Source organism: Vicugna pacos, chromosome 9 (genome assembly GCF_048564905.1).
Source record: "Vicugna pacos chromosome 9, VicPac4, whole genome shotgun sequence".
NCBI lineage: Eukaryota > Metazoa > Chordata > Mammalia > Artiodactyla > Camelidae > Vicugna > Vicugna pacos.
In genome coordinates, this window is record NC_132995.1 from 7942924 (window position 1) to 8012011 (window position 69088).

A 69088-nucleotide genomic window follows, 5' to 3' on the forward strand; every position below is an offset into this window, starting at 1 on the left:
CGGAAATCTACAACTCCAGGCACCCAGCCTCCGGCTTTCGGTTATTTTTTCTATCCGTAGCCCGAATTCCTTCTCTCCCATTCTCCCACCTAGAACTCTTGACTCTTCCCGCCTTTCCTCAAGCTAGCAATTTTCGGTTTTTCCTGCCTGCTCTCTGGTGAATTCCTCAAAGCCTTTTACTCTCTTAATTAACCGCTTCACTGTCCCTACACTTCAGCTTTTTTGGTCTAAATCCTATTACCGCCGCCTGGCCTCATTCGACTGTTTCCGCCTACTACCATCCAGGCCCGACGCCGCCCTCGGTTCTTTCCGGATCACCTCAGTCCCTTGTTTTTTTGTTCCCCAGTCCCGACCGGCTTCGTCTATTTTCGGCCCCCCGGGGCTTCCCACTCTTTCTCTAGCCCCACCCAGGTCGACACCTTCGGCTCTTTCCGCCTCTCGTGATCTTCCGCTCAGCTCCTTCCGGCTTTTTCCGCCTTCCCTCGGCTTCGCTCTCTCCCTTCGGCTCTTTCCGCCACCTTTCGGGAGAGGAGGGGTCTGTCCCGCTCTCCTCCACGTGACGCCGCCTCCGCCTCCCAGTTCCCCCTCCCACCTCGCCCTTCCTCCCGCCTTAGCCTCTCGGCTAGTCCGGGCCCAGCCGCCATTTTGTGTGAATTTCTGACTGCGGCGGGGGCCGGGCAGCTGGGGCACCTAGAGCGGGCAGACATACAAGACAGTCGGCCTGTCTCCGCGGCCCGTTTCCTCGCTCCCTAAAATCCTTTTTTTTTTAATCCCCCCTTCGCTCGCTTTCCTCTTCTCCCCTTCCTCCTCGCTTGCTCCATCGCGCGCGCCCCGCGCTAATTACACCGAACCACCCACCAGTGTCCGTGTCCCTCGGGTCTCCCACCCCCGGGGGTGTGTGTGTCTGGGGCCTCTCGCCCCGATGAGGGCCCTGTACCCGTGAGCGAGTGACCCCAGGGGCGGGCTGCGGAGAAGGCAGGTGGCGAGCGGCCCGCCGAGGCCTAGGCCGCGCGGCCTACGCGGAGGTCGGTGCAGAGGTGATTCCGAAACCAAAAAATATACCCATTCTTATCAGGAGCCCTCAGAGCTGAAGTGTGCCCCTCCCGCCACGCCCAAGCAGTCCTTTTTCGTGCATTAACATCCCCTCCCCCCCAAAGGAACTATGGAGGCCGCGCCCGGGACCCCCCCGCCGCCGCCATCAGAGTCGCCGCCGCCGCCATCACCGCCACTGCCATCAACGCCTTCGCCTCCTCCGTGTTCCCCCGACGCCTGCCCGGCTACCCCGCACCTCCTCCACCACCGCCTCCCGCTCCCTGACGACAGGTCAGGCCCCCGGCCCGGCCGGGGCAGCGTCCCCGGGGGGAGGAAGAGGAGGAGGAGGAGGAAGGGGGGCGGCCGCCATGTTGGGCCGGGCCACGGAGGAGGAGGAGGAGGAGGAGGAGGAGGAAGGGCGGGGTCGGTGGGTGTCTCTCGCTCGCTCGCTCTTTCTCGCTTGCTTTCTCTCCTGGCCTCATGCGTTTCCCCCCCTCGCGGCGCTCGCCCGCTCTCCCTCGCTCTCGCTCTGTCTTTTTTGGGCGCCATGCTGAGGGGAAGGTGAGGAGGCGCCCCCCGGACCCCCCGCGCCCACCCGCCCGCCCTGGGGAGGGGGCGCCGGGGGAGTACTTCGGAGGCCCACGGGGGTCCTGGCTGCCCCTGCGCCCGGAGTTGGCAGCCACGGGCCCGCCTGCCCGTCGCCTGGCTTCGGGGAAGGGGATGGGGGAGGGGCTCCCGGACCCTTTTGGGGGAGGTGGATCTCGAGCAACAGCCCCGCTATTAGGGGTTTGGAGTTGGGGGGTCTCCCAGCCCCCGACAGTATCCTTTCTCCTGGGGGAGGTGTGCCCTGCTCTACGTGGAGAGGTTCCCTAGCTTTCGTAGGAGGCAGAAAGTGGGGGTTCGTTCATTTATCCATCCTAATGGGTCCTTTCGGTGGGGGCTCTCGCACTTTTGGCGGGAGGTTATTTCCTAGTTACTCCCTAGAGGGCAAAATTGGTGGGGGCGGGGATCTCTAGCCCCTTTGGAAGCCCCTGCCTCTTTTGGAGGAGAAGACCGTTCCCTGTGTTTTTCCCCTTCAAGGGAGGGGTCCTCCTGCTTTTCCTAGGTAGGTGATGCGTTTTTATTGGGGAGGGGCAGCTGGTGAGGTTTGGTTTCCCTGCCTTGGAGAGGAGAGGAAGTTGGTCCCCTCTTTCTCGTGGGGTTCCCTCCTCTTTCGGGCTAAAAAGGGGCGCCATCCCTTCCGGGAGAAAAACGAGGTTTACTTGTGCTTTGGCAGGGGGTGAAAGGGAGCGCCCCGTCCCCTTAATCAAGTGCGAAACGGGCTCGCCCCATGCCCTTCTCTGGAGGGTGATAAAGGGGCCAGCCCGGCGCGTTTCGGCGCAAGGTTGGGGCCCCGTTTCCCCTGTTCCAGGAGAAGGTTAGGGGTGCAGGGTTCGCACACTGTTTCCTGGTGGGGCAGGGGAAGCGGTGGCTAGAGATTGGATTTGGAAATGGTAGGAGGGTTTTAGCCGGCAGGAAAGCGAGTCTTGGAGGGAGTGGGGGTAGGGAGGGGAAGAGAACGCGCTGGACAGATGGCTGCCCCGTCGCAGCCCTGGCTGGGGAATCGCAGAGGACCCTCCCTTAGACAGGGGTCTTAGCTAGGGTTTCCCTGCCAGGCACCATGGCCCCCTCTCCCCACTCCCACCTCCCCTTTTCCCTTTCTCCTTCACAGACCATACTTTGCCTTTTAAAAGAAATGCCACCCACATTCAGAGACACAAGTGCAGCAGTTTGGTGAGCTTTTACAAAAAATTTTTTTTTGTTTTGTTCTGTTTTGTTCTAATTAAATGTATCGTCCTGGGAATCGCAGCCCATCGCAGCCTGACTCCAGTTCAAGGAAATAAACAGATTAGCAAAGGTCTGTTCGCTAAGCCCACGTTGGGTTTCCGGGCCCCCTCTTGGGGGCAGGTGCATTACTCAAAGGTGCTTACACGCTTTATTCGACCTCTAAGGAGTTCTCTTATGTCAGAAGTGTATGTCTTACAATGGGTTGGGATGGTAAGTAGCCTCTTTTATTGAGTAATTCAATTATCTCCCTCTATTTGTCCCTTTCCTGCCTGCCTTCCTCGCCTTTAGACCAAAGTGATGCTTGAGAGTGAATTTATATGTTCAAATCAGGATTCTAACCCTGTTGAACCCTTTTAGACTTGCACATCCTTTTCAATGTTTAATTTTTAAAATTTGATGTACACAGTTTTCTCAAAAAAAAAAGTGTATTACTGTAACATGACAAAAACCTGTGTAAAAGGCCCATATGTTTTCAAGCCCTCCTGCCATTTCAGTCTGTTACTTTGTCTCCAGCTTTCACCTTTGAAGAAAGTGGATACTTCACATCCATTTGTAGGAGACAAAGTTACTGAATTTGGTTTATGATACTTACATTCAAGTTAATGTTCTCTTCTTTCTGCCCCCACCCCCTCAGAAAAGATTGTGGTTCAAGTAGGTCCAATTTTCTCATTTTACTCCAATGGTGATGGACGTTTAAATTAAGCAAGTCATTTGTAAAGTACTGTTTAAGCACCAAATCTGTAAAGTGTGTCAAGCTTCCGTCTCCTCTCCCTGTCTCCACTGTTCCTTTGTTCGAAAGCACATGCCTGACCATGAAAAGTTGATGCAAACGTGTTACACGCCCAGCCCCCAGTCCCCCTTCTCCTACATATACAAGGAAAAAACAGCAACAAAAATGACTTGCAAAACCAAACACTACTTCTGATGTGTTTTACAAGCATAAGTTCTTCCGTTAAAAGACAAAACACGTTGAAGTTCCATCTTACCCCTTGCCCACTTTTGGTCCCTGACATACTTTATGTTAGAGAAAACTTTTTACCACACAGCCCTCTTCCCCTCCAAAAGATACTGTTTCCTTTTTTCCATTCTTACCAGAAAAAATTCACTGCTGTTTAGATGAGGAAACATGTAAACTGCAATTAAGTAGGCCACTTGTTTTGTTCTTCCTCACTATGTTCACAACTTAATTGCCGTGGTGATCTTGGGTATGTAAAATCATTTGTGGGAGGAAGAAGTGTCCATCCACACAGTCCAGTATCCTGCAAAAAATGTCTGAAGCACAAACTGAACACACTATCCAGTGCACAGGGTCAGCTGAAAACGAATTGTATTTACTTGAAATTTCCCATCCTTTGTGAAATTCCTCCTCCAGGAGCCAAGTGCAGAAACTGGATGCTAACAGATGAACCTTTTAAGTGTCAAGGGCTACTAAGTTGTAGAAGGATGCTTTTTTAACTTTACTTTTAAAATGTCAGGAAATGGGATTTCTTTTGTAAGTGAAAACTTTAGTAATCATTAATTTAAAAGTATTTATTTAAAGACGCTCAGGCATATCAACCCAAGGATTTATTGTTTTTTTGTTGTTCTCAAAGAAATCTCATCAAATCCAAGAAGCCCCAGTAATTATGTGAAACTGTATTTCAGTAGTCTTTGTTTTTGATATGTCACAGTACTACCTTTTCCCCGCCAAACTGATGTACCAGTATTAGTTAAAATTCAAATAATGGATGTTGCAAAAAAAAAAAAAAAAAGGGTGTCACTCAGAATCTCTGATTTAACAGCAGCTCTAATACACTTGTAATCTTTAAAACTTTTATATTCTCTAGGGAGAGGTTTAATCTGAAAGCAAATAAAAATCTCCCAGTAGAAACAAAATCACTTATGACCATGAAAACATGGTTATTCTGATCATAAACTGCTTTATTTTTTTACTCCCCTCAAATTTGCTCTTCAAAAGGAAAAAACGTGGTTTTCCAAAAGGGCCTTCTTAATCACCTTCTGCACTATCTTGCAGATAGGGTTTCAATTTGCTCTGAAGTTTTGAATTTTTGATTCTTGAGAAGCCAGAATTTTTTTTTAAGTACAGCTAGCTATTTTAGAAAGCCACTACTATGGTTTTTCTTTAGCCAGGAAGGCTGATCCCTAGGGAAAATTGTTTTGCACCTATAGGAATGCAGGCTTTCCCAGCTGTTGGCTGGCAAGTTAGAGATGAATGGTTGATTCTGAGTTTGTATGTTTCCATCCAGTTGAATATAGACAATTTCATAGTGGGCTGGCTCAGTAATTTGTTGTTGAATAATGCCTCCACCTCCACTCCTTTCTCTTAAATCTTTTCCCTCCCTTCAGAAGAGAAAAATGGATCTCAGGGTTGCCTTATTTGTTGTTCACTTCTGTTAACGTTTGTGTGGTTATCAGGTCTCTAGAAACATCTCTTCGTATAGGCCAGGTCCAGTTACAGTAAATAACCTCTGTGGTGAAAATCGCTAATGAAACTATTTCCAAGCCTCTGTGGGTAGCTTCAGGTCAAACTATATTTCAGAGAACCTAATTTTGGTCCCAATGGGCTTCTGTTTTCTAGTGCCAGAGCAACTGGTTCTGACCCAGTTTGGGAGGTTAGAAGAAAATAATTCAGAGCAAATAGTAAGTGAAGTGGCTGAGGTTCTAAACGAGCAAGGCGCTCACCTGTACCTTGGCAACATAACTGCTGACACAACAGGAGAAAAAAGGATGGTTTCGGAGATTTCTGGCACTTGGTATTTAATAAGCTGATTCAAAGACCCAGAGGAGCTGTCTCATTGGTGGAGGGAATCCTGTTAAAATAAATGGTTTGAGGTTGGTTTCAGAGTTAAAACTCAATGGAAAGAGTGGAAAAGCTGCCTGGCTGGCTGGCTGGCTGGCTGGCGTATGAAGTTCCTTTGGATAAGTTAAGGTAAAACTGAGATCATTTGTGGGGAGCCAGAGTTCAAGGATTCGGCCTTCCAAATGTATTGGCCTAGTCTTTGCCATAGACCTCTTTTGCTTTTGGTAGTTCATGAAGATGCAGTCCGGATATCATGCAAGGTTTTTTGCCATGATTTAGTAGCAGTTAACATGGGCAGTTTTTAAATAAATTTCTGACTCTTAACCAGTTGATAACAAAATTGGAGACATGGCCTCTTGATTTAGATGGAGTTGCATTCTGCTACTAGAATAATTTTTCTAGCAGTATATAGGTTATTTGCTTGGAGCATAGTTTGCTTTTGCTGGCCAAATTGCTCTGGCTAAAGGATCTTTTTCATGTGTGTTTTTTTGTTGTTGTTATTTCCCATCTATGTGAACTGGTGACGCAGCTCACTGCTTGTAAGGCAGGTGGTAACTTTTTTTGAGCATCAGAGGTGGCAACAGGCTAGGAACAGTGTGGGCTTGGGAGGCAGAGAAGATTGAGTTCAGGCCTGGCCCTCCCTGCAGCATGCAGTGGATGCTGAGAATCATGCCCTCCTCTGGGTCAGTGCAGTCAGATGGGCGTATGCAGGACACCCACACAATGCCTGGCATTCAGAGAATCTTGGTTTCTTTATCCTCCTGCTGTCCTGCTAGAGAAAAATTCTAAATAGAATTTACAGTCTGGTGTGTAAGCAGAAGCAAGAATAACATCTGTGTTTTTGAAGGAAGTCTGTTTATCTTTCACCTCTTAAGTTTCTGGTCAGTTTATTTAATTGCAAGGGGCCAACTGGGGTTGAAACTAAGGGGAAGCCATCTTAAGTCATTTCTTGCCTGCTCATTGTCCTTATTAGAAGATGCTAGAATAGGCGTACTGTCTTGAGCTCAGGCTAGCTACCTTCCCCAGGGGATCTTTTGCAGTTAGGATCTGGGTCAGGGCTGCAGTCTTGGTAGGCCTCCTGAGAGCTCAGAAACCCGGACTTTAGCATCTCACCCACTGCTAACTGGTCACGTCGGCTTAAGCAAGTCCTTCACCCTCACCAGAGTCTCTGAGAGAAATGAGCAAGGTCTGTCCCAGTTCTTATATTTTCCCACCCCTTCACCGTGATTTGGCTGAGTCAGTTAAGGTTTTGTTCATTCAGCAGCCAGGCTTGTCCCGTGTTTTTCTTGGAGCAGAAAAGTTGTTGGAGTGTTCAAGGAGCCCTTCTCTCCTCGAGACTTTATTTAGAGTTGGGCAAAGGTTGCTACCGCCCTTTACCAGGCCTCATGTTACCTCCCCACGTCTGCCATACCTTCTGCAACTTCTGGGCACAGAAAGGGGCTGCCACTGCAGCTCCTGATACCCAGCTGCAAGGTGGTTACCTTAAAATGAGTTGTAAGGTTAGGCTAAGTGGCTCGATCACAGGCAGATCCGTCAGAGAAACCTGGACTCAAAAGCTCCCTGAGTTCCAAGCTGGTTCCCTTGTCCCACTTGTCCCTGTCAAGTGGTCCCAGAAACTCAAAATTCCAGACCTGTAAAGCTTAATACAGCCCGGATACTGCCTGTTCCCTTTCACACTGGACTGGCCTTATTATGGGAGAGAGATGGTGGGGAGTGGTGGGTGGCCACAGCTGTGGGAGTCAGGCAGACTGGATGTGACTTGTAAGTTATCCAGCTCCTGAGTCAGTCTCCTGGCCTTCCCAAAGGTGTGACAGTACCTCTTGGGAACCATCATGTGAAGGTCAAAGGTTGCCTGCTGGGAGGCCTTGCTTCTCGTGCCTTAGCTCACCTCAGCCCTCCGCTGAGAAACCGAAACGGAGGTAGAGACCCTTGTCCAAGGTCACAGAGGCAGTTAGAACCCAGGCAGCCTGTACCCAGACCTGAGCTCTGTACCCGTCTGCTGTCCTGGATCTGGTATAACATTTTTTTTAACTGCAGCACACAGGCATTAGTGGGATATGAAGTCCGTTTATTGATTTGTCTCCTGCATTTGAAAAACCAAGAAATGGAAGAAGATAGAAAAAGCAGAGAACCACAGAGGTTAAACGCGGCTTTGGGATGGTTTGTTTGAGAGAAATGTGGAGGAGATGTAAGTCAGGATCAAAATTTGAAAGTCACAGCAGGACAGGGAATGGCAAACTGGCTCTTAGACCAAAGCCAGCCCACCCAACTCCTCTTTGTAAGTCAAGGTTTATTGGAACATTCATTCGTTTGTATGGTCTGTGGCTGCTTTTGTGCTAAACAGCAGAGTTGAGTAGTTGGGACAGAGATTGTATGGCCTACAAAACCTGACATTTTTACTCTTTTGCCCTTAAAGTTTTCTGGCTTCTGCGCTGGTATGATGTGCTTAGTGCCTGGAGTGACTGCACAGAAACCACCGTCATTATTTTTGTTGAGGTGGGAAAGAGTGCGGAGCTTTAAAGCTGCTGTTAGAGAGAGTAGGGGTGTGCTGCTTTCCCTCCATGCCTTGCTGAGGCGTTGCCATCCCTGTGTCCCACTCCTTCGAATGGAATGTAGACGCCCCAGCCCAGGCTTTTGAACCTTTAAATTGAAGGGATTTTCATTCATTAGAAGTAACGAGAGACCTCTTGAAGCCCAGTGTAGAAATGGATGGTAGCTAACACATCCCTGCTATAGCCCAGCCCAAGGGATCTGGGCCCAGACGCGAGTGTCACTTGGCTAAATGTCCACTGCAGGTGGCTTGGATTATTGCCCTCCTCATTTTCCTAACAGACACCAGGGCTTAGGTTTCCTTGGAATTCCAGGCCCTGCCATTGCTCAGGGCCCCAGGGCAGTCCTGAGAAGTGCAGCCTTTCAGCAGCGGAGGCTGGCTGCATCCCTGGGGGCTGTGTCCCTGAGGTGGCCGACTAGCAGCCACTTTCATCTGCTCGGCTGATGCGCCAGTCACAGAGGGGCTCTTGTCATTTACTCTCTGGCCTATCAGGAAGCCCTTGATAAACACTCGGTCAGTGGAGTTTGCGACTAAAGACAACCCCTTAGTGACCTTATTAGGGTTTAAGTGATCCATGTGGCTGCCCGGGAAGTGGTCCAATGTCTGTGTTGATGAAGTTGACAGAGGGTGTAGCTGAGGTTGCTGCCATGTCTGTGTGGGACATCCCCACGCACCCACCTAGTCTGTACCTGGCCCTGTGCTAGGCCCTTGGAAACTCAGGAATGACTGCCAGCCTTTGTCTTCTCTGCCCTCCAAGGGGCCACAGTTGACTGGAAGTTAACAAATAGTTATATTTGTAATAGTTGCAATTGTCAAATTCTTTAGTGGTATAGGAACAAGAAATCTTTGTGTCCTAGGCCAGGCCTCTTTTAAGAGGAAAGTATTAATACTTTGTCTTGGTTAAATGGAACCAAATTGATTCTTCTGAAAAAAATTTATAAACAAGAAGTCCTAGTTCCCAAGTTTCCTGGTCAGATTTCCCTTTCTGGAATAACAGAACTCATCCCTCTTTGGATGAGAACCAGCATCTTTCCAGCTTTAAGCAATCCGAAGCATAGGTTGGCTTGAGAAGGTGGTTAAGAAACTTTGTTGCTGAGAAGCGAATTTCAGAGGCTCATCTGACAGGAAAAGCTTGGATCAGAGAGATACTTTGTCAAGAACACAAGTTCTTTTCAGAATGAGGGGGAGTGGAAGAAGCAGCTGTTTGAGCAAAGGAAAGGACACTTTTGACTGAGTCCTCTAGCAGGCTGGGTTTTTTCTTGGTCCCCTTGTTTTAAGCTCTGCAGAAATGCTTGGCGTAAGAGGTTCGTGTGCTTGGACAAACCCCAGCGTGGATGCTACACACTTGGGGGTGAAGCATTCCTTGCAGTGTTAGAGGACTTTGGAATTTTCTTCCCTTGGACTCAACGTTGCTTTCTGTCCATCTTGGGATAAGTCCTTTTTTTTTTCTTCTTCTTTTTTTGGCTAGGATTCCTTGGCCCTTTCAGGGCATGCTTTGTTCCCTAAACTATCCAAATACCTTTGGTCATACTTCTGAATGTCCCAATTCCATTCATTTGATGTTGAAAGGAGCAGATTGGCTTCTTTGGATGTTGATAGTTTTTAGTCCTAAGCATTGTAGGCCAGGTTGACGCTTGAACACTTGATTTACATGGTCTCAGGGAATTCTCACAAGAATATATCCATCCTAGAGGTTCCATTACTGCCTTCACTTCACATGTTTAAGGAACTTGCCCAATGTTTTAGTATCTCACTTTGGCACTTCTTGTGATACTGTTTGATTGAATCTATTTTCTGTACCTATGTCTTATTTTTTCTAACTCAAGTATAAATTTCATGATGAGAGTTGTATTGGCAGTTCGTCTGCTTACTAAATTGTTCTTCCTCAGATAATTTCTACTGGGCCTGAGGTTAAGAGCTGGGCCTAGAGTCAGTCCTGGACTCATGTTCCAGTTCTGCTGCTTCCTGCTGTGACCCTGTGGGCAGATTTTTTCCCATCTCAGCCTCAGTTTGCTAGTCTGTACAATGGGGGTTCTAATGAATCTCTACTGTATAAGTTTGTTAAATGTGTTTCAGTGACAGAGGAGCGGAAATGGAGAGCTTAGAAGAGTGGTGCCTGGCGTAGACGTTGCTGCCACAGAACATTAGGAGTGACTATTTCCTATTGCTCTCGTACTTTATAAGACCCTGGGGTACCCAGGCAGGTTTTGTAGTTGAGCAGAGAGGTGAGGGTTTGGTGAGGGCTGGTGGAGGCCCTCACCTTGGACTCTAGCTCTTTGCTGGGGAAATTAACTTTTTGAGGACCTTGACAACATCTCCTCACTTAGAGGTCGTCCCTACTTGGGCCTCCTTTTTCTTTTTTAACTTTTTGTTACGGAAGTTTGCTAACATATTTAAGTGAAAAGAATATCATAGACTGCCATCTACTCATCACCAGTTTCAGGTTACACACATTTTGCCAGTTTTGGTTCCTCTCACAACGTCCTCCTCCCTTTTGTACTTTAAAGTGTATCCCAGATCTCACCTTGTTTTACCCATCATTCTTCATTAGGAATCTTCAACTTAATTTTTTTTAACATAACCACAAGACTATAATCATGCCTAACAGAATTAACAGTAATTACTTAGCATCTCAAATACCCAGTCTGGGTTCAGATTTCTCCAGTTTCCCCCACATTGACTTCATACCCGGTCCTGGCACTGGACAGGCTGTCTGGCTTACGTTAAGTGAGGGTTTCATAGTGTGACTCAGGCTTCTCTTCGCCTGTGGCTGGTTTGTGCTGGCAGCTTGGGTGGTGTCTGTGATGTGGGCACGTTACCACTGAGATGTTGTGATGTCACAGAGCCAGTTATGACCATACCTGAGAATGTTAAGGGAGAGGGAGACACGGTGCACCCTTGCTCTTGATTTGTAGTTGGTAGTAAGGACACTGAAAAACATGTGCAAGACCCAGAAGTTTATTTCGAGAATTTCCTGCCTCTGAAAATCCCTCAGTGAGGTCCCCCCCCGCGGCTGCTTCACCACGTTCCAAATTGAGGGAAGGTCTCGGGGGCCTTCCTCAGGCATGAGCCCTGAGCCAGTTTTGTAAAGGAAAGGCTCCATGCCTTCGCTCCCAGTAAACAGCTGTCCCGCAGGGTCCGGACTTGGGGATCCTGGACTTCTGCATTTAGGCCTGTCGTTAAACATTTGAAGAGGCGGAGCCTCCCTGTAATACTTGTAATTTTGTCTCTAGTTAATGGGTCATTCAGAGCCTACCCAGGCAATTTGCTGAGAGTTTGGGCAGTTAATGACCATAACCCTGACCTTCACATTAACCTAGCTGCCTCTTGTCAAGGGCTCTCATGATCTTCAGGTAATAGCCACTGCTCCCGTGGGCTTTCACCTTTTTTGTTGTTTTGGTTTTTTTCCCCTTTTGTAACCCAGGTAGATCCACAAACTCAGACCTCTTTCAGCTTCCATCCAACTCTCTTGCCTAGAGAATTTCCATGTTGTTTGACTGCATTTTTATAAGGGACCTTTGTCCCTTTTTCCTGGGACTCAGCTCTCCCAGTGCCTTTTCCTCCTGGTCAGCCACTTGGTTACCTTCTGGTACCACCTAGATGAGAGCTGAGGAAGGAGGGATGTTAACTTGTCAGTTTCGACAGCAGGATTTATTGGGAGAGGATGGTGCACGCACAGACAGGCCAGGAGAAGTGGGAACTCGTTGGCCAGCAGTTAGCAGTGGCCCCCCGAGGGGAGTTGGCTGTAATAACTTCTTTCTCTATAGAGAGAATGCTTCCCGATAAGCATTCTAGCTGGTTTAGGACCACCCGTGTAGAGGTGTGCTCATGTTAGCTGGTTCTTAATATCAGTAGCTCCTTTTTGTCTGGTACTTACTTTGTGCCTGCCCCCCATGTCAGGGGCTTTATCCATGCTACCTCGTTTAGCCTCACAACCTCTTGCAGTAGGTACTACACTTATCCCATTCTACAGATGAGAAAACCAAGGCTCAGATCCCATGCCAAGAGTACATGCCAGGGAAGATGCTGAACCAGTTGGGTTACTTGGGCCACAGAAAGCAGCAGGATGCCCAAACCTGCAGACTGGTGGGTGGGGCCGGCCTACTTTGAAAAATGAGGTTTCTCTCCAGTACTGTTTTTGTTAAGCCCATGGTATGTGATGAACCTGACACACTTCTGTGCCCTGTGGAGTTGGCCTAGTAGGCATCCCTTAGAATGGACCCCCAGGTCCCTTCTTTGACCCAAGAATAAGAGCTGATGTTAACTCTGCAAATGGAAACTTAAATGCCCTGATTCTTAGTCCAGGAGGCACAAGGCATTGGCTTCTTCCCATTTCCTCTCAGGCACCAGTTCCAGGTTGGTCTCCCAGCGTGGTTGGTCTCCAGTCCCTGATGGCTCTGGCAGGCTGGCCCCGTCCGAGTCTCTGCCCAGGCCCGTGCTTTCTCCTCCATGCTCGTCTCAAGAGGGTTTGGCACGTCTAGATTGAAATGATTAGCACAGTGGGGCTCCCCCCACTTTTCTTGGGGGATTATGTCACAGTCTATTAAGCGTGCTCCCTCGGTATTTAATCCCACTCTGACATGGATTTTGCTGGCAGTCTGTTAAGTGGCACCACTTAGACCTGGTTGCTGTTTTGTGGAGGCAGCCTTTGTGCTGTCCTGTCAGCGGCCCATGGGATTTTTGCCTCCATCTCAGTTGATTTGATTTTCTTTCTTTCTTTTTCTGTTAAATGGAATCTGAAGAAAATAGACCCTGTATTCATGCAGGACATTTAACTGGGAGTCTCCAGTGTTATCCGGGGGCACTGTCCTCAGGTGACCAGAGGTGAGCCCAGGGCTCTGAAGAGTTGGAGAGTGTGGCATGACCAGATGGCACTGCGAAGGCACAGTGAGCAGTCGAGTGTCACCACCCTAGTGTCCTCTCTAATATCCTGTTCCCCTCTGGAAATCACCAGGGGTTTTTCATCCTATTTATTTTTCAAGCTTCTCCCAAGTCTAGGGAAACAAAGCTTTTAAGTATTTACTATCTAATTTGTAAAAGTTGTAGATTCTCTGTATCTGCTTGGGGCTATTTGTATAGATAACGCAGAGAATCCCTCTTTGGCTAGAAGTCTTTGTGGGGTGGATTTGAATGCTGTACTCCCTGCCTGGGATAAATCCTTGGGAATGAAAAGGCATTCTTCTGGCTTCATTCTTGATGATGGTTAAAGCTCTCAGAGTTGCTTGAACAATCTTTTGTCCCCTATCCCCGGGTGTTAGATGTGTGGCAGCAGGACAGGGATGCAGGCCTCAGCCCTGGGCAAGACCCTGGCTGCCCGTGCCCTCTGTCCTCACTGTGGGTCAGGGGGAGGGAGTGTCTGGGAATGCCAGCCTGCTCTGGCTTGGCTGCCCTGGTCACATATCATAGAAGCTGCCTTGTGGACTAGGTTTCTTGTCATTTGTACCTTTCCTACAAGGACAGTGCAGAACAGGAGATGCTCAAGGACTGGTACAGGGGAGATGCTCAGAAATATTTGTGGCATCAAGTAGGCAGTCAATGAATGGGCTCCCCCCTCCCCTTTCCGTCCTCACCAATCGAGGAAGAACAGTGAGCTGAGAGCCAGTTCTGGCTTTTTCCGCGTTGCCCCGTCTGTCTGACCTCAGCAGTCCCTTCACCTACTCTCCCTTTAAGTTCCTCCTGTTTGAGAATGAAAGCGTTGATGGTGTCTGCTGTTCCTTCCCACTCTGACAGGCCTCTCCTGGTCCCAGGAGGGTCTTTCGCTCTTAGTCTTGGGCTTTATTCTCTTTCATACAGGCTTCTGGGCCCCCAGGCAAGTTCCTGTCTTCCCTCCATCCCTGCTCTGACTCTGAGGATTGTACACCCTATCCTTCTCAGCTTTTTCCTTTCCAGACTGAAGTGTGGAGAGTGATGCTTTTTTTTTTTTTTTGGCTTTTCTTCACAAAATACCGGCCCCTCCCTCTCTAGTCTGTCTGTGGGCCTTCTCCAGCTCCATAACGTCTGTCTATCTAGTTTGTCTGTCTCCTTGTTTTTCTCCTGAGGTGTGGTGACCTGGCCCACCCAGTTTCCCATCAGGGACACACTTCACATTTGCTCCGGGAACCACTCTCCCAGTGTCATGCAGAACCCCAGGCAGCTGCAGAAGTTTGCCATGCCACACAATAACCCCTTTTCCCTGAGCTGGGCCAGCTCACCAAAACCAGTTTCCCCAGTTAGGTGGTGCTTTTACTGTGGGTGAGGCCATTCCATCAGAGTTGCCTCCTCCCTTAGGAGCTTTGCTCCTTCTGCGGGCCGCACCCAAGCCAGAAGGTGCCTCACTGGTCAGGAATGCTGCCTTCTCCAGAGCTGACTTCCTGCAGGTCTGGCCCAGGACAACCCAGCGGTTTACAAGGCACTTGTTGATCACCTCTCTGTCTTGTTTCCTTTGAAACCTCAGGAGTTTTTGGTCCTGCATTCTGTGTTTGAGAGCTGCCCTTGACCTCTGCTGGGGTCACCATGGGGCTGGACCACTTGGGTTTTAAGCTGCTCCGACCCCTTTGAATTGCAAATGAGAATTAATAGAAAGGTCTCCTTGATGGTTGGGAAGCAGCATGTAGGCGCACAGAGGGAGGGATGCGAGTTGAAAGGGCTGTGAAGGGTCCTCAGAGAGGCTGTCAGATTGTTGCTTCTCCACAGAGTCTGTTAGGACCTTCGGGGCTCCGGGGCCGGGCTCGCCCGATGAGCTTGTTCCCACGCTGACCTGGTCCCATCTGAACATCTGGGGCCTTTTCTGCCTAGATAAATTCTCTTTGTAGTTAGCCTTTTAGGTTGTGGGTTCATTATGTGACTCTCTCTTGGCTGCATTCTCCTTGTGGGTCTTAGTTAATTGAGAAGGAAGTTTTTATGTTGTCACACGTACTTTAACGTGGTCATGCATGAGCAACTTTGGGAGCTTTAAATTTTTTTTTAACATTTATTTTTTTTAAACCAACTCCTGTACTTGTGAGAACTGTGTCTGTGGGTTTGGCTTAAGAACTGGATTCTTTTTCTAGCTGTTCCTTTTTAACCCTATTTATCCCCTCACCCCCACCCCACGCCACCCTATAGATATTCAGATGCTCAGGATGTCCTGTTGGCAGCACCTCTGAGGTTTGGAGAATGCTTTTACTTTTCAAAGTACTAGAGATTGAGGTGACATGTGTGGGAGTTGACAGAGTCTGGAAATTTACAGGATGGGGAGCCAGGAGGGATACCCGGAAGTGAGGCGAGTCAGGTGGGAAACGGGGGGTCAGCAGCAGGTAGGGGGTGACCCTTTCTGCAGGTGCTCTGACAGCCATCATGTGGGGACCCCAGGAGGAGTCTGGGGCCTGGCACCCTTCCCCTTTGTGTACCTGCTCAACTCTCCCCACGCCTCTGGCCCAGAGCCGTGGAGCTGACGGTGGGTCAGACCTGGAAACCTGGGGACCGGAGCCTGTTCACCAGTGGTAGTACCTTTAGTCCACGGTGCCCTCACCCACCCCCGTGTCCCCCAGGCCTCTCGCCCTCAGCTTGAGGCGCGTGTTCCTGATGGCCTTGGCCAGCCCAGAGCCCTTGCTGATTTCCTCTCAGACCCCGTGTTCACGTCGGCTTTGGGGTTGGTTTGCAGGGAAGATGGTGAGTTGGAGGAAGGTGAACTGGAAGATGATGGGGCCGAGGAGACCCAGGACACCTCTGGAGGCCCGGAGAGGAGCCGGAAGGAGAAGGGGGAGAAGCACCACAGCGATTCTGATGAGGAGAAGTCTCACCGGAGGCTGAAGCGGAAGCGGAAGAAAGAGCGGGAGAAGGAGAAGAGGAGGTCCAAGAAGAGGCGGAAATCCAAGCACAAAGTAGGTCCCGGAGGGCTGGCTGGGCCTGCTGCTGGCCGAGCGCCCCGGGGCTGAGCTGAGCTTGTCAGGCCCGAGGGCACTCTTTAATTAATCTTAACTGTTGTTTTTCCTTTCCCCTGAATTGGATAAAGACCTTTTCTAAAAGCTCAGTAGCTCATGCTCCATTGCCTATGAATGCCCCTAGGTGAGGTGGTTCACACAGAGTCCAGAGCCCTTCCGGCACATTCCACACTGGTCTGGTACAGCCAAGGCTCTAAATCCACTGCCCCTGTCATTGCAGCGCCATGCTTCTTCGAGCGATGACTTCTCTGACTTCTCGGATGACTCGGATTTCAGCCCCAGTGAGAAGGGGCACCGCAAGTACAGAGAGTACAGCCCCCCGTACGCGCCGGTGAGTAACTGCAGGTCAGGGGCCCCACGGAGCCAGGAGCCGGCAGTAATGAAGCTGCCTGTGTATCCTGAGCATTTGCTCTGTGCTGGCATTTTTGCCTGGCACTTTACGTGGATCTTAATTCTGCAAGATTAGGTATTGTTTTTATCCCCATTTTATAGATGAGAACACTGAGGCTTAGAAAACATCAGCCAGGTTGCACAGCTCGGAAGTGCAGGAGCTGGGGTTTGAACCCAGTCAGGGACTGACCTCTAAATGCCATGCTCTTCAGACTTCTCCATGCCATCTCTCCCTGGGCCTTGGCAGCACTCATTATGTCCCCTGTCCCTCAAAAGACGATTATTTGTCCCTGTCACAGCTGACTCTTCTCCACTGCTCAGCAATGACCTTTTGTGGAAAATTGGCGAGAGAATGAAAGAATGATGGGAGTAAATCATCTCAGATGTTGTGGGGTCAGGAGTTAAATACTTATTCTGTTATATCACTGAGTCTGAGCATAAATTTATATTATTTGTCTGGTTTGTATACTATTTTTTTCCCCCAGCAAAACCTGTAAGAAATCAACACAGTTTTTTCAAGTTTTTATCAAAAATACTTTTAAAGCTAGTTGTTCTTAAAGATGTCCCAGGTACCCTGTGACTCGGCATCATCCATCATAATAGGTGATTTATCCTAAGATATCAGAGTTGATGTTGATCTGCTGACGTAGATTCAAACATTAAACCTGAGGGAGGCAGGGAATGGAGGGAACACCACGAGCTTTGGTGGGAAACTAGGTCTGGAGGCATTTTAAGATCTGCTGAAAGAGCCTTGTACATCTCTGTCTGTGTTTTGTATTTTCTCTTAATAATGAGAATGGATTTTTAAAATTAAGACTTTATTTTTAGAGCACTTTTAGGTTTATAGAAAACTGAGCAGATAGTCCAGTTCCCTCCCCACCCCACCTAGTTTCCCCTGTTATTAACATCTTGCAATACAATGCATATTAAGTATTCACCGTATACTATCCTGTAAAGTAGTTCCGATTCTTTCATAGGGCTCTGTGCTTCACCTACTCATCACTCCTCTCCGAGCCCCTAGCAAACCACCAGTCTTTTTACTGTTTGTATAGTTTGCCTTTCCAGGATGTCATATAGTTGGACTCGTACAGTATGTAGCTTTCCCAGATTGGCTTCTTTCACTTAGCAACGTGTGTTCACAGTTCCTCCATGTCTTTCGTAGCTCCACGGCTCATTTCTTGTAATCGCTAAATACACCACTATCTGGATGTACCACAGTTTCTTTATCCATTTACCTACTGAAGGACATCGTGGTAGCTTCCATTTCTCTGTGTGTGTGTGTGTGTGTGTGTGTGTATTTCTTAACTTCACTCAGTATCTCTTGAGTACTAGTACACTTTGGAAAGCATCATTTAAAGTGGTTTTGTGGTTTGTCAGGCAATTGTTAACTGAATTCCAAGGCTCCAGGGAAATTCTGGCTAAGGATACCCCTCTTGCCTACCAGGCCTCCTCCCCAAATGAGACTGTTCTATATCCCTGGGAAGTACCCTCTTTTCTGTCTCTAGTTCTTCAGGGATTGTGGGCTCTGTGTTTCTCTGTTTTCTTTAGAGCTGTGGCCCTTTCTGAAGAACAAAAACATATAGGCCCATTGCCCAGATCATACTCAGGTGGGAACCCTGGGGGCTAGCATCTCACTGCAGGGACAGCAGAGACCCTCAGGGAGCTGTGCCAGGTCAGGGAACAGTGGGGATCTTGGTGGTCTGGACCCTAGGCCCCAGGGCCAGCTCACCCTTCTCTCCTGTCAGTCCCACCAGCAGTACGCCCCGTCGCACACCACGCCCCTGCCCAAGAAGTCCTACTCCAAGATGGACAGCAAAGGCTACGGCATGTATGAAGACTACGAGAATGAGCAGTACGGGGAGTACGAGGGCGACGAGGAGGAGGACATGGGCAAGGACGACTACGACGACTTCACCAAAGAGCTGAACCAGTACCGGCGCTCCAAGGAGGGCAGCAGCCGGGGCCGAGGTAAGACCCCGGAGCCTCTTCCCCAGGGCACCAGAGCCGGGCTAGGGGCTGGGGGTGCTGTGCAGAACAAGAAAGATCTGGCTGGCCCTGCGCTTGTGGGGCGTCAAGTCTGGGAGAAGAGGCAGGCAGTAATTTAGGGCCAATATAAGTGGAGAAGGAGATGGGTAAGAAGAGGTCCAGTGCTGAGGCTGGGGTTGGGATGGAGCCAGACTGGTAGGAGGCGAGGAGAAGGCTGCTGCGGCTGATGGTTGTTTTTAAACTCACTTCCTGGTAGCCTCTCTCACATCTGGGGCATGGAACTGACAGCTGGCTGCTCCAGCCCTCAGTCACCTCTGCCCCCATTCTCCGTCTCCCATCACCTGACAAGGTGTGATTACAGCTCACGGGACCGCCACACCTCTGAACCTTGAACCTGTGGCAGTTAGGAGGATGGTGGGGGAGGGCGGAGCACCAGAGCCCCAGCCTGGCCTCTTAGAACCATCTCCTGCCAGGGATATTTCCCACCCCTAGAGGGCTTCTAGAATGTTCCAGCTCAGCGGTTTTAACCCTGCTGGAGGCCCAGCTTGTCGTCTGAGTGGCTGTGCACTCATTTTCTCTTTCAGTGGTCTTTTCTTGGACACCTCCTTGAATAGGCCCTTCTCCTGAGGGAGATTCTGGACTGGCACTGTCCAATAGAAATGCAGTGCAAGCCAGCATGTCATTATAAATTTTCTAGTGGTCACATTAAAGAAGTAAAAGGAAACAGATGTAATTAATTTTAACAATACATTTTATCAATCCTGATACATTCAGAATCTTATTTCAACATGTAATCAAATGTGGTATTTTATATTTTTGCTTTTTTTTTTATTTTAAACTAAGTCTTTGAAACTTAGTGTGCACTCCACACTCACAGCCTTTCTGAGTTTGGTCAGCCACGTTTCAGGTGCTCGGTAGCCACGTGTGGCTGGTGCCACAGCGTGTGGTGTAGTGAGTGCCATAGTGGGTGTGTGTCGCAGTGCTGAGCCACCCGCATCGAGGAGCCCAGGGACTACTAACTAGTCAGCCTAGAGTAGCTGGAAGGGCTTCTTGGAGGAGGAATAGGAAATGGTTGACCTTAGGGGCAGACAGTGGATTAACTTCTCTCTTGCTAGTAGGTTTTGCTCGCTCAGGCACTTACTGTCTGAATCACCGTGCAGGCAGCCGAGGCCGTGGCAGGGGCTATCGGGGCCGAGGAAGCCGCGGAGGGTCTCGGGGCCGAGGCATGGGCAGAGGCAACCGAGGCAGGGGCAGGGGCTCCGTGGGAGGAGACCACCCAGAGGATGAAGAGGACTTCTACGAGGAGGAGATGGAAGTAAGGTTTTCTCTGGCTCGGGGATGGGGTGGGAGTGGTGGTGGGGTGGCTGGTGGGCTGAAGGCTCTGTTGGGAGTGGCCTGTAAGACTGAGGTGGAAAGACAGGATCAGCTGGCAGGTTTATATGTTTTAAAATGCTTGTTTATTATTTGGAATAGAGAATACCTTCCTATGGTTCAAAATTGAAAAAGTACCGAAGGGTGAGCTGTCAAAACACCTTCATCCCACTGCTCTCTCAGAGACTTAGTTCCCATCCTTGCTACGAGCTACCATGCTCACTGTTCTGTCCCTGCCCGAGGCCTTTCCATGCTGCTCTTTATTCTTGCTCCATAGCTACCACTTGGGAGTTGCCCAGGGGGCTGGAGTTCTGAGAGTGAAGACAGCAAGGAAGAGGACTCGGACACACTTAGGCTGGGGCCTGTGAGGAGGGGGCATGTATGTGAGTCCCTGGGTCGCTTACCTGCCCTGAGTGTGACATTGTCCTGAATACACAAAAAGGCAGAAAGAGGCGGAGTGTATAGTTAAGAACATTCTTTGTTGTTCCCCAAATGACACTTCTCTTGCTTTCCTTCCCTCCGGAATTCCAGTATGGAGAAAGTGAGGAGCCGATGGGAGATGAGGATTATGACGATTATTCCAAGGAGCTGAACCAGTACCGCCGGTCTAAGGATAGCCGGGGACGAGGTGGGCAGGGAACAGGAGGGTCAAGTCAGCGGGGCTCCTGCTGGCAGCTGCTGGGCTTGGGTCCTGGGGAGAGGCCGCAGGCTAACGTCGTTTCTCTCCTCTGCAGGGTTAAGTCGAGGCCGTGGCCGGGGTTCCCGAGGTCGAGGGAAAGGCATGGGCCGGGGCCGCGGCCGTGGGGGCAGCCGAGGAGGGATGAACAAGGGCGGGATGAACGATGACGACGACTTCTACGACGATGATGTGGGCGTGAGTTGATGCTTCATTCTGATCTGATGTTTTTCATCAAGGCTCCTTCTTGAATTTTTTTTTTTCCTTTAATGAGTTGTCCTCTGAGGCTGATCCTTTTCCCCCAGCTCCTATCAGTCCTTCCCAGTAGGGCTATAAGCACTAATCATCTCTCATGGGGCATGCGCTGCTGGAGAGACCCTCTGTTTTCTAAACCACATCTTTGTAGCACCTGCAGTCACCTGTTCTCTGGGTCCCCGAGGCTCTGAAGGTTCTAGGTGAGCCATCCAGTGAGCCCTAGAGAATTTGACAGGAAGGCCGCATACCTTCCTACACAGGTGTGTGGTGCTCCGTCTTCAGCTGCCCACAGCTCCGAGTGCCAGAACCTTCCTCATCTGAGTGCCAACACTCCTGCTGTGGGGCTTACACCCCACACAGCCTGGTGTTGGCTGAAACTTGTCGGTCAGCGCTCTTGTTACACAGGGGAATACTCAGCCCTGCCAGCCAACCTCTTTCTTGCTCTCATTGGCTTGGAACCCATCTCCCCTAGGCCTGCACAGGCCCCTCTCCCTCTTCCTGTTCACTCCCCTTGACATTCACACTCAGTGTTCCTAATAGGATGGTGGTGGAAGCTACCGGAGGAGTGACCACGACAAGCCCCACCAGCAGTCTGACAAGAAAGGCAAAGTCATCTGCAAGTACTTCGTGGAAGGGCGATGCACATGGGTAAGGGGCCAGTCCCTGTCCCAGGAGACCTGGAGCAGGCCAGCAACGCCCCCGCCCCCCCAGAGGACACACGGGCCACTGAAATGTTCCAGAGGCCACACTCACTGGGAGCAGTTTTCCAATGGGCTTGGAGTGATTAATTGAGAGATGCCAGGGAGCCAGGAAGACGTCATTCACTCTGAGTGACTGAAGAGCCAGAATAAGATTGGTGACACATTTGGGTGTTTTTGGTTTGGGAGGATTTTTTTGGCCAAAATTTTCGCCCAATCCATATGGCCTCTAATGTTTTAGTAGGATTGATGCTAATGCAAAGGTGCAACGTATCCTGGTTAAGTTATGAACTTTAATGTGAGAGAAGGAATCATTAGGGCATCCAGATAGAATTCTGTGAGGGGGGGAATCAGGCCAACCTTGAACTTCACAGCAGAGCATAATGCCAGCACATGGGCCAGTGACCACAGAGTTCTGAAGGAAGCAAGCATAATCCAGGGTTAGTGCAGGAAGCCAGCTTTTTATTCAAATACAAAGGCAGCAGGCAGATATTGGCAAGCATGTGCTCAGGGAATACTGCACCTGTGTATCTGTCTTAGGAAAAAATACTGTGTTTCAAACAAAGGTATATGTATGCATAAACTATTCCTTATTATTGTTGCAATTCATATTATTTATAGAAACTTGAAATGCATATAAACAAAGGGAAATGAATAGCCATTCCTAAGAGAAAGGGGGAATGGATATAGAACAGTTTCTCTCTTCAGTTCACCTGGATGTTGTTTTGTTTGGATTGTACAGTTTGACTGCAAATAGTGGAAAACTCAACACCACTGGCTTAAACACATAGACATTTGTCTCTTAGAACAAAGAGTCTGGGGCTAGGGGAGACACTATGGGCAATGGTCAGCAGCACCCTGGGGGGACCCAAGTTCCTTTCTACTTTTTATTCTGCTATCATTAGACATGTGGTTTTTGTCCTTATGGTTGCTAAATGGCTGCTGTGCCTCCTGGTATCACATCTTAGGACTAGGAGGAAGAAAAATGAATGAAGGGATTTTTTTTTTCTTAATCAAGGCAGTGTTGTCTTCCCTGGGGACTTTTGAGTACATCTCTTCGGCCAGAACTGAATTTTTTTAGCTGGGCACAGACAAAATTGGGGTTCTGTTAGAAAGGAAGAAGGATAAAACGAGGTCCTGGCTGTCATGCAGCAAATACTGAAAAACAGTAAGTGGGTAAGAGAGGAGAGAGAAGGGGAGGAAAGAGGAGGAAGAATTAGAAGGAAACAGTGAAAGGCAGCAGGTTGGAGACAGGAGGACCAGGACCAGGGGCGAGAGAAGGGAGCACACACTTTGGCAAGGGTTTAAAATTAGTGGGAAGCTGCATTTATGAGCCTGCCTTTCCTGGGCCTCCTGCCCTTTCCAGATGTGTGTGGCGGGGGCGAGGGACGGACAAATTTGTTTCTGTCATTGGTCCCTCTGTGCTTCAGCTGTGACAGAGCAGTACTACTTTTTGCAAACACCTTACCTTTTCATTGCTTCCAGGGAGACCACTGTAATTTTAGCCATGACATCGAGCTACCAAAGAAGCGAGAACTGTGCAAGTTTTACATCACTGGATTTTGTGCCAGAGCCGAGAACTGCCCCTACATGCATGATATCCTTTGGTGCACACATCTGATCTGATTGAGTGTGCAGAACTCCTTTCTCCGTACTGGTAGTAACAGCTGGCCTTCAGTATGCTTTTGCTCTGCGTGCTGGTGCTGTGCCAGGAGCTTTCTGTGCTCCTCCATCTCTTTTAACCCTCACATCTGCCCTGTGACTGGTCTGCTGTTCCCGTCCTGCAGGTGAGTAAACTGAGGCACACATGCTATATATTCACTTTACATATACAGGTGACCCTTGAATAATGTGGGTTTGAACTGCGTGGGTCCACTTATACACTGATTTTTTTTTCCATAGTAAATATTACAATATTACACGATCTGCAGTAGGTTGGATCTGCAGATGCTGAACTGAGGGTTCGGGGGCCTGTTGTAAATTACATTCAGATTGTTGGCTGTGCAGAGGGTTGGTGCCCCTAACCCCCATGTTGTTCAGGGGTCAGATGTACTCTTGAGACTGGCCTGTACCCTTGCCTGTTATCTTTCTGAGTCTTTTCCAAATGGCTAAGTAACCTTGGGCAGATCATCGAACTTACTCCCTTTTTCTGCTGAGTGAGGATCTGAGGACACAGCCTGAAGGCCAACGTGGTGAGGCTAGAAGTACTCTGAAGCAGGAGTCTTGTGAACCGGGGTCCCACCTTGGATCAGCTGCTGGTCTGCTGTGCAACCCTGAGCTAGTCACTTCACCTCTCTGGGCTTCAGTTTCCTCCTCTCTAAAACAAAGGAGCTTGGATTCTGTCCTCGGGCGGGTTTCATGAGATGAAGCATTTTCCTTAATTTACTGTGTACGTGACTTTCCGTGTAAGTTATACCACACGACTGGAAACTGCATCAACGGTGACGACTGCATGTTCTCCCACGACCCTCTGACTGAGGAGACGCGAGAGCTCTTGGATAAGGTAACATCCAGGCCAATGCCAGCTGTAGCTCGTGGGAACCAGGAGGTGTGCTTCCACTGACTTGGGGCTGCAGCCTGCCTGGCTGGCCTCTGCAGGACCAGATTTCCCAGTTGCATTGATCTGGAGCTGGGCCATTTTCAGGAGGAAGTGGAAACTGTTCTTCCCTGCAGGGAGAATTGAGGTGGTCACACTTGTATCTTTATCTCTGGCCTGGTGGTTTTTGTTGAGGGTCGGCTACCTGAAAGGAATGTTGCCTGGTGTGTCTCTAGACATGCTTTATGATTTCTTAGCTATCCTTGAGGGAGAGCCCATGGTATACAAAGAGGAGGTGAGACTTGGGATGGGCTCTGTTTTGATGTAAAGGTCAGTGTTTCTTTCCAAGTCTTAAGGATTCTTTTATGTGGTAGAAAAGTAAAGGGAAATTGGAGGCTCTCGGGATGGGGAGACTTCCTTTAGTGAGGTATCAGGGCGTCCTCACGTCACCAGCCAGGTGGCATTTGAAACTCATTCTCCTATCTGTTATTCCCCTGAAGGACAGGCTGAGGACCTTGGGGCCCCTCAGGTTCTTGTGCTTGGTTTTTTGACATCCATCCGGGGGCTGAATGGGTGAGAGAACACGTGTCCTTCCCAGTGAAGCTTTTCCTGCCTTCATCTGGTTCCCAGAAGGTTTGAGGAGTTTGACTGTTTTTTGAGAATGGAAAGAATCAGCGCCTCAGCCAGCCTTAGGAATCCCTGCATCTGGGGCTGCACTGATTAAACAGCGGCCAGGGCTGCGTGAGGGATGGAGGGGAGGCCCCGAACAAACAAAGCAGGAGAATGCCCACCCCTCATTGGGAGAGCAGTTGTGGAGCAGGTTCTTATCTTTGCCAGGCCCTTTGACCTATTATCCCAGGAACAGGGTTTGTAATCCATAGCTATCTAGAGTCTGTGAGTTGTCCCACAGGGGAACTAGTGGGAGAAGTAATGGCGACTTCATTTCTCATTTGAGGAAATAAACCATCTCTGACTGAGGACTGCCCTCTGCTGGAGGTTTACAGTTTGCACTCTAGACCCGTGCTCTCCAATAGGAATACCTCAGAGCCACGACTCAAACATTCCTAGTATAGTGTTCGCTTTGGCAGCACGTATATTAAAATTTTGTAGTAGCCACATTTAAAAAAGTAAAAAAGAAATAGATGAAAAATAAAGTTACCAATATATCTTATTTAACCTAGTGTGTCCATGTCCAGAGTACAATTTCAGCAGGTAATAAAATGATGAGAAAATTACAATGTTTTATATTCCTCTTTTTTTGTCCTGCATCTTGGGAATCTGGTTGTAGCCACATTTCAGGCACTCAGTAGCCTCACATGGCCAGTGACCACCATGTTGGACAGCACAGCTCTAGACGCCTTTATAAAACCCAAAGCAAATCAAGGTGGCACATTTTAGTTTCTGGCCACAAACATTTGAAAGCATCAGTATCACCCCTTGTCTAAAGTCAAGTCTCAGGTTAAAAATGAGTTGTTGAAACTGGAAAAACCATTCCAGAGTATAATTTGGGTGATCAGAAAGTAAAACTCACAATAAGCCTCTACAAGATTAACCCTGATAAAGGCTTGGGGTCAGCCATTTCCTTCTCTCCTAGACAGGGTTGCAGCTTGGTCAACCAGGCCTGGGGCCTGAGGCCCCAGGGCAGCCCTTGGGTCCAAGCTGTGGTACCACTTATGATGGGGCCTTAGCCGCCCTCTCCCAAAGTGTCGACGCTCTCTTTTCCTCTCTTTTCTTCAGCTTTATTCTGCTGCTTCTCGGTGACATTTCTGTCTGTCCAGATACATCAGTTTCCAACTGTCCACTTGGTTTGAGACGTGCCTGCCTTTGGGGTTGTCAGTGACTGTTCGAGTGAATAGCAAGAATAATACAAAGAAGTCCATCCATGTAGATTCATCTGTTAGCATTATTTTGCCCCATTTGCCTTACCACTTGTTTTCATTTTAGTATATATACATGTGCATGTTTTTTTTCTTTGAGCCATTTGAAGGTAGTTGCATACATTATGGTTCTTTACCCTTAAATCATTCAGTTATTGCTGTGTGTGTGTGTGTGTGTGTGTGGGTGCGCGCGCGCGGGTGCGTGTGTGTATACAGTCAGGTTTGTCAAGGTATAGTTTGTATCCATTAAAATTTGCTGTTTAGCTCTATGAGTTTTGACAAACAGAACCATGTGACCACCTCCCAGTCTATATAGAGGAAATTCATTCCATCACCCCCGAACCTCCCTTCTATATAGTCAGCGCCTGTCCCATCTCCAGCCACTGATCTGTTTTCTGTCTCCATAGTTTGCCTTTTCAAGAAAGTCATATAGATAGGTTTACATAGTATGCAGCTCTGAACATGTGTGGTTTATATAGCCTTTTGATCTGGCTTTCATTCAGCATGATGCATTTGCAATTCATCCACATTGTTGCAAGTGTTGGTAGTTCATTACTGTTTGGTGCTGAGTAGTACTCCATCCTAGGGATGATCTAAGATTGTTCATCTAGTCATCACTTGAGGAGCATTTGGTTTGTTTCCAGTTTGGGGCAGAAGCTTAGAATTTTTAACCTACTAATGTGAGCTTATTTCTTTGGCCTGATAAACCTTGGCCCACACATCTTTGTGTATCTGCAGGTGTGGCAGTCCTTTTCTTTTGAGAGGATACCTCTGGCTTTTGGAAACCCTGAATCAATTCAGAATCCATCCTGGTAGGGGAGGTTGTCGGACCCTAGCAGGGCCCTGGTTGTATGGTGTGAGGGGCCCAGCAGCTGCAGGGAGGCCCAGGAAGGGACGCACAGGAGGCTCTAGGGATAGCTGGGCCCTCCATGGCATGTGTGTGGACGGACCGTGGGGATGGTTTGGTTCAGTTTTCCTAGGGGAGTCGACATTTCCCCTGGTGTGTTTTGTGCGTAGGTGTCCTAGGCTCTGATACAATTCAGCCCTGGCCTTTGGGGCAGCACTGGCGGAGCAGGGCAGGTGGTGGGTAGACAGATGAGGACAGGGAGCTGGTCTGCATCCCAGGCCGGGGTCCTCGTCAGGATTTCACGGGGTCTGTGTGAGGGCTGAAGGGGCTGTCCTGGGACAGGAGGAGGCATCCTTCAGCTGGTGAGGAGAGGTGAGACCCCCACCTGGCAGGATGGGAGGTGGAAGCCCCACTTGCTCACAGCTCAGTGCTGGGAGCTGCTGCCCACCGAGTGGTGCCACCAGTCCTGAAATGGGTCGGGGGGAGTGTGGCGCCCTCCAGGGGCCGAGGAAGTTATGGTCAAGTGTGTTTCTGTTTAATGAGGTAATGAGGTATATAACCTTGTTAGGTTTTTCCTGAACCTGAGGGCATTGAGTTGTCATTGAAAGGATCTCACAGTGCTGGGGCTGGGCTACTTCCGTGACTAGAGGTGGCTCTGTGTGCAGAGATGGGGAGACCAGACAGCAGGCAGAGGCAGGATTCTGGTCAGAGTCAGAGGGCGGGGCCGAGGAGGGCCGGTGAGCCACTCAAAAGGGCTGGGCTGAGGCTGCAGGCCAGTGTTTGGGTGTGGGGATGAGAGAGGAGGAGTTGGGGATACACCCTGATCCTGGCTGGAAAGTGAGGAGGTGGAGGGTCCATCATTCACAGAACCCAGCTGGTGGCCTGTGGAGGAGCAGAAGGTGCATGGAGTGAGGTGTGGCCAGATGAAAGTGGTATCTGTCGTGTAGCTCTGGCCAGGGAGGTTGTGTGGGAGCCCCAGCCCAGAGCCAGCAGGAACTGAAGGTTAGGGGTGGGCAGGTCCCCAGGCCGGGGAGCAGGGAGGCGCTGTGCAGGTTGACAGCTGGAGGGGAACACAAGTAGTCACGTCGTCCAGTCAGAGCCTTAACTCTTTCATACCCCTGTGCCGCCAGCCCCGCCCTCCCATCCTCTAAAGTCCAGGGAATACAGAGGGAGATGCCGTTGTTTTCCTCGCTCATTTACTTAACAGCTGTGTGGTCCTACCTAGTTTGTGGCAGGCACTATCTCGGGTACTGGGGATGCAGTGATGAGGTAGGATCCAGTCAGCAGCTAGATACTGATAACCCATGGGCTTGGGGCAGTGGAGGGAATGTGCAGGGAGCCCAGAGGCCCTTGAACAGGCTGACCCTCAGGGAGGCTTGGTGAGGAGGTGACACTGTGCTGGCCCCCAGGTGAATGGCAGGTGAGGGAGGCATGGGCTGGGCAGGGGACAGTGCGAGCAATGGCTGTGGAACCAGAAGGGGCCAGCTGGCTGTCAGGGAAGCGAGTGGAATGCGGGGCTGTGAAGCAGTCAGGGCTGCCTCCATGGCTGTGACCGGGCCGCAGTCCCACTGAGAGCAGTGCTAAAGGACACACGAGCTGCTGGGCTCTCCCCAGCACAGCTAGTCCTGGGCGGTGTTTCCCGTGCTGCAGTGGACACGTGAAAATGTGGTCCTGGCTCAGTGGGCCCCCTGGGCTGCTGGTCCCCAACAAGACCACACCATGAGTAGCAGGGCTCTGAGGGACAAGTGTTTTCCACTGATCAGTCTTCCAAGTTTTCCGTCCGTCTCAAAACCAGATTCTTTTTGGACCTTGCTGTCCCTGGGTCCATATACTGTTGCCGATGGTATGGAGAGAAAAAAGTCGAGAATTGCCTGACAGCTGCCGGAGAGCTGGCCTCTGCCACCCACACCCCCATCCTCCCTGGGTGGAGGAGCAGGAAGCGTTGTCTTGAGCACTGCTGAGGCCCAGATGCCGGGGGCGAGGCATCTCAGAGCTGCATTTAGGATCCACTAGGGCATCTGTGCTGAGGTCCCTAAGACAACCCAGGCCCAGGATGCACGATTTGCTGGGGAGACTCCCAGGGCCAAGCACATAGTCCTACTCGTGGCCAAGGTTTTACTCCAGTGAAAAGACACAAAGCAGAGCAAGCAAGGAGAGAGGCATAGGGGTGAAAGCCGAAGAAAGAAGATGCCAGCTTCCAAGAGTCCTCACCCCATGGTGTCACACGGGACATTGCTTAACTTCTCAGGCTGTGACAGCACGTATGGAATGTTGTCCACCGTGGACATGCGTTAGAGACTGAGCACCCAGGTTAATCAGTCAGGGAATGATGGGAACCGTCCTGAAATCCAGGTTCCCAGCACCAGCCAAAGGCCTGCCTTGTAAACTTCTGCACAGGATCCTAATCGGTGACACGTTCTGCTTGAATCCAGACTTTGAAATTGTCCATCTACCCTGTATCAGGTCCTGTGATAGGCCCTGGAGGTGCCTCTGGGCACGAAACAGTCCTGCCCTCAGGGAGTTGGTAGTCATTGGGCCAGGAATAAACAAAATAAAAAGCTTTTACAAAGCTTGTGCTTTCAACAGAGCTGATAGTGTTCCAGTAGTGAGTACAGGAGACCAGGAGAGTTACTCTGAGTTGACCTTTAATGAGAGAACCCAACAGTTGGGGGACGCAGACCCATACAGTTGGGAACGGAGGGAAAAGCAGATGGCCAAGCCAGGGCCCTGCAGGGGAAGGACTTGAGCTGTCTGCAGAACTGAAACAGGGCTGGGTGCTTGGGGTGGAGGAGTCCAGGCACAGTGGACAGAAGGAATTGAAGCCTCCAGGGTGCTGTGAGATCCTCCCCAGGCACCCAGCCCTGCTCCCAGGCCCTGTGGGTTCTCGTAAGCGATTGGGGTTTAATTGCAAGTGCAGTGAGAAACCCTTAAAATCCAAGCAGAATGAGGGCTATTAGTCAGCCCTGAGATAGATAAAATAGATGACACAGCTACGACACGGATCAACCTTGAAAACATCACACTGAGTGAAAGAAGCCAGTCACAAAAAGCCGTATATTGTAGGGTTTCATTTGTATGAACTGTTCAGAATAGGCAAATCTATAGAGACAAAAAGTAGATTAGTGCTTGCTGGGTCTGGGAGGAGGGAGGAATGGGGAGTGACTGCTTAATGGGTATGGAGTCTTCTTTTGGGGTGATGGTAAAGTTCTAGAACTAGATAGAGTTGGTGGTTGTACACCATCCTGAATGTATTTAACGTTGTTGAATTGTATGCTTGAAAATGGCAAAATAGTACATAGTACGTTACATGTATTTTGCTGCAAAATAGAATGGCTCCCGTCAGCTGGTGGCTGCAACAGTGGTGTGGGACGATGATTTTTGTACCAAAGAGGCTTTGTGGTCATGGGCCTCGTCCCGTTAAGGGCCTCAGGGTCGTCAAAAGCTTTCCTCAGAAAATTTGGCTCTCAGCCCTGGAGAAGTGCCTTCCAACCCGACTGTTCTCCTGTCCTGACTCCCACTGTTCTGTCCTTCTCTCCCACAGATGTTGGCGGATGACGCGGAAGCGGGCGCTGAGGATGAGAAGGAAGTCGAGGAACTGAAGAAGCAGGGCATCAACCCCCTGCCCAAACCTCCCCCCGGTGTGGGCCTCCTGCCCACTCCGCCCCGGCCCCCCGGCCCCCCAGCCCCAACCTCTCCAAATGGCAGGCCCATGCAGGGTGGCCCCCCGCCCCCACCCCCACCCCCTCCTCCACCCCCCGGGCCCCCGCAGATGCCCATGCCGGTGCACGAGCCGCTGTCCCCACAGCAGCTGCAGCAGCAGCAGGACATGTATAACAAGAAGATCCCCTCCTTGTTTGAGATCGTGGTGCGACCCACGGGACAGCTGGCTGAGAAGCTGGGTGTGAGGTGAGGGGGCTGTTCTGGGCTCAGCTGGTCTCCTCTGTGCCAGGGGCCTGTCACTAAGCCTGGCCGGGCCAGCGTCCTGCCTCTGTCCACGGCTCCAGGGTCCTGGTCTGGAGCCCTCTGTGTCTCCTCCAGGGTGTGGCTACCATCCTTCCTCCGCAGCCCCTCTCACAGGCACTATTTTCTCCTCTTCTAGGTTCCCTGGACCCGGAGGACCCCCAGGGCCAATGGGCCCCGGGCCCAACATGGGACCCCCAGGGCCGATGGGCCCAATGCATCCGGACATGCACCCTGATATGCATCCTGACATGCATCCAGACATGCACCCCGACATGCACCCCGACATGCCGATGGGCCCTGGCATGAACCCTGGCCCGCCCATGGGACCTGGAGGCCCCCCAATGATGCCCTATGGTCCTGGAGACTCCCCACATTCTGGAATGATGCCTCCCATCCCACCAGCCCAGAACTTCTATGAAAACTTTTACCAGCAACAAGAGGGCATGGAAATGGAGCCAGGACTCATTGGGGATGCAGGTATGCAGGGCTAAAGTGGGGGCCAGTTGGGGCTGCTGGGGTTTGCACATGGAGTGTAGTTAGGAAGATCTGCTTTTTCTTCCTTGGTCTGAGTCTTTGAAAACATGAATCCAACTCCATCTCTGTCCCGTGAGTGGTTGAACGTTTTCAGTGATGTGGGATTCACTACCCTGTTGAGTCTAAAAGGAGTATTATGATGATCATCACTATAACTTAACTTCCTTCCTTACGCATTTTGCTCAGTTTGCCTGGGATGGGAGCGTAGGAAGTTGGAGGGCAGTGCATAGTGGTGTTGAACTGCAAGCTGAGGTGCCGTCGACCAGAGTGGTCTCCTTCCAGGTGGTCCTTGGCTTGCAGCTGCCTTGCAGCTCTGCTTGTTCTGTCCAAACAACTGACCATCTTCCTTCCTCCTTTCCTTTCCTTTTTTACTAAAATGAGAGCACGTGTTGGTAGCCTAAATGTCCATCACCCGATTGGGTGATGATGCTGCATCAGTAGGAGGTGACGTGCAGCCTGCAGGAGGGTGAGTGTATGCTCATGGCTGCCAGGGACCAGGCGTGCTTTTGGGACGTGGGCAGAACCAGCAAAGTACGTCATCCTTGCCTTCACTGCATTTTAGTGGAGAGATGCAGACAGGAAATGTGTAAATCAGCAACTCAGTTCGTTTCATCATTGAGCATTGCTAGAAGTAAAGTGGGGCAGCGGGGAGAGGGTGACGGGATGGAGGCAGGCTGTGATCTGGTGTGTCCCGGTCTGCAGAGGCCTGTCTGAGATGCGAACTCCAGTCAGATGTGAAGGGGAGAAAGGAGGTGTGGGCGCGGCTCAGGCAGCAGCTATAGCAGGTGCGGAGGCCCCAGCCAGTCTCTTGTGTGAGAGGAGTAAAGGTGTCCATGTGTCTTGGAAGAGGAGGACAAAGATAGGAGTCCCAGCGCATGGGGCTCTGTGGCCTCAGTGGAAGGACGATGGGGATAAGCAGAGGGACACAAGGGCACTGGAGGCCAGTGGGGCTGGAGCGGAATTGGGGGGGCTTGTGGGCTGCCGTTGAGCTGACCTGGGCAGAGGTGAAGTGGGTGGCACCCAGGAACAGCAGGGCTAGGTTCAGAGATGCGCTGTAGGGCCAGCGTGACAAGGCGGCAGGGCAGATGGGGGTGTTGGCTGTGGGGCGGGGTCGCTCGGTGGGTGCTCATGCCATCCCTGGTGCCGGTGTCCTGCTGGAGAGAGCCACATTGGGGTGGGGCAGCACTTCTGCCTTGGCCATATTAAGTATGAGGTTCCTGATTGACAGCCGAGCGGAGATGCTGAGGGGCGTCAGGGAGCTGGCCAGGCTGGATGTCAGTGTGAGGGTCTTTGGCTGTGATCAAAGGCATGAGAGCAGATGTTTGGGGCAAGGAGCCAGGGGAGGGATGTGTTCTCAAGTGAGAAAAGCAAGCGACTTAAGGGGTGCTGTGGTTCCCGTGGACTCCTCCTCCTTCAGACGTTTGTAAAATGTGCATGGGAAAGGTCTGGATGGGGAAGAAAACTAAGTCTGTCAAGCTGGTTTCTCTGGAGTAATTTGCTGTAATACCCATACCGTGAAATCTACCCTTTTAGTATCGTTCAGTTGTTTTTAGTATATTCACAGCTGCAAAACCAGCAAGTGATTCACTCTTGAGGATATGCTCTTTGCAGGGGGAACTGGGTGGGACTGTTGATGGAGTGTCTGCTCTAAGCCAAGGTGTGGCACAGAGCAGGCTCGCTCATCAGGTTCACATGTTATGAAGTTCAGGGGCCAGAAGAAAGTGACCTTTCACTTTGTTTTACATGCTTTTGTATACGAGGTATTTGCAGATTTAATCATTTTAATCTTGAAAGTTTAGTTTGAATTACAGATTCACTTTCTTAGTAGTTCTAGCCCCATTTCACATGCTCAGCGGGGCCGCATTGCATGGTACAGATATGGAAATTTTCATCATTCCAGAACATTCTGTGGGGCAGTGCTACCTGGACTTTGTCGCACACACACACACACGCACGCACGCTCTCACTCACTCACTCTATCCAGGTGCGTTGTGTCAGATCTGCCTGTGCTATTATTACTCCGCTCCTTGGGTAGAGTTTGTGGAGGGAGGTAACTAGTGCTGCGTGCCTGCCCGTTCTTGGATAGTGAAGGCAAACCCTTCAGCCTTGTGCTTCCTAAATGCTGTGTGGGAGAAACTCCCCCTACCCCGTCCCCTTAAATGCAACAGCATGCTTGTCAACGGAGGTGAACAGTGCTGGCGTTCCGGAAGCCATAAAGGAAGGAGGAGAAGGAGTCACCCATGAGCCTCTGGGTTGACGTGTAGCCATAGCAACATTTTGGTGTATTTTCTTCTCTGCTAGTCTTTGTTTACCATGGTTGAAGCCATATTATGAGATCATTGTGAGATAGTGTTTTTCTTTATTATACAGAGAAACCATAGAAGTAATGCTCATCAAAAATTAAACATGAGAAACGTGGAGTAAAAGGCAAAAGGCCCCTCAGCTCCTTCCTCCCGATCTCATTTTCAGAGAGACTGTTTTCCGTCTGTCTTTTCAAAGCCTTTTCTTTGTATTTTATAAACATCTGTTCAACGTGCCGTCCTGTTTTCACTTCATGAGCATTTGCCCATGTCACTAAACCTCACTGAACCTCATTCTTGGTGGCTGCACCCTAGGTGGGAACCTCCGTTGGCTGCTTCGTCCCCGGCTGTTGAGCTGTTCATGGGGCCCCTCCTGGGAGGGTAGGAAGGGATGGGCTACACATTGTCACCCATCGCCATCAGGGGGTGGTCTTCCAGAGAAGGGCACGGGTGGGTCGGAGTTGGCGCCATGAGGCCCTTCCCGACATGAACCCTCGGTTCTTCCCTGCCACAGAGGACTACGGGCACTACGAAGAGCTGCCGGGGGAGCCTGGGGAGCACCTCTTCCCCGAGCACCCTCTGGAGCCTGACAGCTTCTCTGAGGGAGGGCCCCCAGGCCGGCCGAAGCCGGGCGCCGGTGTCCCCGACTTCCTGCCCTCGGCCCAGAGGGCCCTGTACCTGAGGATCCAGCAGAAGCAGCAGGAGGAGGAGGAGAGAGCGAGGAGGCTGGCTGAGAGCAGCAAGCAGGACCGGGAGAATGAGGAAGGCACGTGTCCTCCCCGGGGCAGGGGCTTTCCCTGATGGGCACAGGCCCCCCCGGGCCGCTGTGCCGGGGAGGTGGGGAATGCCTAGGTTGGGTTTTGTGTCAGAAAGGAACCTGTGGCCAGAGAGGACCCCTGCCCAGGGCTGTGAAGCTGCTGTGGCTGCTGCATGTCCCTGAGAAAATTAGAAGTCGGGGCTACCCTTCTGTGTCATGGGGGTCGGGAGAGACCCTGATCCCATTGAGGAGAGAGATGGGCTGGTCCCTGGAGGAGGCAGCAGACAACAGGATTTACCCCCTGTACCCTGACAAAGGAGACTCAGCCCCCCTTCCCCCAGACCACTTTCTCGGGAGGCCAGCAGATGAGAACTAGTTGTTGATGTAAACCAGCAATGGTCACAGTCACAGCTGCTGAGTCTCAGGGCGCTGTGCAGTGGGCCTGGTGGTGAAATGGGTGAAATGGGGTGCACAAGTGGAGTCTGGAACCTGAAGTCAGAGGCCATGAGTGGCCCTGACAGGAGCCCAGGAGCAAGAGGGACAGTGAGAATAGGGGACAGCCCCTCCCTTAGTGGCTCCGGTTGCACCTGCCCAGAAGGTTGAACGGGGGCCAGAGTCTGGCCCCGCCTCTTGTCAACTGGTGACTGCCATTCCCTGGGACGTGGTAACGTTTCAAGGGGCCTGGGAGGCAAGTGTCTGTGAGCCTCAAGTGCAGTGAGAGCTGAGTCAGTGGTAGCTGCTCTAAGGCACTCGGAGCTGGGCCAGCCATGGTGGGGGCTGGACCTGCCCAGGAGGTGAGGAGGTGGCAACGGCAGGGCCCTGGGCCCGGAGTCTGACCTCAGTCCTGGCTCTGCCTCCGATCTCATGACTGTCCTTGCCTGTTTTCTCATCTGTCAAACGGGCACGATAATAACACTATATCCTGGGTGGTTGTGACAATTAAATAAGACAAAGCACTTAGAACGGTGCCGGCACGCAGGGAAAGGTCCATAAACATTAGGCAGTGACCTGCCAGGCTTGGTGCCTGAGCTCCCTGGCTCTCCATTGCATCCCGTGATGGGAAGAGGTGTCTTAAAAGAGGAGAAACTGAGGTTCTGAGATGTAAGAGGTGGAAGAGCAGGCTGCCTTGGGGTCCAGAAGGGGCTGATGGTGGACGTGGTGGCCACTCACCCTCTGTGTTCCTTTGTGCTTTTTCTCAGGTGACACTGGAAACTGGTACTCAAGTGATGAGGATGAGGGTGGGAGCAGCGTCACGTCCATCTTGAAGACCCTGAGACAGCAGACATCTAGCCGACCCCAGGCTTCTGTTGGGGAGCTGAGCAGCAGTGGGCTGGGGGACCCCCGCCTCCAGAAGGGAGGCCGGCTGGCTGACCCCCGCCTCAGCCGGGACCCCAGACTCACTCGCCACGCCGACGCTTCCAGTGGGTCAGGCCCAGGTGACACAGGACCCTCTGACCCTCGACTGGCTCGCTCCCTGCCCGCACCCAAGCCAGAAGGCAGCCTTCATTCCAACCCTGCAGGCCCCAGCGGCTCAAAGGGCTCTGGGCAACCCCCTGCAGAAGAGGAGGAAGGGGAGCGGGCCCTTCGAGAGAAGGCTGTGAACATTCCCCTGGACCCCCTCCCTGGGCACCCGCTGCGGGACCCACGATTGCAGCTGCAGCAGTTCAGCCACATTAAGAAGGATGTGACACTGAGCAAGCCGAGCTTCGCACGCACTGTACTCTGGAACCCTGAGGACCTGATCCCTCTGCCCATCCCCAAGCAGGATGCAGTGCCCCCGGTTCCTGCAGCCCTGCAGTCCCTGCCTGCCTTGGATCCCAGGCTGCATCGTGCCGCCGCCTCAGGCCCCCCCAACCCCCGGCAGCGCCCAGGCCCCTCCACAGATCCCAGCACAGCCGGCTCCAACCTGCCTGACTTTGAGCTCCTTTCTCGCATCCTCAAGACTGTCAATGCCACTGGCCCCTCAGCAGCTCCTGGCCCCAGTGACAAGCCCAGTGACCCCCGAGTGCGGAAAATGCCCACCGACCCTCGGCTGCAGAAACCAGCAGACTCCGCTGCCTCCTCCCGGGTAGCCAAGCCTGGTCCCACTGAAGCACCATCTCCAGCCGCCAGCCCCAGTGAGGAGTCCTCCCCGCCAGCCACCGCCCCCTATGATCCCCGCGTGCTGGCGGCTGGTGGCCTGGGCCAGGGCAGCGGGAGCGGGCAGAGCAGTGTGCTGAGCGGCATCAGCCTCTACGACCCTAGGACTCCCAACGCAGGTGGCAAAGCCGCTGAGCCGTCTGCTGATGCGGGCTCCCAGCCCAAGGGCCCCGAGGGCAACGGCAAGAGCCCCGGCACCAAGGCCAAGGAGCCCCCGTTTGTCCGCAAGTCCGCCCTGGAACAGCCTGAATCCGGGAAGTCCGGGGCAGATGGGGGCGCGGCTGCAGCCACAGACAGATACAACAGTTACAACCGGCCCCGGCCCAAGGCTGTTGCAGCCCCTGCCACCGCCACAGGCGCCCCAGCACCAGAGGGCGCCCCGCCCCAGCCCGGCGTGCACAACCTGCCCGTGCCCACCCTCTTCGGGACGGTGAAACAGGCGCCCAAGACGGGCACTGGAAGCCCGTTTGCTGGCAACAGCCCGGCCCGTGAGGGTGAGCAAGACGCTGGGTCCCTGAAAGATGTTTTTAAAGGCTTTGACCCCACTGCCTCCCCCTTTTGCCAGTAGTGTTAAGCCGGAGACAAGCGCTCCCTGCACCCCACCCTTCCCAGGGCAATATTTAAGGGCAGCAACCAGAGCTGGGGACTAGGGGGAGGGGGGAGGGGGACTGGGTGTTCTTTCTTTTCTTTTTCCTTTTTTTTTCTTTTTTCTTTTTCTTTTTTTTTTTTTTTAAGTAGTACTTTCTTTGAATCATATAAAATGTATATAACCATCTTCACTTCTGGTCAGTGCTGCGGGGCTCCTGGGCTCCCACCAAGAAAACCTACTTGTGCATGTGAACAGTTGTGAGTCCCCTGGTCCTCAGCCCCAGCTGGCACTCCGCCTGGCCTGGCCAGGCCTGATTTTCAGGGACTCCTTAACGGCTGGGGCTCCTGTCTGGTGGCTGGGGGTCTGGTGGGTTTTCTGGGCAAAGCTTGGCCCCTCCTCCTCCACCTCCCCCACCCCCCCAGGACAAAGGGAACAGCAGTCATCGAGAAGGCAATGAATGCTGCTCACCCTGTGTCGCATGAGCAAGAAGAGACAGAGGCAAGATGGTGGGCAGGACCCGCATGGAAGCAGGTCCAGGCATTTCTAGAGCCCCATCTCCTCTGCAGTGCGCATGTCACGATGACCCGCTTCAGGGGCCAGTGGAAGTGAAAGTATCAAGCAAGAAAGGAAGAGCCCTCGGAAGCTGCCTGGGCTGGGAGAAACGAAATCCTTTTCCACTGCTGTCTCGTCTGGATTCACACATGGCCCTCCCTGCCATCCTCCGTCCAGAGTTCATCCATAAACCCACGCCCTCCAGCCTGCGTCAGAAGACTCCAGGGTGAGAGATGGACCTGGAGGCGGCAGGGCTGGTGTGGGGCGGCGTCCCCGAAGAGCTTCCTCCAGGAGGCAGCCTCTGCAGACCGCGTGTTTTCCGTCAGTATTAGCACCTGTCCTGTCGTGTTCTGTCGTGTCACGGCCATGCCTTTCTCCCCTCTTGTCGGGGTCTGTCCTGGGCCTCAGAAGCCAGAGCACCCAGCGTGCTGGCCCCGGCCCCTCTGGGGACAGCTCAAGGATCCGTGGCGTGGCCACTGCAGCAGGCTCCTAACAGGGAGCCCTGGGTGGTTCTAGGCAGAGTGTTTCTGCTTTCTCCACTTTCTTCACACCTCTTTGCACCATATCTTTAGGGCTCGAGGTTTTGGTGTGTTTGGTTTTCTTCTAAGCTGACCAGTACTTGGGTTCAGAGGCGTGTGTGGTATTGGATTTGTGGATGCTTCCAGGAAAGGGGCCCGAGGAAAGGGTGGGAGACTGGCCAGGGCAGGGTAGGGGCTGCTGGGCCCTTCCAGGAGAGGGACCGGGGACCCCCACTGCAGTGGAGACATGGGACCCGAAGCCTGTATCCCGCTCTCCTCATCCGGCTGAGCCAGAAAGGGAGCAGAGATGCCTGCCCCAGGGCCGCCGCCCATCCCCCAGGACCCTGGCTGAGGTCTAGTCCTGTCCGCAGAGCCCCAGAGGAGGCCTACCCTGTGGATGCAGCCTGGAGACTTGCCCGAGGGGAGCCAGGTGGGGCCTTTGCTGCCAGGGGCCCTTCCCACTAGGGTATCAGTATTTGCCAGTGGTCTCCTGCCCCGTCTCCTCATCCCACCGCCTCAACCACATCACTTAAGGCCCCTGACCCTTCCTTGCTGATAATGAGGAAACCTGGTGTCCCAGCTAAAGGGTTCCCCCTCCCACCTCCTTGGAGTGGGCGATGCATGAGGCTACTGTACCAAACCCCCCCCCCCGAAAAGAAATAGGTGTTAAGTTCGGGGCCAGAAGCAAGGGTGGGAGAGGTAGCCCCACAAGGTCAGTGTGCCATGATCGGGTTGGTTTGGTTTGTCTTTGTGTCTTTTGTTTTGTTTTTAAACAATCATTAGTGAGATTTTTCTTCAGCCACGAGTGTTGGCCTTGAAGCAGAGGGCTGCAGCCCTTGGTGTTTGTAAAATAAGAAAGAATACACAGGGTGGCTATGGTTGGGTTTTCCCCCCCTTCCTTTGAGAATTTTCTTTTGTAAAAGCAAAATTAAATGCTTTTTTAAAACTGAAATCTGTGGATGAAATAGAAGCTGGAACGCTCCTCTTGGAATATTCAGCCTAAGAACCTCATGGGACTATGAATTCACCCGAAATTTTCATTTGCCATCAGGCCGAGCTTTTAAAGAAAAAATTGTTCTCTAACCAGGATTGTAACAAAAGTGTAAATACTGTTTCAGAGTTGAAAGTTGATGGTGCAAATATGTATATAATGTACTGTATTTTTACAATGATCGTCGCATGACTCTATTCCACCCCCTTTTTGTACTCCATATCTGTCTTCCAGAAACATCACCTGCCCTTTCTCCTGTGGTCTCTTAATCCAATAATTGTATTACTGCCATTAAAGGATGCAGTTATTTTAAAAAGCCTGTGGGTCTCATCTCTCCAAACCACCCCCACCATCCCTTGCCCCAGAAATAGGGGGGAATGCAAACTTGAAACCAGGATTTGTTCTCATGGTGCCCAGTCCCAGGGTGACGTGCATGATGACATGCCTCTGCTTTCCCTAGCAGTTGACGACTGCGTCCCACAGTTCTTGAGCTCTGGCCCTGTGTCAGCCTTAGTACTCAGAGACTGTGACCCACACAAGTCACAGGAGAGGCCAGTGATGAGCTCAGGACAACTGGGATAGCTTCTAGGGGTGAGGAGAAACATGAACCCTAGCTGCTATAGAATGAGTGTTTGTGTTCTCTCAAAATGTGTATGTTGAAACCTGTTCATCCAATGTGACAGCACTTGGAGGTGGGGCCTGTGGGAGGTCAGGAGGATGGAGCCCTTGTGAGTGAGATTAGTGCCCTCATACAGGAGACTCCACAGAGGAGCCTCGCCTCTTCCACCGTGTGGAGGCGTGACAAGAAGACAGCCAGCTAGGAACCAGGAAGAATCTCATCACCAGACACGGAGTCTGCGGGCACTTAATCTTGGACTTCAGCCTCCAGAACGTGATATTTTGTTATAGCAGCCCAGACGGACTCAGACAGTACCCACTTGTTAACCAGGGATCTTCTCCAAGGAAGCCACGGTCGGCCAGGGTGTGAAGGGTGCAGGACTTGCCTGGAGAGTCACCATGTCTTCTTTGGACTTAATTTAGTTTCTGTGTTTCAATGGGCCTCTGTTCATTTTCCGTGGCTGCAACATAAATTACACAAACCTAGTGGTTTACAACACAAACTTGTTACCTTCCAGATTTGGAAATCAGAGGTGGGACATGAGTCACATGGGCTGAAATCAAACTGTTGCCAGGGCTGCATCACTTTCTAGGAGAACAGGGAGATTCTGTTTATGGCCTTTTTCCAGCTTCTAGAGGCCACTCACCTTCCTTGGCTCATGAACCTCTTCTGACTTCAAAACCTGCAACATCACGAGTCTGGCCCTTCTTCCATTGTCTCTTCTCTCCCTGACCACAGCTGGGAAAGGATCTCTGCTTTTAAAGACTCGTGATTAGATGGGGTAATCCAGGATCTTCTCTCCATCTCAAGATCTTTCACATCAGCAGAGTCCCTTTTGCCACGTGAACTACATATTCACAGGTTCTGGGAAAACGTGGACATCTTTGGGGGGCCATTCTGCCCTTTGGGGTCTTAAGCCTTTCTCAGAGAAGGATTCTCATGGCCCTTACCCTGGTTGTTTGTCTAAGCAGGTAAGTCTAGTTCTGTGTCAGAAATTCAGGGTTCAGTCCAGTTCTAATTCATCCAGACTGAGTAAGGATAATTTCACCCGTAACTCAAGACTCCAACTCAGCTGCCTTAAACAGTCAGGAGTCCATAATCTCAGGTAAGAACGCTGGTAGGGCAGTTCCAGGGTTGATAAAAGAGTGAACTTCAAATTCACTCAGGTTCAGCCCGTCTTTCCACAGTTCCGGTCTGGGGCCACAGCACCCCTGGTAATTGCACAATGGCTTGAGTGTCTTCCAGCCTTCACCTCCTTACCCAGCCCAGTGCAGAATCAGAAAAGGAACTTCCTGTGTATCTATGAGCAAGGAAATGCTCCCCAGAAGTCCCTCAGACTTTCAGGTCTTGTTGGCAGGATTAGATTCGGTGCCCCTCCCTATGCTGGTCCACCGCAGGAGAGGAATGGAGATCTAATGTCTAATTCTTAGACTAATCAAAGATCTCGCATCCTGGGGACAACTGAGCACATGCCTGCTGGGAAGGTGAATGTGCAGACACCCGTGGGACTCGTCCAGGGGGAGGAAGGTGCAGGAGTTGGAAGCCACAACAGCGGTGCAGCCGTCATTTCATGTGTTTGGGGCATGCACCTGCCCTGCCCCCGATCCTGTGGTCGGTCAGCACTGGGCTCCAGCAGGGATGACCCACTAGCTGGGGTGAGGTCAGCAAGGAGACGAGATGGCATCTGGGGCTTGGGAGGTTGGCGGGTCCTGGAGAGCCTTGAAGGCTGTCTTACAGATTTGGACAGGGAAGAGCTTGTATTCAAGTGATGATTGGAGTCCGGAACCTTCCATCTGGCAGAGGTGTAGGAGATGGATTGGCCAAGGTGAGATGGAAGATGAGAGGGTGGGGAGGAACCAGGTGGGATGACAAAGCGAGAAGGTCAGGGGTGCGGGGCATCAGATGGATTTGAGACTTAGGGAGTAGAGCAGATCGGAGTTGTAACGGGGGCAGATGTGCAGGGTGACAGAGGTGAGAGTCAGGACGGGATGTCTGAGACAGCCTGGGGGAGGGCAGTTCCCCTGCTGAGATGGCACATGGGAGGAGGAGGTGGTCTGGGAAGGACCTAAGTGCAGCTTTGGACCTGGAGCTCTGGGCTGCAGGCTGTGAGAGGCTCCTCCACAGAGTTGGTCATCAAAGCTGTGGGAACAGACGGCATCACTCAGGAAGCAGGTAGAGCCCTGAGGAGCCTCACTGATGGAGGAAGAATGGAGGCTGAGACAGGACAAAGTGGCCATCAGGCACCGGCTGGTGAGTGGGGCCAGGAGCGATGTTAAGAGCCTTTGACTGGGACATAGGCAACGAATGCCAAGTGTTGCTCAGGTACCTGCCCGGCCCCACCACCTAGATTCTGTAGGTCAGAACGATGACTATTTGCTTCATCATACTTTTAGCCATATGTCCATCCTTCCATCCACCCATCCATCAGCTATTTGGATGCATTTCAAAATAAGTAGGGGAAGTCCACGTAACATAAAATTAACCATTTTAAAAAGAACAATTCAGTAGCACTCTGTACGTTCACAATGTTGTGCAACCATCTCTGGTTCCAAAATACTTTCTTTATCCCAAAAGGAAATCCATTATTAAGGATTACATCCGAAAAGATCCTTTTCCAAATAAGGCCATATGCACAGGTTCAGGGAGGTTAGGATTTGAACATGTATTTTGGGGACCACCATTCAACCCCCTATGCTACTCTTTCAGCTGGTTCTGGGGATGCGGGCAGAAAAGACTGATGATTCTGTAGGACATTTGAAATCTGTCCTTAAATGCGTGTGCCACAATTGTTGCTAACAGGGTATTTCTCACCTAGCAATGAAACCTTTTGGAAGCTGGGAGAGGGTTAGGGCTTCAACATACGGATTTTGGGAGGGTACAGTTCAGTCCACAGGACCCACCCTGTCCATCTCATTATAACCCCAGAAGCCCACTTGAAAGCAAAAGCTTTTACATACTCCTATTTCTTCTGGCAGTTTCTCTGTTTCTCTCAAAATATGTCAGCTTTAGGCATTTCCTGTCAACTTCCCTCCCTTACTTCCAGGCTGCTCCTCTAACTTTAAATACCACAACACCTCGTTCTCTGTGTCTTATTGTCTCAAGCAGCACTGCCCACTAGAATGTTCCACAATGATGAAAATGTTCTCTCTCGGTGCTATCAAATATGGCAGCCACGAGGCACACGTGGCCACTGGGCGTTGACATGTGGCCAGTGCAACTGAAGCACAGAATTTTAATTTTTGATTAATGAAATTTAAATGTGACAAGCCACATGTGTTCCATGGCTGTCACCTTGGGCAGTGCGGCTCTAAACCCTAGCTAGAGCTCTGGACTTCCCACTTGTTAAAATGCTTACAATTACAAATCATACCATTTACTTTCCTCCCAAGACCTCCCACCTCCTGGCACCTGTACTCATTGTCAGGCTTGGTAACTGGTATTTGTTTCCTGTCGGTACTGTAACAAATTACCACAAACTTAGCGGCTTAAAAACAATGCAAATTAGTTTTCTTATAGTTTGGAAGATCATTCTCCCCTGAAGCCTGCTGATGCCTTGATTTCAGACACCTGAGCTCTAGAATTGTCGGGCTGGGATGGGAACTGATATCTTCATCTGTTTCTTGTCCCTGTAATAAACCACAGCCATGAGGGTAACGGCTTTGAATTCGGTGACTCTTTCTAGCGATGATCTGAGGTCTTCAGGGCCCTGATACTTGCAGATGATGTAAAAAACAGAGGACCTTCTTGTCTGTGGGCTGTTTCCTCTGACTTCACAGCTGGCTAGACTCACACTATCTCTGTGCTGTCCCCCGGATGACCCTCAATGTGTAGGTATTATTATGTTCCCATTTCCCAGATGAGGAGATCAAGGGACAGAGAGACTAAGCAACTTGTCCTAGATCAATAGCTACTGAGTCACAAAGTCAGCCTCCAAATACAGAGAGTCTGGCTCCAGGGTTAGCTTACTCTTGGGAAAAGAGAGCAACTCCAAGGAAGAGATGCCCTCCCCGGGACTTGGCGTTGTTGGAAGAATGCAGAGCGATGCCCTTCCTTCCCTCTTGACTCAGTCAGAATCTAATCAGGAAAACTGAAACCACTGTAGGCATTTAAACCAGAGGGAATGTAACACAGGGAATTGGACACTGAGGGGTTGGAGGGCTGGAGGAGATGAAGACACATGATTAGGTTACCACCTATGAGTAGCTGCAGGGAGTTGCTAGAATCCCCGGGGTCAGCATAATAAAACGATGTCACTGGTGTCATCCAGAGACTGCTGTGCTGCTGATGTAGGAACCAGGGTGCCTGAGCAGGAGCTCTGAAGCCTGAGCTTGGCAACCACCCCTCAGGGGCCCACCAGAAGCCAGTGGGGGAAGCCTCTTTCCTTTTACTGCCTTGCAACTGCCAGAAACTAACAGAAAACCAGCTGGCAAAGGAGATGGAGAAATGTGGTTTGCAAGCTTCTAGCCCCAGTCATCTAGAGAGGCAGATACAGGAGGGCTGTGAGTGTGGATCTGAGATAGACTGTCTTTTTCATGTCCCAGGAATCTGCTCTTTGAGGGGCACTGTGAAGCCTTCTGCTGCATAGGCTGTCCCCCTTTTAGGGGACTCAGCCCTCACCCTGTGGTGTCCTCAGAGTCACAGACCAACGACAGAGGAGGGTCTGCAGTGAGGAGGAGTCGGGACAAGCTGGTGGAAGAGGGGGTGGGGGGGAGAAGACCCCTTCCCACCAAGCCCTGCTTCACCCTGTGTACTTCCCTCTCTCCCCGATGGAATTGGAAGAGCAGTCTCTGATTCTCCCCCGGAGGGGGTGCTCCTTCACCCTCTTCTTCCCCACACAGCTCACTTTGTCCAGCCTTCTGACTGTTGCGTCTCCTACACCTCACAGGTGATCTGATATGTCTTCATGAAGGGCTTTGTTAGAACAGCCAGTGCTCCAAGCCAGCGGTTATTTAAGTGCTGAACACACAGACCATATCTTGTGGGAAAGCCTGGAGAGGGAGTGGATGGATGCATGGATGTCCAGGAGAGACCCAGCTCTCTGGGCTCCTGCCAGGTGTACAGAACATAGAATTACCCTGTATGATTGTGCAGGTTTCACGCTGAACAAGGACATCACACCTAAAGGGGCACCATTCACATTGAAACTGTAGATTTGTAGGCTGATTATGACAATTCTCTAGCAGGCGGCAGCAAACTGTCCTGTTCTAACCAAATCAGTATAATTTCCAGGTAAGTGGAGACACAAAAGGATAGTCTTTTTTCTTCTTTTCTTTTTCTTTTTATAAATTTTTCTTTTAAAACTATTTTTTTCCTTTTTTTATTTTTTTTTTTAAGGATAGTCTAAATCCTTGGGTGGGCTGGGGGCTAGGAAATTGGGAGGGGAAGGAAGGGACTGTGTGAGGGGAACCCCCCCCCCCACAAGAATCCCAGAGGAAGACAAAAAGGTGGACGTACAGATGTGAGGTCAGAAAGGGGAGTTGCTTTCAGCAGAGATAGATGAACTGTTCAGGGTTAGGTGGGGTTGTGAAGAGCAGAGAGAACAAGGCTCCCATCCAGAAGCTTCCAGACCCCTCCAGTTCATCTCTTTGTATCTCTTACTCCACAGCTGCCTCACCAAAAGTGGACAGAGGGTCTGTGTCCACCCCAGAGGTATCCAGGTCTGGAGATGCATGGGATGCTGAAGCCGCAGCACATGTCCAGGAAACCAGAGGGGATGAAACAGCTCCAGGGACCATGAGAAAGGGCCCCTGCCACTCCCTGCAGCTGGACCCGGCCTGACGCCTCTGCTTTCAGAATAATGGCTCTTGGAAAATAGGTGAAAGCGGTCAAAAAGTACAAACTTCCAGTTAGAAGATGAATACATTCTGGGGACCTAATGCATGGTGAGTCCAATTAACAGTTCTCTATTGTATACTTGAAAGCTGCTTCAATAGTAGATCTTAAATGTTCTCACCACACACGAAAAAAACGGTACCCATGTGAAGTGAGGGAGGTGTTGGCTCATCTCATTGTCGTAATCAATTTGCAATATATATGTATATCGATTCATCACATTGTACACCTTAAATAATCTTATATGCCAGCTATAGCGCAACAAAGTTAAGGGGAAAAACTCCAAAATGACATGTCTTCTCCCCCCCTCCCCCAACCCAGGTTACAAAAGCAATCTTCATGGTAAAATCTTTTGGAAAACTCTTCCTGCCCCCCAACTTCAATCAAAAAAAGAAAGAAAGAAAGAAAGAAAGAAAGAAAGAAAGAAAGAAAGAAAGAAAGAAAGAAAGAAAGAAAGAAAGAAAGAAAGAAAGAAAGAAAGAAAGAAAGAAAGAAAGAAATGGAAAGAAAGAAAGAAAGAAAGAAAGAAAGAAAGAAAGAAATGGAAAGAAAGAAAGAAAGAAAGAAAGAAAGAAAGAAAGAAAGAAAGAAAGAAAGAAATGGAAAGAAAGAAAGAAATGGAAAGAAAAAAATAAGTATAGCCCAGGGTCTCACAAACCAAGTTACGCAGATTGTTGTCACAGGGAGACCTTATTCCCTCGCATCCCGCAGCCTGCCTCTTCTGCCCTGCATTCACCTATTCATTTTCTGAGGTATATCCTTGAAGTTGTTTTTACAAGGAAGAGAGTGCCTAGGCATGGGGAGGATGTCGTGTGGACAGATGTCCTTTGGTCCAGAAACATGCTGTCTATTCCTGATTTCACTAGCTTTACCTGAAATCCTATTTAGCCTCGCTTCCATTCCTGCCTGGAGAACTGAGCACTCCAGGCCTGCTGGGGCTCATACTGGCTATATGTTACATTGAGAACTCCCAGTCTCCAGAATGAGCATGAAGCATGTCAGAAAGAGATGAAGCCAATGTCCCCCTTCTTGCAGAAGTGACAGAGGCCGGGATGTCATTCTGGGTCATAAACTCATTCCAAGGACCTGCTATGACTAGATGTTCATCTGAGATGTCCCACAGAGCTTTGCACCTTGTCTCTTGTGCTATGTGCAGTCTCATGCAAAAAGTCGTGGAAGTTGTCAACTTATCCAGTTTCTTAGTAGAACTCTGTCTTTGGAAGTATACTCTGAATGAAGTGGCCTTCTCAAACTCCCAACCTTTTAGAAATTGTTGCCACACCTTTTGAAAATACCCCCCCCAAATAAATGTAATTTTAATTGCCTTAATAATCTGGATCCCTGGATAGGATTCTGTCCTTTTAAAGTGTGTAAGTCAACTCCACGTGGGAGTTACAATGCCTCTGTCAAATCCCAAGACACCACTGGCCCTCAGTTCCTCCTGCATGGATAATGATAAAATAAAAGGCAAAGACTCAGCTGGATTTATTATTTAACAAGTAGATCGAGGGCATTGTCTCATTTAAGACGTCTTGAAGCCCTTCCTATGTTTGGGGGAATTCCTTTCCTTACTTGCCTCGGCAGTGAATGTGGCTTGGCTTCTGTTTCAGAAACTGACAAACCAAATTCTGCTTTCCCATGCCCCTGGCAGTGACCTGGGCTCAGCCAGTCAGATGCTTCCACTGGGAAATTTGATTCTGGTACAGAGAAGTAGGAACAGAGTAAAGGGAGTTTGCTGGATAAGATGCAGTTTAGTGGCACAGTTGGTGGTTCAGGCTGTGGTCTTCCTTGATTCTCCAACCTTCCTGCGAGTCTACAGACTGCCCAATATTTTCCTAGTAAAATTAATTTGCTGTTTGAATTAGTCATCATTAACAGGGATGTCATGTCCAGTTGGGAAGGTTGTAGACTGCTCAAAAGCAATTGTGTGGGCAAGTCTGGGTTGAAACTGGCTTCCATTAGACTCAAGAAGTCCTGCCCTCACATAGGGACCCTGCTTCTCCCAGTCCTCAGGAGTACTGAGGAAGGAGGGAAGGAATGTCCTGTGAACAGGACCTGTAAACAATGTGTTTTCTCCTTCTCTTCCTGATGGCCCCTCCCAATGGTCCTATCGTCTCCCCACAGACCCTCCCCAGGGTTGAGCAACCCCTTACAAGAGAGGAGGCTTAGAAACAAACAATAGAATACAATTCTGGCTCAGAAATTTGAGGGGAAGCCTGGAGAACAAGGCTCAGAAAATGGGCAGGCGCCAAGGGTTGGAGCTAGAGTCAGGGCAGCTGCAGGAGTGATGGGACTCCAGACCCTACAACCAGGCGGGTGCATCTGGTTGGTCAGGTCAAGGTGCACATCAGGCCCAGGAGCCAGGGGTGAGCAAATGTGCTTTGGGCTCTGCTTCCCCCTGAGACCCAGTCAGAAGAGGATGAACCAGACTAGCAAGGGACTCAGAATCTGGGCACCTTCAAACAGCTGCCATCTGAGTGCCCACTCTCCCCTACACTCTTTCTCTTTTCTTTGGGCAGGGGGAGGGGTAGGTAATTAGGTGTATCTATTTGTTGCTTCTGGTGGAGGTACTGGGGATTGAACCCAGGAGCTCGCATGTGCCAGGCACACACTCTGCCACTGAGCTATAAGCTCCCACCCCACTCTTTCTTTTCATTCTCTTGCCTCACAGTTCTCCCTTTCCAGCGTCTGCACTTTCTCTCTCACATAGTCTGCTGATTTCCAACTCTGACTGCATGTTTGACTTACCTTGGGAATTTTTACCAAGTACCAGTGCTGGTGTTTGCCTTAGAATAAATTACTGGGCTGTGTGTCCCTGTTTATGTGGGTGTCATAGCTTACCACCTCTCCCCCCCTCAAAGACAGAAAGAAAATCTATCAGTGTAATTCATCACATTAATGTACCAAGGGAATGAAGTATGTTATCTTGCTAGATGCAGAAAAAGTAGTCAACAAATTTAACGCTTATTTACGATTTTTAAAAAATTCTCCCAGAAAAATAGAAATAGAAAGAAACTTCCTTTTTTTAAAAATGGAAAGTTAGAAATATGATTAATGGCGTGGGATAGGGCCAGGAGGTGCAGGGGTGAATGCGAATGGGGATGGGATTTCTCTGGGGGGAGTGATGAAAACATTTTAAAGTTATATCTGATCATGGCTGTGCAACCTTGTGAATATACTAAAAAACATTGACTTATACACTTTAAAAGGACAGATTCTACAGTATGTGAATTGTATCTCAACTTATAAAAATCAGCAGCAAAGAAAAAGATTAGTAGCATTCTTCCATATCAGCAATAACCAACTAGAAGAAAATCAGATAACCTTCCCAAGAGAGATTAAAAACTATTCAGTATCTAGGAAGTAATCTAATGAAGAATACATGAGAACTTTACGAAGGTGTCAAATAAAAACAAATCTGGACAGCGATGATTTTATGTAAACAGCCCACTGCAGTATAGAGAACGCTCTGATCTCAGAAATCTGTAAGTGTCTCAAAACCAAACAGAAAAAGGCATTGCTTGTCTGTGGTAAGAGGGATTCACAGTAAAGGGGAAGTTGAATAGATGAGGAAAAGTAACCCCAGTGGTTTGAAGGACACACAGGAAATGTGTCTTCCTGGGGTCAGCGGGTTCTCAGGAGAAGCTGACGGGGGGAGTGATCCTCTGTTCAGCACATCCTAAGAGGCCAGGAAAGGTACAATGGAGAGCCTGTGGGGAGAAGAGAAGCCAGACTCAAGTTTGCTCAGAGCGAAACAGAGGGCGAGAGGTGGTGGGCCCCGCTGAACACCTGGTCAGACAAAGTATTGAAATCTTGTTCAAGGACAGCCTGAATAAATGCCTGATTGGAGGGCATTGCAACTTGATATTATAATTCCCCTCCACACTCTAAAATGTCCCGCCATCAAAGCTGATCATTTATCTCTCTAGGTCATTGGGTTCATTGTTATGTCCACAGGTGCTGGAACAGTCTCTGATGTCTAGTCAGCTCTTAATAAAAATATATTCTCAAAAAAATTTTATTGAGATGCAATGGAAGTATAACTTTGTATAAGTTTATATTGTAAATGATGATTTGATACGTGTTGATATATATGTGTGTGTGTGTGTGTGTGTGTATACGTATATATATATATATACGTATACACACACACACACACACACACTCACACACACATATTGCAGTATGATTACCACCACAGTGTTGGCTAACACCTCCACTGCATCATATAATTATCATTTCTTTTCTTGTGGCAAATAAAAATATATTCATTGTAAAAGGATCCCAATGCCTGGTCCCACCCTCTGAGCCTCAAGTCTTGACTGTGTTGCTCTGGAATCAGACTGAAGCATTAATTTTTTTTTAAGATGATTCATATTAGCATCACTGATCGAATCACAAGTGTAAAGGCAACTGGCCAGATCTGTCTATTTAGAGAGGATTTGTTTTCTCTGCCCTGACCCTTTCTGGCATTTAATCTCCCCCCTCCCCACCCCTCTCATCAGCCTAAACGATTTCACCAGCCAAGAATGTGAAAAATGTGTGGCAAATATTTTCAGTTCCCACTTAATCCCATTTAATGCTCAGCATTCATTGCTAGCAGGCAGGCTATCTATGATGGCCCATTTGAATTCCCTCCCCAAGTTTAACCCCGTTCAGAGTTCCCCAGCCTGCCTCTCCCTGCATAAAATCCAAGCTCTTCCCAGTAGAAGAGGAAGGAGTAGAGGTCCTGGCCCAGGAGGCCTTGTAGCCATGGATCCAGAGGGCAAAGGAGAGTTGTAGAAGGTCTTCCCCACCATGGGAGGGTTTAAGCTAGGGAGAGACATCTAGTGATGCCCATTTAAAACATCTTCTGGCTGCTAAGTCCTTATTCCACTGAGCAGTCAGCACCACATTCTAAAGACATACATCAGATCATGCTAGTCCCCAGCTCAAAATCTCCCACTGGCTCCCATCACACACTGTGGCTCACGACACCCCAACAACCCATTCCCCTACCCCCAATTCCCTCTCTGACTACTACTCCCACTCTCCGCATTGCTCTCTCGACTCCAACCACACTGGCCTCCTGGCTATTCCCCTAGCATGTCAAGCCCATTTCAGCCTCAGGGCCTTTGCACTTGCTGTCCTTTCTGTCTAGAGCACTCCTCCTCATGGCCTCATGGCTGATTTCTTCTTGTCACTTAGATTGCTACTCACATGTCACATCCTCAAAACTTAGCAGTTTAAAACAATAAAAGTATTATTGTACATAGTCTGTGTGAGTCAGGAACCCTACATGAGTGGCTTAGCTGGGTGGTTCTGGCTCGGGGTCTCCCATCATGTTTGGGCTGGGGCTGTGGTCATCCAAAGACTTGACAGGAGCTGGAGGGTCCACTTCCAAAAAGGTTCACTCATGTGCCTGGCAAGCTGCTGCTGGCTGTTGGCTCGGGTAGGGGGTGGCCTCAGTTCCTCTCTGACTGTGCCTCTCCACAAGGCTGCTTGAGGGTCCAAACAATGTGACAGTCAGTTTCCCACAGAGTAGGTGATTTAAGACAGCCAGGCAGAAGTTGTAATGATTTTTAGGACCTAGCCTTGGAAGTCACACTGTCATTTCCACAGTATTCTACTGGTCACACAGATCAGTCTCGACTGGAACTAGGAAGCGACTATACAAAGTGTGCAGATCACTGGGGTCGTCTTACAGGCTAGCTGCCACAGTCTCTTATCCTTCTCTACCTCATCAACTAGATCTATTTTCTTCATGGATTTAACACTACCTGAAATTACATTAATTATTCCTTTGTCCCCCTTCCCCAGTAGTGTCATGTCCATAGCAGCTGAGGCAATTTTCTGTTTTGTTCTCAGCTATATCCTCAGGCTCTCAAAAGGACATAGTAGATACTTATGGTACATAGTAGATACTTAATAAATATTTGCTGAATTAATAAATGGAGAATCTACTTTAGGGGAGGCTTTTATTTTTTTTTATTTTTTTTTAAAGTAAAGTTTATTTTTATTTTATTTTTTTTCTCTGTGATTTATCATAACATTTTGTGTATATTTCCCTGTGCTATACAGTGTAATCTTGTTTATCTATTCTACAATTTTGAAATCCCAGTCTATCCCTTCCCACCCTCTACACCCCCCCCCCCCCGGTAACCACAAGTCTGTATTCTCTGTCCATGAGTCTATTTCTGTCCTGTATTTATGCTTTGTTTTTGTTTGTTTTTGTTTTTTATAGGGGAGGCTTTTAGACCAATGAGTAGGCTCTTTTCGGCTGTCCAGGTGAAAGATAATAACGTTTTAGACTAGAGAAGGAATGAAGAGAAATAGATAGATATTGACAGGATCACTTGTCTTCTTGCAAGTTTCTGATCTCTTTCTGCTACAGCCCATCCCCCAAAAGAAGGTATAGTGATTTTCTTAACAGATAAGTTGAACATTGTCTGTTTTCTGCATAAATCCTCCAGGTTCCCTAGTGCACAGGATCAGGAGTTATAGGTGACCTAGGAGCTAAATGGGATGACTTTGGAGGGTCAAGATTATCAGTGCCTTGCTCTGGCTGGGGTTAGGGTGAGCAGAGAATTGCTTTTCTGGATTCAAAAGATCTATACACACTCTAGAGAATCTCAGAAAATGAATTCTCACCTTATGTACCACACAGGTACATAAGGAAACTCTCATGATGGTGAGTAGTTGGCATTTATTTTTGTTGTCGTTATTTATGTTCAGTCTCCTACACTCACTGTAATCGTTCATGGATCCTAGATTATTTCTGCAAGGCTGTGAGCATGCTTTACCTGGTCCATGCCTACTCATAGTTTCAGCTTCAACTAGGGCACCCCCTTGCTGATCCCATATCCTGGCAAGGTTAGGTGTCTCCTCTGGGCTCCTCTAGTGCCCTGGACTTTCCATAAAATTTACTTACTTGGCATGTTTATTGCTTATTTTCTGCCTATGCATGTAGACTGTAAGCTCCATGAAAGCGAGGAACTTTTCAATCCATGAACATGGTATATATACATCTCCATTTATTTAGATCTTTAATGTGTCTTAACAGTACTGTGTTGTTTTCAGTGTAGAAATCTTGTATGTCTCTTGTTAAATTTACTCCAAATTATTTTTTTGATGTTATTGTAAAGGAAATTATTTAAAATCTCAGCTTACAATTGTTTCCTGCTACTATATTAACATAAAATTGATTTTGGTATATTGGTCATGTATCCTGTAATCTTGCTAAATTCACTTATTAGTTTTAGCTATTATTTCGATTCCTTGGAATTTTTTATATAAACAATCACATCACATGCAAATATTGACAGTTTTACTTCTTCAAGTTGATCTTTATGCCCTTTATTTCTTTTTCTTGCCTTATTGCACTAGCTAGGACCTCCAATACAATTTTGATTAGAAATGGTGGGATTGGAAATCCTTGATTTGTTTCCAATCTTAAGGGGAAATCAGGAAATATTTCACAGCTAAGAATGATGCTAGTTGTAGCTTTTTTGTAGATGACCTTTACCAGCTTGAGGGAGTTCAGGTCAGAGAATTTTATCTGTTCACTGATGTATACCAAATAAGTAGCACAATGCTGTCAGAGAGCAAGTGTTCAGTAAACACTAAGTATAAGCTGCATGGCACAGTGGTTTGTCTGACATTGGACTTGTCTAATTAGCTGTGTGATTTAGGGTAACTAATTTAACTGCTCCCTCTTCCTCTGTAAAATGAGGATAGTAGTAGTACATGTTACATAGGATTATTTTGAAGATTTAATGAGAGTATCTATGTAAAGCAAGAACACAGTGTCTGACACATGGTTAGTGCTCAGTAAACATTAACTTATATTACCTCACTTCTCTGAGCCTCATTTTTTTTCCTCTATAAAAGAGGGAAATGTTCTAATCCTTAATTCCTAGGATTACAATGAGAATTAAATGACGTTATTCACATAATGTGCCTGGCACAATTCCTGGCACAGAGAGAGTCATTGGTAAATGTTTGCTATTATTATTTATCAAGTCTCCTACCTATTTTGAATGGGGGAACGTAGAGACCTGTCAATTAAGGACCCAGTCCATTGGAAGCTCACAGCCTGTTGGCAGAGACAGATAACTATAGAAATCGTTATGACACAGTGTATTAAGTGGATATATAGAGCCACGTGTGGACCCAGAATTGGAAGTTGGCTGCTGAAGTTTGACCAGTGAGATCAAGTCCCTCTCCACCCAGGCATAGGTTTAGACCTAAAAGAAAACTACATTAGTTTATAGCAGGGAAAACTGGCTTGGGATCACTTGTGGTACGTCCTTATAATGCATGGGTATCAACCATTAAACTTGATGCTGTATGAGACTGGCGGGGGGCATGGGATGTGAATTACTTTTCATTAGACTGTTTTGTAAATTTTGTATCTTGTACCATGTTCAAAATAAATAACACTTTTAAAATAAAAAAAATGCCGTGGAAAAATATTCAGTGCCACCAGTTAATGTTCACGATTGATTGTTACATGAGAAAAAATTAATTTTTCAAATGGCAAATGTTTTACACTCTCCTACAAAAGAGGCGGGGACAGAAGTACAACAAAATATTAGCATTGGTAAGATTAATGTTGAGTTTTACTTTCTCTTCTGTGCTCTTTGAGATTTCGCAAAGGTTCTACATTAAGCACTACCAGTTTTATTTTTTGTTTTTTGGCCATTAGAAGGAACATTATTTAAAAAAAACTACAAGTCCCGGCAGACATCGCGCCTACGGCTTCCGAAGACCGGCTTTCCTCCCGCGCAATGAACACTGGGATTCGAAGTCCAGCCCTAGAAGCAAGGTGAGACGCGCAGTACCGGCACGGATGACAGAGGAGGGATCACCGCCTTTCGACCAATGGACAGTGCGTAGCGGGCCTGAGTGGCGCGCATACAACCAATAGATGAGCCTTTAAGCCTGAGTGACGTGTGCTTCAGCCTACGGGCGGCCCATGGTGCGGTGCGGTGCGCCGCGGCCGAAGTGAGAACCATGGGAGGCGGCTGGTGGTGGGCTCGGGCTGCCCGCCTTGCCCGACTCCGCTTCCGGGGGGCGCTGCTGCCGCCTCCGCGGCCCCGGAGCGGGGGAGCCCGGGGGTCCTTCGCCCCCGGCCACGGCCCCCGAGCCGGGGCTTCGCCGCCGCCCGTGTCCGAGCTGGACCGCGCAGACGCCTGGCTCCTCCGGAAAGCGCATGAGACAGGTCTGGGGCTGGGGCTGGGGTCGTCCGGGATGGGAGAGAGGGTACCGCATAGCAGAGCGGCCAGCGCGCGCGAGTGGAGGATGGTGGTGGGACTTCTGCTGGAAACAGGGCCCTGGCTCAGGAGGGAGAACGGCTTCCGCGTAAGTGCAGGGAAGCGCTGGCTGCAAGAGCGCAGTCTGCCCGCATAGGAGAAGGGTTTGCAGATGGGACCGTGGGTCTGGTTAAAGGGGTGCAGTAGGGATTGGAGAGTTTGGTCGGGCTAGGAGAGGCAGCCTTATAAAACTGCGTCTGGATTAGAGAGGCTTCCAAAGAGGGCTAAGGGCGAGGGAGTTGCCTACAAGAGGGGCCCTCGTTGGAGGGACCAATTCGGATGAAAGAGGCTACCACTCTGCATAAGGCGGGAGTGTGGATCTCTGCAGAAGAGGGGGGAAGTTCCGGATTGGAAGAGGTAACAACCAATAGAAGAAAAGCTCTGGGCTGATTGGAGGGCGAGGTGACCCTGGCTGTAGGGGGCAGGGCCTCCAATGGGGTGGGTGGGGGTCCCGATTGGAGAGGACTAGTCTTCTAGTTACGGGGTGGAATAGGTGTAACTGGACTAGCCCTGTTAGTGCCGCACCAGGGACTTGAATGGATATGAATGACATAAAGGAGGAGCATACCCGGTAGTAGACAGTGAAGTTGCAGAAAACTGAAGGGGGAAGCTGGAGAGAGACCTGAGGAAGTGGGAAGCTAACAATATGTCGGGAGGTCCGAGAAAGAAATGAGGGCCTGGCCCATGGGGATACACATGTGAGGAGGACATTGACCAAGACGATGTCTTGGGATCTTCCTGTCCTCAGATTAGGTTCTGCAATTTTGGATCCTCCTCCAGATTCTGCAGACTGCCATAAACCTTTAGTGTTACAGAGTTTGGGCGGGAGGGGCTCACAGATGGAGATGAGAGAGAGTTTGGGGGAACAGGGTTAGGTGGGGGAACAGCCAGGACAAGGTGAGAGTTTGGGCCGGACAGGGTAGTAGCAAGAAGAGATCCCCAATTTGACTGGGCTGGGGCGTGAGGGTCTTGGGGGTAGGGTTTCGGCTGTTGCTGATTTCTCGTCCCCCATCCCCTTTCCCTCCAGCCTTCCTTTCCTGGTTCCGCAATGGCCTCCTGGCATCAGGCATCGGGGTCATCTCCTTCATGCAGAGTGACATGGGTCGGGAGGCCGCCTATGGTGAGTGCAGATCCCACTCCCACGCCCACTAGGGAGTGTGAGTGCTCCCTCCCCCACTGGGGAAGGTAGACCCCCACCCTCACCCTGCCCCATGCATGTGGCCTCTCTCCTGCCCCATCCCATCACTTTCCCAGAGTAAATGTAGCTAGAACCCCTCATTCTTCCCCGAAGGAAAAAGGCCTTTCCACCCACCCTGTCCCTACCTCATGGGCACTGGATGCACCTGAGACGGTAGCTCAGGGCAGGGCTGTGGGTCCTCCCCGTTTCCAAACTGACTTAACAAAGATGAGGGTCCTACCTAGTCCCTGCCCATCACCCTGCCCCTGCCCCTGCCCCAGGCCGGTCCCACCCCTGCCCCTTCGACCTTATCTTTGCTCTCAGACCAGCCCCTCACACCTCCTCTGATCCTGGAGCCTGCCTCCAAGCCCTAGACACTGCCTGATTCTATCTCGTGCCCCCGACCTTGGCTCTGTACTACTCCTGACCTCTACCTACCCTGCACTTGAGTTTGCTCCATCCCCTTTCTAACTCCATCTCAGTCCCCTGACCCTGGCCCCGCTCTGTCCCACAGGCTTCTTCCTGCTGGGCGGCCTGTGTGTGGTGTGGGGCGGTGCCTCCTACGTGGTGGGCCTGGCAGCGCTGCGGGGGCCCATGCAGCTCTCGCTGGGGGGCGCGGCGGCAGGCGTGGGGGCCGTGCTGGCCGCCGGCCTGCTCTGGGCTTGTGCTGTCGGCCTCTACATGGGCCAGTTGGAGCTGGATGTGGAACTGGTGCCTGAGGACGACGGGTCGGCGACTGCGGAAGGGCCCGATGAAGCGGGCCGGCCGCCGCCCGAGTGAGCCACAGGGCCGCGGGGAACGGCCGGGCGCTGGACAGCCCGGGCCCGAGAACCAGGATATTAAAACCTGACCCTTGCCTCGCTCCAGATTCCGAGTGATGGTTGCTGTTGCAGGAGATGCTGAGCGACGGAGGATGGACGGGCTGGAGGGTGCTGGGGGCAGATGGAGATAACCAACTCAGGAGAAAAGAAAGGAGAGGTGCTCCATGGCCCCGGAGACGATCCACAGAGGGGGAGCAGGCCTTTATTTCACTGGGGCTGAGAGCCCTGTCCCCTTGGGGTCCCCACCCTTCCCCCACGGTCCAGCTGGTCCAGTCCTCAGTCCCCCTTCCGCTGCACCCTGGTGCCCAGGGGCCCCGGGTATGGCAGGCCCAGGGCAGGGTAGAAGGCTTCCGGGAGCGCAGGGCCGGGGCCCAGCCTCTGTAGGTGTGGGTACACGAGGCCCAGCTCGGCAGGGCCGTAGCGGATGGTGCCGGGTGCGCACAGGCCCCGCATGACAGGGGGCAGGAAGCCCGCATGCAGGAGGGAAGGTGGGGGGTCCCCAGGAGGCGCCAGGCCCCAAGGCCCCACCAGGTCCTGCTTCAGGGCCCCCGCCCGGATGACGGATGTGAACTCAGGCCTGGGCATGGCCAGGTGGCCTGGCAGCTCCTCATCCCCACTGTCCTCCAGGTCTTCAGTCTCCCCAGGACGGGGCTCCACTTTGATGAGTTTGCCCCGAGGTGGGGGGGCCTTGTCCTCGTCTGGGTGGGTGGCCTGCTTTCCTTCCACTGGAGGCTCTGGCTCTGGAAGAGGAAGATTCTGAAGGGCACCGTGTGTGCGTATGCCCAGCCCTCAGTCTTCCTATCTGTGGAATGGAGCTGCGCTCAGCAGTTTAGACATGCTGGGGCAGTTTTGTCCTCTCAGGGGGCATTTGGCGAGGTCTGGAGACATTTTTGATTGTCACAACTGGGGAGGAAGATGCTCCTGGATTCTAGTGGGTAGAAGTTGAGGATGCTGCTAGCCACCCCCGGGTGTGGGAAAGCCCCTACCACAAAGCGGGACAGCAGGGAGGGGACTGGGAGACTCCAGTCTGGACCCATGCTGTCCAATAGGACTTTTTTGAGGGCAGAAGCATTCCACGTCTGCCCTGACCACAAATGGCTACTGAGCTCTTCATGTGTGGCAAGTACAACACTGAGAAAATGGAATTTTAACTTTAATTGTACTATAAATAGCCACGTGTGAAGCTAGTGGCTCCCGCACAGGGCAGCACAGGTCCCAGAGGCGGCCCAGAGCCTCCCAGGGGCTGGGGTGGGGTGGGGTGGGTCTCACCTGTGGGCTCTGGCTCCGGGCTGGATGCGTCCTCACAGGCCACACTGGCCGGAAGCTGGAAGGCGTCCAGAGGTGTCTGGCCCCCCTCGGCTTGGCTGGGACAAGACAGATGGGATTGGGAGCTGGGGTCCTGGGCCACCCAGCCTCTGGTGAGGGTAGACACCCTCCTGCCCGCCAGTTTTGTGAGTGTAGGCTTTCCCTCACCCCGGAGTGTAGATGCCTCCCCTCACAGTGAATGGGGAGCCCCCTCCCAAGGCCCTTAGGCCTCATCATTGAACCCCAAACTCTAAGGTGGCTTCTAGCCCAGCGTGGCCTTGTCTCCTGTGACCAGACCTTTGCAGTCCGTGGCTGCCTGGATGTCACCATATAAGTGTCCCTGGGCACCTCATGCTCATCCAGCCTCAGTACCTTCCTTCCAAACCTGCTGCTCCTCTCAGAGGCCTGGATCTGGGCCCAGTAAAGCCAGAGGTGGCCAGATGGCTGCCTCCCCTGTCTTGTTCTTTAGACTTCCCTCTTCATGGCAACCAGAGCAGTCTTTCCAAACAGCAGATTTGGCTGTGACTCTTTCAGCTCTAAACCCTCCCATGGCTCCCCAGTGACCCCACCATCCTTAGCTTCGACTCTGTATTCCAGCCTGAAGCACTGTCTTTAGTTCCTCAGATGAGTCCAGTGTGGCTCTGAGCCTTTGCCTATGCTGTGCCCTCAGCCTGAAATGTCCTTCCCACCTCTAGCTCCTTTCCATCAGTTGCTCTGCTCTGTGGTGGCTGTCCTCTGGTAAGAGCCTGCCATGGCTCCCCAGTGCCCTAGATGCAACCTAGGCCTGAGGTCGCTTTGCATCTGCCTCCTTCTCCCTAGAAGGGGTTGTCACTCCCTCCCCATCCCACCACACCCCTGCCTCCTGCAAGAAAGTCATTCCACATCCAAGCCTTTACTCTCACTGGACGCCTCCCCTTCATGTTTTAAAAACCCTCTGGGCTGGTCCTTTTCTAGAAGCCTTCCCGAAAGAGCTCCCACCCAGAGATGGGGAGAGCTGGCAGAATCTTCTGGAGGGAGTTCCGAGCTCCCTGTGAGAGAGGAGGGGGCGCAGCCCTCACCTGAGCACGTAGCTGACCCAGAGCACGTGGCGCTCTCCAGGGCTCTTCCCGCTCACAGCCACAGTGGCCACAGACTGCAGCCACACGAAGCCCCCGGCGCGCTGCAGCCAACGGTAGTAACCAGTCATCACCTGACCCTTGTCGAGCACTGGGCCCAGGGACCGGGAGAGATCGGAAGGGATGGGGTCGGGGCAGGATAGGGTGAGGCAGTCAGAGGAGAGATGGGCGAACGGGCAGACAGGCAGAGGGAGAGACGTGGACAGGGAGACAGGCAGAGAGGAGGCAGGTACAGAGAGAGGGTGACAGGGAAACAGAAGGTGGGACGGTGGGGAGAAGAGAAAGGCAAAGTACAGAGAAGGAGACAGAGAGAGCCCGAGTCAGAAAGACTGAGAGGTAACCTGGTAGCAAGGCCCCTGGACTTTGAAGGGTGGGTCAGAGAAAACCCACTGTCCCCTTACTCCCACCCCTCAGCCTGAGCTGTTGCTCAGAGTCTCCTTGCTGCTCTTCCTGTGCTGAGTTGAGCCCCTGGAGTTGGCAGCAGGAGGGACTGTGGTCAGCCCCAGAGAAGGACTTCCAGGGAGCGGGGCAGGCGGAGGTGCTCAGGTCTAGGGTGAGGGGTTCTCACAGTCCAGGTGGCTTTGGCGGATCCTTGTTGCATCCTGTCCATGGACAAACTGGTAGCAGCTGCGGCCCACTAGCTCTGAGGGTCCCAGGTCCATGTGGTCGCTGACTCTGAGGACAGGGGACACAGAGAAGGGGAGAGAAGGGGTCCGGGACCATGGGGTGGGGAGAAAGAGGCCAGGTTGGCTCCAGAATCACTCAGGGTTCAAACCCTTGCTCTGGAGTGCTCGGAGCCTCAGTTTTTCCCTCTGTAAAATGGGCAGAGAATGTTTAAATTAATAGTGTCCCTCCTAGGGCAGCAATGGGCATCAAACAGATGGCACTCCTGCGCGTGGGGTGTGGGGTGGTCCGGACACTCCGGAGGTGCCCAGAGCATGGAGACTATTCTACTACATGGTGCAGGAGACAGACTGGAAAAGAGATGGGAGACGGGAGACCTGGAAAGAAATGGGCTCAGGGGAGGGCGGAGCTCTGCGGAAGGGAGCCGGGAAGGGAGGGCCTGCGCCTGAGAATCGGGCACTGCCCTGCCTCCATCCTCAGAGGCCCCGGCCCAGCCTCCGCCTTCGCTCCCTCTTCCAGTCTCCCGGACCCTCTGCTGCTCTTGCGGCTCCGCAGGGCCTCAGCCCACAGCCCCCTTGCCCGTCTGACTTTCCGTCTAGCCCCCCTCTCCCGTGCACCCCCATCTGCCCGCCTCAGCCCCCAACCCCGGTACCTGCTCTCACAAGCAAGGATGGTGAGACCCAGGCTGAGTCGGAAGACGATCATGTGTCCGTGTAGCGGCAGCTCAGCCAGCGGGGCTGGGGGCAGCGTGTGGCCGAGGGCCACAAGGCCCAGGGCACGGGCCCGAAGGCGACCGGTCACATGGATGACCTGCAGGCAGCATGCGCGGTTGGAGGGGTGGGCGGGGCCCGGGGAGGGGTACCCCAACCTGGCCAGGGGGCCTGGCTCTGACCAGGGGCTGGGGCACAGGGACAGAGCTGGCAGGAATACAGTCGCATTCCTCAGGTCGGGGAGGGAGTGTGGGAGTCAGAGGCTGGGATAGAGAGCTTACACCCACCTTGTACCCAGAGGCCTTGACATGCAGCCCCCTCTTGGTGAGGGTGGATTTCATGCGGATGAAGAAAGAACGCTCCTGGATCCGGGAGGAGGGGGGCACCTCAGTGGGGCTGGTTTCTGGTGCAGAGAATGAAGGAAGGTTATGGGGTCCTGAAGAGGACACACAGGCCACCCCTGCCCTCTGCAGAGCTAACCTGCCACAGGGTCAGGACCACAGTCATGCAGACACACTTACAAGCACACTGACATCATACCCAGCTGAGTCTTTTCTAAAGTTAAGATCTGACCCTGTCCCTCCTCTGCCCTGAAACTGCCATGGCCCCCTAGTACCCTTGGGAGAAAACCCAGCTCCTCCTGACATCATCTCCAGCCACAACCTCAGGTCTCAGGTTACACCTCTCCTCCATGAAGTCCTCATGACCCCAAAGCTGGGTCAGCTGCCCCTTTGGCGTCTCCTACCAGAGCCCTGCTCACGCCAGGTCATCACTTTCTGGGGACAGGTCAGTCTCCCCCACTAGACTGTGAGCCCTGGGAAGGTGGGGCTGCAGCTCTTGTCACCACTGTGTCCCCAGCCCTGCCCAGCACAGGGCTGGGCACAGAGTAGGGGCTCAGGCTACAGCAACAAAAAAGATCGCAAATACAGATTATTCTACAGGGGGTGGTAGAGCTCAGTGGTAGAGCACAGGCTTAGCATGCACAAGGTCCTGGGTTCAATCCCCAGTACCTCCCTTTAAAACAAAAAATCAGGTTATTCTATAAACCCCGTGATACAGTCTTATAAATATACTCACACCCAGATGACCCTGTGCCTGAAACTAAGGTATAAATATAATCACAGTCCCCAGTAGTCCCACACGTGTCACAAACATCTCCCCAGGCTTGCAAGCACTGCTGATAGTTGGTCAGACGGTTCTGGGTATTAAGCAGAACCCACATAAGAAAAGCTTTTTACAGGAAGGTTAACTTCAGCACCCCAGTAACTCAGAGCAAAAAGGAACGTTCAGGGTTATCTCCAACACCCTCCTTCCCCAACATGGAGTGGAATTTTTCATGGGAGAGAAAGATTAGATCAGAGAACCTGGGCTGGAGTCCAGCTCACCCACTTATAGCTGTGTAATCGTCGACACTTAACCTCTCTGTGCTGTGCCTCAGGTTCCTCCTCTGCAAATGGAGAGAGTAGTAGTCCCTGCTTCGTGGGATTGTGGTTTGGATTTAATAAAAGGCACTTAAAGGCAGGGCACGTGTAAATGCCCAATAAGCACGCGTTATGCCCTTTATTATTTACCAAAGCCTGGTCCCATCAGGCACCCACGTCCACTTCGCAGCCAGAGGGGTCTTTCTAAAGCTCAAATCTTGGGGATCCAGACAATCATAGGGAGCTTATGCAATTTTAGGGAGCCACATCTCGCAGCATCAGTTTAGACTCTGATTCATTTTGCAAAAACTTGCTTTGCACAACTCTAATGAGAGCACTTCGTATAAACAAGACATAGCTGGATACATTGTCCCCAGCATCCCAGTCCACCCTCAGGCCTCATTCTTTGGGGGCCCTGGGAATTACCAATCTCAGGGGTATCCGCAAGCGAGGAGGAAGATGAGGAAGAGGAAGAAGAGGAGAGGATGGATGGTGGGGTGGGGGGCCCCGGGGTCGGGGCCCGCAGCCCCAGTTGCTCCAGCACCTCAGAGTGGTCCCCGGGATGGATGTAGTCGAAGACACTGCTGCCTGTCAGCTCCACCTGCAGGCGAAGGAGGGGGGTGCAGGGGTGGGAGAGGTGTGCTCACGGTCACCCGTGAGCCCATTTCTGCCTCAGGCTCACTCACCTACATACAGCTGTGTTTCACACCAGTCTTGTGTTTGCATTAGGAAATTTTTTTTCTTTGCTTAATCTTTTTAAAGGAGGATACAAGTTTAGGGCCTTCACGTGCCCTCCCACTTCAAACCCAGTGATTATTAAGGATTTTCTGCCCTTGCCTATGCTATTAAGAAGCTGTGTAGGGGGTGGGCATCAAAGCCTCCATTTACCCAGCGCCTGCTTACTCTCACCCCTAGACTGCAAACAACTGTGCCCTGAAATGACTTACAGGATGTCCTAGCAGAAATGGAAACCAGGACACAAGCAATGGAATGGTTTTCAAGCTCTTTAGAGTTAGAACCTTTTAATCCAATGGACTTTTACATTGAATTCACCCCTCAAATCTCTCGTGGCAGCCCCCTTCTCTCCACACCTCCCTCAATCTGGGTGCCCATCTTCTCCCTGCTGTGTTCCTGTCCCAGCATCCTCACCGGTCTTCTGGCCTTCAGACCCTACACAAATACCCGTCTGATCATGGCCTTCCTCCTCTCAGAAACCTCCATGGTTCCCACTGTCCCTGGACTTGGGGTCACATGCTTCACTCTATCCCTCATTCATTAAACCCTCTCCCATACCAGCTTCAAGCCTTTCCCTGACTCCTCCTCTCCCCCTTCATTTTTTCCATACTCCCCTTCCATCAGGGTCTTCCTGCTCCAGGAATCTCCAGGAGCTCACTGAAGAGCTTCTCACCAAGGCCCGATACCAATACACTGACTCTTCTAAATTTACCATTTGTCAGATCTTTGTAAAAATGACAAAAGTTGATAGCAATTGGTTTTAATTGGATTAGACAAGGCCTAAGATGCCACAGGGAGCCAGGACTCCAGGGAGCTTTTGGCTTCTCCGAGCCCTCCTTTTACCTATCAGCCACCAGCTTCCAGGAGCTGGGGCAGAAAACAGCAGGGTGAAATCCAGGCAAAACGCAAGGCAGTCAAGGATGCCACTGAAAATCTTCCAAACTGGCCAAACCCAAGCCCTTCCAACACAAACTGCTGTAATCCTTTAAAACCGTTACGAAGAAACAAGTTTTGGTAAATAACATACATTTGGCAACCACCCACTGGCAAACTGGTCTTCCTGCTAATTTGTTTTCGTCAAATCAACCTATTTAATAACCCTCCTCTGCCTGGGAGGAGGAGCCATGTTAGGTGCCATGTGGGGTTCCAAGGAACACACTTTGGGAACCAAAGATCCAGTCCACTTTTCATGCTGGGATGGTGAGGCCAGGAGAGAGAGGGGCCAGCAAGGGAGATGGTGGCTGAGCCAGTCCAGGCAGTCTGCTGCGGCTGCTCCTTACCTGTGAGAGACCCAGGTAAATGGAGACTGTCTCTGAGATGTAGAGGAACTTCCCTTCCTGGTTCAAGGCAAACACGAAGCCGTCCAGGGACTAGAGTCAGGAGAGACAGAGAACAGGGAGAGGAGGGCCTGGCATCTGTGAGAGGTTCTGAAATCTGGATCTCCGCCTCGGATGGATTATTCTGAGGTAAAGAGCTTCACTGGCACTTGGGAGGTGCAGGCAGGAGGGGGTCCCCAGCATTCTGCCTCCCGGTTCTCCACGGGACAGAAGATGGAGAAAAGGGTGCCGTTCCCGGGCGCGGCCACCAGGTGACAGCAAGGAGCAGCAGGCAGGGAAGGGGCCTCACCTGCAAGATGTGTCCGCCCAGGTGCTGCTCAAAGACTTCGGAGACCAGCGCCACGGGGCCCCTGCGGCCTGGGGCTGGGGGCAGAGGGAGGGGTTAGGCCAGGGTCTGTAGGTTTGGCTGACCCCTCCACCCACCCCGCGCCTTCTGGGCAGCGCCCGAGGGAGCCGGGTTACAGATCTCCCTCTCTTCTCCCCAGTCCTGTAGCCAACTTGGGGTATGGGGGGGCCCTGGGACCTGTCAGAGAGAGACTTGGGGTGTGGAGAGGCATGGGTGAGGCAGGGGTGGGCGGGACAGACAGAGAAACTGAGACGGAAAGATACCAGGGGAAGCAGAAAGGGATTCTTTTGTTCATTCATTCATTCATCCATCCAGTCAGTCATTTGGCAAACTCACTGAGCATCAGCAGTGCACGAGGCCCTGCTGGGGACACAACGTGACCAGGACAGCCCAGCTGTGCCCTCACAGGCTACCTAGGCCAGGGCAGATATAAATGAGCAAGAAATGAACAAATATAGAACTGTCATTTGTGGCCAGTGCTATAAAGAATCAAATAGGTGGTGTGAAATAAAGAAGAATGTGGTAAGGCCTGTTGAAGGAGGGGCATTTAAGCTCAGATCCGAAGGATGAGGAGGCAGAAAAGGAGAGACAGATACAGAGAGAGAGATACAGAAAGAGACAGAGATATTGAATGACAAAGACAGATAGACAAATAGATGGACAGAGAGACATGCAGAAATATAGAGGAATAGAGAAAGAGATAAGGACATCACAACTCAACAAAACGACCGACAACCCAATTTAAAAATGGGCAAAGAACTCGAATAGACATTCATCCAAAGAAGATACATAAATGGCCAATAAGCCCATGAAAAGATTTTCAACATCATTATCACTAGCAAAATGCACAATGAGAGATCACACCCACCAGGATGGCTAGAATTAAAACAAAACAAAACCCAGAAAATATATGTTGGTGAGGATGTTGAGAAATTGGAACCCCTGTGCCTTGCTGGTGGGAATGTGAAACGATGGAGCCACTCTGGAAAATAATTTGGCAATTCCTCAAAAAGTGAAACATAGATTTACCAAATCACCCAGCTATTCACTCCCAGGTATACACCCCAAAGAATTGAAAACAGGTGCTCTAACAAATACTGGTACATGAATGTGCACAGCAGCATTATGCCTAACAGCCAAAATGTGGAAACAACCCAAATGTCTATTAACTGATGAACAGATAACTAAAATGTGCTATATTCATACAACGGAAGATTATTCAGCCATGAAAAGCAACAGAGTACTGATCTCTGCTACAACATGGATGAACTTTAAAAACATGATGCTAAGTGAAAGAAGCCGAGCACATGAGGCTACACAGTGATTCCTTTTACATAAACTGTCCAGAGAAGGCAAATCCAGAGACTGAAAGCAGATGAGCAGTTGCCAGGGGCCCGGGGAGAGGCAGGAGGAATGGGGAGGGACACCTAACGGGTACAGGGTTTTTGGAGGGTGATGAAAATGTCCTGGACTTAGAAGTGCTGGTTGCACATCACTGTGAATGTGCTAAGTGATGCTGAACTGCACACTTTAAAATGGTGAATTTCAGGTTATATAAATTTTACCCCAATGAAAGAGACTCCCTGAGCACCAGCAGTGCACCAGGCCCTGCTGGGGACACAGCATGACCAGGACCGCCCAGCTGTGCCCTCAGAGAGAAATTGAGACTGAGGTAGGCAAAGACAGAAACAGAAAGAGATGGAGGGACAGAGGAAGAGACTAACACAGAGAACTACAGAGACAGTGGCGGGAAGACAGATGGCCAAGGGGAGGGAGGCAAGGACGCAGGCCACTCCGCCCCCTCCCCTCCCCCCTTCAGGAGCAGGGGGCTCCAGACACCCATGCTGCTGGGTGTGGGCAGAGGCCCTGGGTTCCTGGACCCTGTTCCCACCTGGGTCCGCCCCCGACCCTGCAGAGACCAACCCCTCAAGGGGTCTGCACCCAGGCTGGGGAGCTGGGTGAAGGACTCAGTGACTTCCAGGGTCCCCAGGCACCTGGCTGCTGCAGGCCTGAGGGGCCAGGTAAGGTGTCAAACCCCAGGGCGGTCCCTCCCTGGGACCAGTGCCTTCACTTCTCTGTGCCTCAGTCTGCCCCTCTGTGAAGTGGGTTTGCTAAGAGGGCGGACCTCACAGGGCTGTTCAGCATTCACTCAGCTTACAGAACAGAAAGGGCCTACAGCGGGCCTGCATACAGCAGGTGCTCGGAAACATAGAGCCCGTATCAGTATTAATAGTGTGATTACTATTGTTATTTCCAGACCATCAAAACACCAGGCAGCGAAACGCCGCCTCTTCCCTTCTCCAATCCGGATACAGCCCCCGAGCCCCGCCCCCCGCCCCCATGTCTAGGCCACGCCTTCTTCCCCCAAGAGCACCCCCAACATCCTCCCGGCTGTTCACACCCTCTTTCCACCCCCGCCTGGAACTCCAGGAACAATAACTGGGGGGGGGGGGGGGGAGGGTGTGTGATGGGAACTCCTCCCCCGAGATGCAGCGGGAACCAGCCGGGTGACAGGAGGGAACAATGCCGCCTGCTAATTGTCGCAATTTTCCCCTGTCATTTTTGCTAATTCCTTCATTTTCCTTCTCACAGGATCAGCTCAGGTCAGACTGAACGGCTGCAATTAACAGCGTTAATGGGCACGTCGGGAAGGGGAGGGCTCAGCCATTTGCTGTTCCCCCATCCTGTCCCCAGGGCAGGAGCCCTGGGTCTGCACCCATTCCTGACTGATGTGTCTTATTACCCCCAGTCCCCCCCAAACCCGCCAAATCTCTGACTCTCCCTTATGTTCCTTCCCCTCTCCCACAAATCCCTCAACTCCATGTGTCCCCCAAACTCAGCAGGAGGCTCTTCACTACTCCCAGATCTGTCCCTTCCTCATGTCCAAACCCACAGCATCAGTTATTCATTCAATAAACATTTGCTGTTTCTTGTGGGAGCAGAGCTGACCTCTGCTGGAGGAAAAAAACTGTCGGGGTCATCATCCTTCCCCTCACACAGAGAGGGTGTGAGGGACTGAGGGGGGAAGCCAAGACCTCTCCCAGGGGTGCCCCCTCCGCCTCCCACTCTCAGTTGCCCTGAGGGATTTGCTGCCCTGGCTGAGTGGGGATGAAGGGCTGGGACTTCATCAGCCTTCGGAAGTCTGGGAGAGGGAGCCCTTACCATAATCAGACTGCCTCTGTCTCTGGGAGCAGACCTGAGGGCAGGATGAGGTGCATTTCTGCCTCGACTTCCCTAGCTGCATCTGTGAAATGGGTCTGGGTCTAGAGCTGAATTAGTTTATGCATGTAAATGGCACACAGCAGAGTACACAGTAGGTGAGTTTGGGACTATCTCATCAGTATTACTATAGATAACCTCTACTGTAGGCACCTCTAACCTTCTGGGGACTTCCTTACCACCCACCTTAACCCTCACTTTCTCTCACACCCACACCCACTTTCTGCAAGTCCTGAGGCTGTACCTCCATTGCATCACCTGAATCCGAACACCTCTCACCCCATGGCCCCCACCCAGATGCCCTGCTGACCGTTCCCTGCCTCACTCCTCTCTGACCTCATGGCTATGGCCTGCACCCAGCAAGTTGATTGCTGCCTGCCTCAGGGCCTTTGCACTTACTGTTCCCTCTGTCTGGACCACTCTACTTCCAGCTTTTCTCATAGCTTGCTCCCTTACCTCCTTTCAGACTCAGCTCAATGGTCACTTTCTCAGAGAGACCACGTGGTGACCTGTGAATTAAGATATCCCCCTCCTTCCCCTCACCTAGTTCTATAGTCACAGATATTTAGTGACCCCTTACTGTGCCCCAGGCACTATTCTAGGCTCAGCAAACAGTGCTGTAGGGGAGAAACACACAACAAACAAGAGAAATAAGAAATACATTGTGTCAGATGATGATAAGTACTGTGGAAAGAAATGAGGTAGGAAAGGAAAACAGGAAGTGCTGAGAACAGTAGGTTGTCCTTTTTAATAGAGTGGTCAGGGAAGGCCTGAGCAAAGAGCCCACATTCTAAGGGAAGGGGGGTTCCTGGTGAGGTATAGCAAGTGCAAAGGCCCTGAGGTGGGAACATGCTTCTCTGAAGAGCAAGGTGGCCCATGTTGGAGAGGAAACTGAAGGGTGAGAGGAGCAGAAAGATGAGATCAGGGAAGTGGGAGAAGGGTCTTTGTTCCTTGCTGTATCCCCTGCACCTAGAGCAGTGCCTGACACAGGGAAGATATTCATTAGGTGTTTGTTGAATGAATAACAGACAAATGCTGATATGAGATCAAGGCTATCTCCTCTCCAGACTCAAAGCCTCAAAACCTCCCAATCACTAGACTTCAACATCTGTCATCCCATTTTACTGACAGCTGAGTGCGGCCCAAAGAGAGGCAGAGATCTGCAAGGTAGGACCCATCTCTGGAGACCTAACAAACATGATGCTAAATATGGTGGTTGGAAAGGTGGGCTCTGGAGCCAGGCTGTCTGAATTTGAATCCTGGCTGGGCCCTTCCCAGCTGTGTGATCTTGGGCAAAGAGCTTCACCTCTCTGGGTCTCAGTTTTCTACTTCTATAAAATGGGAAACATCCCATTGCCTCCCTCTGAAGATTTTTGAGAGGATTAAGCAAGTGAATTTTTTTTGGTGAGGGAGGTGATTACGTTCATGTATTTATTATTGTTAT

The 69088-nt window shown here is 50.9% G+C and overlaps 3 protein-coding genes across 3 annotated transcripts in view; 2 read left to right on the top strand and 1 right to left on the bottom strand.

The window, feature by feature from the left end:
* The first annotated feature begins 593 nt into the window (after positions 1–593).
* ZC3H4 (zinc finger CCCH-type containing 4) lies at positions 594–39400 on the top strand. Its single transcript, XM_072966791.1, has 15 exons — positions 594–1037; positions 1158–1323; positions 15832–16051; positions 16332–16442; positions 18247–18469; positions 19648–19802; positions 20390–20486; positions 20593–20732; positions 21330–21437; positions 22973–23084; positions 23881–23990; positions 30289–30653; positions 30847–31187; positions 34059–34310; positions 35501–39400. The coding sequence occupies exons 2-15, from the start codon at positions 1163–1165 to the stop codon at positions 37006–37008; spliced, it is 3903 nt and encodes a 1300-aa protein (XP_072822892.1). The 5' UTR covers positions 594–1037; positions 1158–1162; the 3' UTR covers positions 37009–39400.
* A 15061-nt stretch (positions 39401–54461) lies between these two features.
* TMEM160 (transmembrane protein 160) lies at positions 54462–56877 on the top strand. Its single transcript, XM_072968756.1, has 3 exons — positions 54462–54743; positions 55862–55954; positions 56526–56877. Exons 1-3 carry the CDS (start codon positions 54536–54538, stop codon positions 56789–56791), a joined length of 567 nt encoding a protein of 188 aa, XP_072824857.1. The 5' UTR covers positions 54462–54535; the 3' UTR covers positions 56792–56877.
* A 137-nt stretch (positions 56878–57014) lies between these two features.
* Positions 57015–69088, bottom strand: part of NPAS1 (neuronal PAS domain protein 1) — a 14896-nt gene continuing 2822 nt past the window's right edge. Inside the window, exons 3-11 of the mRNA XM_072968757.1 lie at positions 64369–64442; positions 64023–64112; positions 62434–62608; positions 60874–60989; positions 60529–60686; positions 59821–59927; positions 59196–59343; positions 58102–58196; positions 57015–57572 (exon numbers count right to left, since the gene is read on the bottom strand). Coding sequence (XP_072824858.1) covers positions 57109–57572; positions 58102–58196; positions 59196–59343; positions 59821–59927; positions 60529–60686; positions 60874–60989; positions 62434–62608; positions 64023–64112; positions 64369–64442 — 1427 coding nt within the window. The 3' untranslated portion in view covers positions 57015–57108. The remainder of the gene's footprint in view (positions 57573–58101; positions 58197–59195; positions 59344–59820; positions 59928–60528; positions 60687–60873; positions 60990–62433; positions 62609–64022; positions 64113–64368; positions 64443–69088) is intronic.

What these genes read in the sequence shown, in the direction of transcription:
- TMEM160 (XM_072968756.1), top strand. Translation starts at nt 54,536, where the DNA reads ATGGGAGGCGGCTGGTGGTGGGCTCGGGCTGCCCGCCTTGCCCGACTC. An exon ending in CCGGAAAGCGCATGAGACAG is followed by an intron (nt 54,744 to 55,861) that starts GTCTGGGGCTGG and finishes CTTTCCCTCCAG; the next exon opens with CCTTCCTTTCCTGGTTCCGC. An exon ending in GGGTCGGGAGGCCGCCTATG is followed by an intron (nt 55,955 to 56,525) that starts GTGAGTGCAGAT and finishes TCTGTCCCACAG; the next exon opens with GCTTCTTCCTGCTGGGCGGC.
- ZC3H4 (XM_072966791.1), top strand. Translation starts at nt 1,163, where the DNA reads ATGGAGGCCGCGCCCGGGACCCCCCCGCCGCCGCCATCAGAGTCGCCG. An exon ending in ACAGCCCCCCGTACGCGCCG is followed by an intron (nt 16,443 to 18,246) that starts GTGAGTAACTGC and finishes CTCTCCTGTCAG; the next exon opens with TCCCACCAGCAGTACGCCCC. An exon ending in TCTACGACGATGATGTGGGC is followed by an intron (nt 20,733 to 21,329) that starts GTGAGTTGATGC and finishes TGTTCCTAATAG; the next exon opens with GATGGTGGTGGAAGCTACCG.